The sequence below is a fragment of the Haliotis asinina genome, chromosome 6, assembly GCF_037392515.1.
Source record: "Haliotis asinina isolate JCU_RB_2024 chromosome 6, JCU_Hal_asi_v2, whole genome shotgun sequence".
Lineage (NCBI taxonomy): Eukaryota > Metazoa > Mollusca > Gastropoda > Lepetellida > Haliotidae > Haliotis > Haliotis asinina.
In genome coordinates this window covers 52225503-52292599 of record NC_090285.1, presented here as the reverse complement: position 1 = coordinate 52292599, position 67097 = coordinate 52225503, and the positions used below count along the sequence as shown (strand labels likewise).

At 40.7% G+C, this 67097-nt stretch overlaps 4 protein-coding genes across 4 annotated transcripts; 1 reads left to right on the top strand and 3 right to left on the bottom strand.

Moving 5' to 3' along the window:
- Positions 1-7612: 7612 nt before the first annotated feature.
- Positions 7613-19701, bottom strand: LOC137287315 (uncharacterized). The gene is made up of 8 exons (XM_067819554.1): positions 19513-19701; positions 15266-15387; positions 13413-13479; positions 12370-12483; positions 11408-11501; positions 9773-9861; positions 8551-8661; positions 7613-8268 (listed from the first exon to the last, which is right to left on the bottom strand). The coding sequence occupies exons 1-8, from the start codon at positions 19681-19683 to the stop codon at positions 8089-8091; spliced, it is 948 nt and encodes a 315-aa protein (XP_067675655.1). The 5' UTR covers positions 19684-19701; the 3' UTR covers positions 7613-8088.
- Positions 19702-24197: 4496 nt separating this feature from the next.
- LOC137286675 (uncharacterized) lies at positions 24198-27817 on the bottom strand. The gene is made up of 6 exons (XM_067818651.1): positions 27704-27817; positions 26453-26566; positions 26065-26158; positions 25640-25728; positions 24362-24381; positions 24198-24210 (listed from the first exon to the last, which is right to left on the bottom strand). The coding sequence occupies exons 1-6, from the start codon at positions 27815-27817 to the stop codon at positions 24198-24200; spliced, it is 444 nt and encodes a 147-aa protein (XP_067674752.1).
- A 6582-nt stretch (positions 27818-34399) lies between these two features.
- Positions 34400-43071, bottom strand: LOC137287316 (uncharacterized). The gene is made up of 8 exons (XM_067819555.1): positions 42785-43071; positions 40130-40251; positions 39773-39839; positions 38377-38490; positions 37093-37186; positions 36512-36600; positions 35204-35314; positions 34400-34649 (listed from the first exon to the last, which is right to left on the bottom strand). The coding sequence occupies exons 1-8, from the start codon at positions 42953-42955 to the stop codon at positions 34473-34475; spliced, it is 945 nt and encodes a 314-aa protein (XP_067675656.1). The 5' UTR covers positions 42956-43071; the 3' UTR covers positions 34400-34472.
- Positions 43072-48922: 5851 nt separating this feature from the next.
- On the top strand, positions 48923-65003 carry LOC137286954 (uncharacterized). Its single transcript, XM_067819003.1, has 8 exons — positions 48923-49123; positions 53239-53357; positions 57264-57330; positions 57708-57821; positions 58725-58818; positions 59125-59213; positions 60335-60445; positions 63442-65003. Exons 1-8 carry the CDS (start codon positions 48953-48955, stop codon positions 63616-63618), a joined length of 942 nt encoding a protein of 313 aa, XP_067675104.1. The 5' UTR covers positions 48923-48952; the 3' UTR covers positions 63619-65003.
- The last annotated feature ends 2094 nt before the right edge of the window (positions 65004-67097 follow it).

Sequence of the window (67097 nt, the reverse complement as noted above, 5' to 3'; positions counted from 1 at the left end):
GGCACGACGTGTTTGCTCAGTGTACGAATAGTTTGGACATGTCATGAACCTGATACGCATTAATTGGATACACTTTCTTCGTTCATTGTTGGTGCACAAGTCAGTGATGACCGCGGATGTACATAAGAGCGATCCTAGAGCCTGTCCCCGCGGTCAGTCAACAGGATGCCTGCCAAGAACAAGACAACCAGAAGAAGAGCAGGACCAGCAGTGGATAGAGGGACTTGAAGAAGAGACTGGACAAGAACCAGGAACACAGAGAGGGATAGACACCGATGTTGCCGAGAGGGAGAATGATATTTCTCCAGGTTCAGCTGTCACATAACACTGGGCTGTCACCTTATTCTAAGGATATGGACCCCCTCACATGACCAGCGGGACTGAGGGTGTTCATTTCAAGAAAAGAAGGAACATAAGCACTTTCTATATTACCTTTCTTCAGAATTAAGGGAATAGAAATGGCAGCATTAGCAACACTTGTTGCTGAAACATGGTCCACATGACGACACTATCAGATATTATATGTTTTATTGCCCTCATCCCTCATGTTTTGCCATTCTGGCTTTCCTTTTTCAAATGGGCGATTTGAATACAGAGATGTTGTATTATATGGCCTTGGTGGAGACTATGAAGACTGTAAATTATTTAATTATGTATTGTTGTTTGCTAAATATATAGTGTATCGCTGGAAAGTTACTGGAAGTGATTTTAATTTTGACACTTTTCTAAAAGATCTAAAATCACTTTATAAAATACTGCAGCATACCTGACGAAATGTAGGTCAGAAAGTGATATCCTTATGTGCAGAGTGTTTCACACTCATGAAAAGTGTGTACCATTTTTCAACCCCAACACCCTCGTATGTCCATCAACGAGACACTATACAGAGGATGTGAAATCGTGGAACTGTATTTGCTAGTAAATGATACCTTTAGAAAAGAAAGAAACAACTGTATGACAGGGTGTGACCTTTCACAAATGCATCCATCCATCCACCCATACAAACAGACAGACACACACGCACGCGCACGCGCACACACACACACATACAATGCTCTTGCCATCCACTGTCCGCAGACTGTTGTGGAAGTTCTATCTGCAACTAAAACCTCCAGAAACCTCCTTCCAGTCCTCGAAGGTTTGGGGGGCACCTGAGTACTTCGAGCTGGTGGACCTCAATGACGGCTTTGAAGACCTATAGTAAGAACTTGTAGCTTATACTCAGCTCTGAGGCTGTACTGTAGACCTGCTGTAAATGACTGGGAAGTGAAGATTGTTTGGGTCCCACCTCCAGCTCTCATAAATATGGTCTTCTTCTCAAGATGAGAGGTAAACTTCTCCACAATCTCTTGGAACAAGTCGAGGGAAAGTCTCAGGTAATGCCTGTATAGCCTCTTGTATCTTCCTTGTAATATACACCTGTTCTTTTCTGCAATAACAGATTGTTCTCTGGTGTTCTTGTAGGTCCACAGCAATGCATTAAGTTGGGGTGATGCCTGCTATTTAAACAGCGTGGCGTGAAGAGGGACCATAACATACAACGAACGTTTCACGCCTGCGCGAAGTGGATGTGGCAATACATGCCCGTGCTGTAACTGTCAAAAAACTTATCCTCAGTACTTTTTGTTACACTCCACTACTGAGTCTAACAAAACCTTATGGGAGGTCGTGTCAGGTAACCTTTTAGATTGACCAATCAGAACGCAGCTTACCAAATCGCGAGAGTGAACATTCGCACATACCTTTTGAACTTTTTATCTCGTAAAGGTTCGTACCCGAACGACTCCGAATGCTATTTAGCATACGCTCGCTTCCGGTTGATGCACCCGGTGTACGTACATTCGTAACTACTCGCCTCTTTCCGTAACCTAATGACCCGAGTAGTTACGAATGGGTGTACGTACAACCATGACAACGGTGAGAAAACAGTCGCTGAAAATAGCGTTTTGGGCAATATTCAAGGATGTCATCTTCCGGAAATATTAACTAATGGTAACCATGTCAACAGAACCCCCAAACTGTATATACTGCAGGTCAAATAACTGTGTTAAATGCGGATTTCCGTTTGTGGAGAGATCTATGTCAGTGACCTGAATATTTTGAAAGTCCCTCCGATCCCTAAATAGTAGCCGTTGTCTGGTTGGTTAAATCTATTTAACCATCTCGCGTTTGATTGGACAGTCATTGGTTGCTCAAAGGTCACCTGACGCGACCTTCTACTAGGTTTTGTTAGACTCAGTGGTGGAGTGTAACGAAATACACTGAGACTAAGTTTACTTAGACTGATGCTGGAACAATGCACCTCGTGCATACCATGCCGTCCACTGGATGTAAACAATGCGCCAACAACACTTGACCTAGGCGTATGTAAGCCGTGCGATAGCGTGCCATTGCATGACAATGCGCACCATTTTCGGCCAGGCATTGCGTTCCAAGTGCGTAACATATGCCTAAACAGGACGCAAATAGTGCGCAAACTAGGCTTCACGCTTTTATGCGTACTATCTAAATTACAAGCATTGCCACGACAAATTGCGCGTCAATAAGGAGACAAAATTCGTGCAAGTGTCAGAGGGGCATTAGACGTTTTGCTACTCTCGAAGCCCTCTCCAGAGCTAATCCTAACTGCTGACTGAAACAAGGCGACCCTGAGTGTGTTCCATTTATAAGCGTTTTAACTTACGCTGAAACTGGTGATTAAATGCTGAAAATATGAGTGCCTGAAATTGTTGGGCTTTTTCTCTTCTTTTTGCTGTCTCATTCACTCTGTCTACTAACAACAGCTAGTGCAAGTGATTGCATTATAAATGCGTCGATGTGGTATTTAAAGCATTGTCATGAGAACAGTCTCATCAAAGTCGTAAAATAATATCAGTGACCAAAGTTTGGAAGTATTTTGTTGGGTGCTTTTCACGGGTTTGGTCACTTAAAGAACCAGTCCATTCTTAAAATATGTACTGTCTATTTATTTAACAATACCAGATTCATGCGACAGGTTGTTATTTGTCACTGAGAACATAGCCAAGATAGCCTAGTGGTTATCAAAGCGTTCGTTCGTCACGCCGGAAACCCGGGTCGATTGTCGACAGGGATCCAATGTGTGAAGCCCATTTTTTGTGTCACAAGCCTTCACAGCGTTGGAATATTGCTAAAAGTGTCGTGAAACCAGTCACTCAGCTTTGATGAGTGTCTATGTAATGCTTCTTGCCATGTTTTTAATTTTTTCGGTATTTTGATAAAACATGTCTTTAGTCAAGTATGACAAGGGAAAATCAACCTTTCTGTGATCATTTCTCAACAGAACTATGAAGTACCTCCCACAAAACATAAAGGTCACATGCAACGTAAAACACAATTTTGCAGATTCTGGTACCTTTTGGTATCAATTACCGAAACAAATCATAAAAAATGCCAATTCAATCTATAAAGTTGAAAAAAACGCGATGAAAAAAAAGCCCGCGAAATCGGAGTTCAAACGTTTCACTAAATTCCCCCCAGCGCTGGGGGGAAAACTGGTTTCAACAGCTGTGCTGCGCTGCGTCCATAACGCATGCGCAGTGAATAGATTCGCGGAGCTTGAAACAGTATGCATACTGAGGTCGTGAGCAGTAGTCTAATCTTGGTTGTGTACACAAACAAGTAAATAATCTGCTCGTTACGTAAAAAAAAACATGTTGATTATGGTGAGCAGTCTGTCACAGAGAAAGCTCAGTGTCTGGTTTATTCACACCTATATGTCTGCCTGCTTGTCTGCTAAAGACAACATGCAATACACAGCTTCAATCATTGACCACGTGCGATTTGAACTTAACACCTATCAGACTATACGACATAAAGAAAATAAGCTGATTTATTACTCGTGCACCCGAGTCCCGTGTCTGCCACATTATGTAATTAGGCACGTGTGATACACATGACATGTTTTCATGTCTGTGGGTTGCAAACAAACTACATCCATTTTTTTCGGATGACGGGATCTGACGGAAACTGGTGCAAACTCTTGTCAGTTTCAAGTCCTGCTTTGTACTTGGACGAATGACAGATTCCAGCCGCGCAGTACTTTACTATCTCTACTGACATGATTTTTTTATTGGATCGAGAATTCAGAGAATATGTATTTTCCAAACCCAACATCTCTATATACATTCTTCATGGATAACAACTTCTTTTAGTGTATATGATTTAGTTTGACAACAGTATATGAATCCATACTGAAACGACGGATCAAGTACACTAAAAGAAGTTGTTATCCATAAAGAATTTTACTTTCTGGTGACAGGCTATACTTCTAAAATGCCAATCAGACAGATCATCTTTCTGTACACACAATGAAACCTAGCATATCAGCAAATGAAACAGCCAACCGGATGCCGTCGTTTCACTTGAGTGCATATCCACCCGCTATGGCTGGGTTCGGTCTCCAGAGGGCTTCGTTTCGGGGGAAGTAAGCCCAGGTATAAAATATTGCACTTTTGAATCGCGATTGTACACTTATAATTGTGTTTATTTTTAAATGCAGCAGTGTATATCATATGTCATGAATAAGTGATAAACGTGTTTTAATTATGTTTGATTTTTTGGTTGCATGTGACCTTTAACAACCGTTCAAATGTAGACATTCGTAAATACGACATCGTCTAGCTGCGGATGATAATTTAATCCCTCGAAGCGCACGTAATATATACTATATACATCTTGGTTGTTTGGCGTTACACACGGTGTCATTGAAGCTGTGGATTTCCCCTTTTATGTATGATAGCGTGTGGCTACCCGATCCCCTTAGGGCAACACGACGTTAGAAAAGGATTCGGCATGGGTGATTTTTTTTCAGATTCGGGATTCGATTCCCCCATTTTGAATCCGTTTCTAACTTCGTGTTGCTTCCCGTTAAGGTACCTCTTACAATAGTTCTCTGTTGCTGTTGCAGTGATGGGGTGACTGTCAGCCTGCGTTTGCAGTGATCACGTGCTTGTTTTGGCAGAGGCATATAAAGTCAGGTTTCATCACTAACCTGTGGTCGATAGTCTGGAGATTAACTTTGACTAAAAGTATAAACATTCACCCGTGAATCTTAATGTAGACATTAACAGTCATACTTGTTTGTGTGACCCTAATTCAAGACGTCTATTGTGGGTATTAACCATACAGTGGGATATTGATCAGAGGCTCCTTGCACAAAGCAACCTTTGCTAAGGCTAACCTAAACTCCCTTTCTTAACCTTGCACCAAGGGTACCTTAGTGCTCACGATCAAATTAGTTCTTTGTGAAAGGAGGCCCAGAGTCACAACCCGAATTCCAAACTTTCAGCCATTCAAGAAACGCTCCCTTGGCAACACGGAGTATCCATAACAGTTGAACAACATCTTTCGCAGTTTCCACACTGCAGTCTATCACTGCATAAGGTCAGTGATGTTGACCAAGATGGCACCAGGGCTGGACTGGGCAGAAATATACTTGTCATCTGTGTTCATCATCTGAAACATTCCATACTACATGTATCTCACAGTGTTCTTCACCTGACACCTGTCATACCACAGACATGACAGTGTTCAGATGATATATGTCATACCACGAGCATGTCATCACTGTTCATCGTGACTAGTTCATCGTGACTAGTTCATCGTGGCTAGTTTTCGTCACTCGAAACATGTCATGCACACATCTGTGATCATCACCTGAAACTGGCAAAGGTTGCAGAAAAGTCGCTGCCACGGTTTATTTTGTCATATTTAAATTATGTCGTTTTCCCATAGGAACACTCAGAAATGCTTAACTGTATGCCACCAGTTTCTTCTTGGAACAGTGTAATTGTCCCATAGTCGGGGTGCTCTCCAGAGCGAACTTGATCTGGCTTCACGGCTGTAGATACAGAATGGGAAAGTCTATATAGTTTATCAAAATAATATTATGCTCATTAGAGAAAACAGTCGATTTTAAATTGTACTGATATTGTTTTCAGACACACCGACACAGACTCAGACACATACACAGACACACACAGACACACAAAGACACAGACACACAGTTAGATGAACACACAGACCCCCGCGGACACAGACACACAGACACAAGCACACGCAGACGCATACAGACACAGAGATACACGCACACACACAGACGCACACAAAGGCACAAAGACACACACACTCCTACCGACGATGGCAACACAAGACCCCTTCCTCATCAACGGGGTGGTAACTTTTAATGGCAAAACTATCGGCGCAGTTAGATTTCCCCAGGGACCAGAGGGTTTCGACGTGGACCTCAATGAATTAGAATTACAAACACGATATGTTGTATACCTTTCGCTGTTCAACGCCAGGGATGAAGAGGTACAGAAAACCGACTGTACTAAAGGCTTTATATATCTCCTTGGCCGTGGTCTCCAGGACGTCACTCGTCACGGAATTGGGCTCTCTAATATTCACTCCGTACTTCTGGAAGTCAACAATGGGGGTAGCAGATGCCGCCATATTGGTCAGCCTAACCTACCATCTCAAACCTCATCCACGTCACATGGCAGTTTCGTAACTTCTCACTGACCTGCATTTATATCGTTGAATGCAACCACTACTTTTTCTTCCAAGAGTTAGACGTCCAAAAAAGTCATACATCCCAATTGTCAGACAAATCAATCAGGTGTGTAAGTGATTACAACCTAGTCCTACCCACTGATATCATGAACCTGCCCCATACACTAACGAGATAGTTTTCATATTTGTACAGAAATACTTTGATCAGAATAATGTTTAATGGCTTACTCAATCACTGGGCTCTCCATATGTGCTTTCACAATGTACAGGTTCTTCATAACATGATCCTAGATTTTGCATTCATGTTTTCTCAACGTTCAGGTTGATCTGAACAAGATTATTGATTTTGCATGTTTGTCTTTACGATGTTAACTTTGATAAAAACAGTATTATAGATTTTCTATGCTTTTGAACTGAACAATAAAACTTTCTTGAAGAAGCAGACACAAAGCCAGCAAATAGTAGACATTAATTACTGCTGCTGACTAAAGCATTCCCTTATGTAAGTACTCGCAGAACAATCCAGTACCCTGATGGAACAAAGAAACAGATCAAGCCACGAATAACAGAAAATAATGCTCCCTGCAAAGAGGGTCTACATGGAAACTGAGGACAGGTTGATGCGTCTGCAAGTGAGATTAAGCCCTGCAGCGATGACAAACATGGAGTCCCTCGATGCAGTTAGGCATTTGCTCAGACTTGGTTGATATTCTTGCCTGTATATGTCATTAAAGTCATTGTCATTCTCATCTCTCATCTCTTCTCTTGACCGGTGAAGGTCCCGGAGTAGAATGGGCCTTCAGCAACCCATGCTTGGCGAGTATGCTTGGAACGGGAGGACGCCGTACGTGGCGGCCAATGATGTTGATGAACACATCTTCCTGCCATGTCGTTGAATATTGTAAAGATGTTCATCAACATGAGGTTCTTAATGAAGCGCCGAAACGAGGTATTAAGTCCCCATTTAAACTAGGTGAGCCTTAATCTGGCGAGACTTTGTCCTGATGTCGAGCATGGGTTTTTCTGTGTCATATATATGTGTGGTTGTCATAAACAAAAAAAGATTTCACCAAATGTATACACGTCTAAAACTTTTATTGAGGAACATAGTAGCTCTGTCGATTGCCATGTTTATTGCCCGCGTGACACAATAACTTTTGCTTTTGGGTATATGTATTATCCCTGGACAAGACAAACAGCGAACATAACCGCCAATCGGTATTCTAACCCACAACATAGGTTTCTGGCCTGCCCAAGAGACGGAACTTGTCACAAGTGTCACGACTCTGTATCGTGCCAATATTTATAACAATGTGCATAACATATGATCAACTTAAGCTGCATTTTAAATCTAATCCATAAAGAACAATGGCACGTTTCCTGATCAAGGTTCAGTTTATAACATATTTCATATAATCCAAATACATTTTTTTTTACATTCTGCGATTGCCACATTATAAAACTATGGGATGAAATGCACGCGATGAACAGGTAACAAGTATGTGTTAATTGTTAAAGATATAATTTCACAAGCAAGGTTGTCGGCAAGTGGTTTCATTCATAGGTGACACTGAATCTATAATTCAGATAGTCCTCAGATGAGATGGGTTCATACTTGTCTGAACCATCCAGACATTTAATCATGGTATCATTATTTGGATTGACAAAGAAAGCAATTGATTGTCGACTCTGACGTTTCTTAACTTCCGCTTCAGGAATGAGGACCCGGTGTTTCTGAAAATACGAAACCTGATATACTTGATACACAAAGAACATAGTTCCTGAATAAAATTTTCCGTGTCAAGTCGCGGACGCCATCACATAGCTAGAGGTGGGAGTGACCGTGGGACTATACATTTAATTTTCGGCATAAAGCCACACTTAAGTTGAATAATAATGATAGGATAAATAATATGTGATAAGTCAGTCTGGAAAGTGTAAGTGCATGCAGACTTTTGAGCTTGCAGCTGATTTCACTATAATCTGCATGATACATTTACTGTAAAGTTTGCTCACAGTGCCTTTAAGCTGATCTGCTGTCCATCGCTGCATCATGTCACCAATGTTGACTATGATGGCGCCGGGGATTGGCGTGGCCGGCACATACACGCCATCGGTATTCACCACCTGAAACATGTAATACAACACTTATATCTTAGGTATTCATAGCCTGACACATGTCATACAACACATATGTCATCGGTATTCATTACCTGAAACATGTAATACAACACTTACGTCATCGGTAATCATCACCTGAAACATGTAATACAACATTTATGTCATGGGTATTCATCGCCTGAAACATGTAATGCAACACTTATGTCATCGCCTGAAACATGTCGAATCACCATTCATCACCTGAAACATGCCATGCCACATAAATGTCACAAGTGCTCATCAGTTGAAACATGTCATACCAGACATATGTCATTGATGTTCATCGCCTGAAACATGTCATACCACATACATGTCATCCCCATTCATCACATGAAAGACGTCAGACAACACATACGTCACCATCACTCTTTGAAACATGTGTTGTATGTTTGCAAACTTTGTGTTCATCACCTGTGATATGATATGTGAACACCATCGAATCTATGTTCTCCACCTGCAGCATGTAAAACATACTGAATCTGAAAGAGACACATAGACAATATACTAAAGAAACCGACGCATATAAATCGTTTAGGAACCGCTTTAATCGTAATACGGGCCCAACATACTATCGTTCAAAACATTACGACATCTGCAAGCCTCAGGAAAGCAGGACAGTAACGATGGCTGAAAGCTGCAAACTCTTTGAGTAGGGACCTTGGCTGCTTTTTGCTGAGTACCAGCTCCACTGAAATACACCCAACAGAGACATTTCCTGCATCTTGTCAAGACAGGTCCGAATGGATACATTGCTTGTATATTAAAGATATCCTTAAAAACCAAGAATTGTATTATGCCAGTGCAACCATGAAACCACTTTATATCTGAATGGTTGTACTGTGTATGAAGACTACAGTGGAAGGTAAATGTTGGGTTCACAACGTCATAACAAATACATTGGATTCACTTATGAAAGCTGTGATTATTTTTCAAACTGAAGTATGTATTCAATGACCAACACGCTACTTGATCTATAGTTTTAAATTGGCAGAAAATCGAGAAAAAACACCACCGGTGTTTCACTTTGTCTTGCTCACGTGGCTTCATGTTCTGTCAAGAATCACACTGAGAACCTTACCTCTAAGCCTCCAGTGTCGTCCTGGAACAGTAGTGTCATTGTCCCATAGTCGGAGTGTTCTCCACAGCGAACTTGACCTGGCTTCATGGCTGGAGGTGCACAAGTGGAAAGTCTTTCTAGTTTACCCCTTTCGTAGTTTAATATCCCACACCCTACACCTCACATCTCTCAACCTAACACCCTGCACCCAATACTTCTATTTCATAACCTACACCCCTCGCTTCATAATCCACACTCTACACCCAGCTCTATCTTACACCCCACATCCCACACCCCACACATCACACCTCACGCCATTACCCTACCCCATACATCCAGCACACCTCACTCTCCAGATCCAATACCTCTATCTCATACCCCCATCTCAATTCAAACCCTTACCCCACACCCCACATCCAACACCTAACACCTCACAAATCCTACTCATACCCCACACCCAATACCTCTATCTCTTACTCTACCCCCCACACCCAACACACTCCACATCCACATTTAATATCCTACACCCTACACCTCACACCCGACACCCGATACTTCTATTTCATAACCCACATCCTCATTTAATATCCTGCACCCTACGCCTCACACCCAATACTTCTATTTCATAACCTACACACCTCTCTTTATAACCCACACTCTACACCCATGCCTCTATCTCATAGCCCATACCCCACACATCACACCTCACACCCTTACCCTACCCCATACACCCAGCACACCCCACACTCCAGATCCAATAGCTCTATCTCATAACCCCATCTCACTTCACACCCTTATCCCACTCACCACATCCAACACCTAACATCTCACAAATCCTACTCAAACCCCACATCCTACAAACTACACCCAACACCCCCCACATTTCACATCCTATACCTCAATCTCATACCCACACCCCACGCCGGCACCCACAACCTTTAACTCAAACCCCGCAGCCCACACGCAACATCTAACACCTCACAAATCATACTCACAGCCCACACCCACACCCAATACCTCTATCTCATACCCCATATCCAAACCCCACAAGCCGCACACTGCACCCTACACCACACGCCCAACATACCTCACAGAAAACATCCAATACCACTACCTCATACCCACATCAACCCTAACAAACGTACACTACGCCATACAAACCGCACCCAATGCCTCCAACTCATACCCCACACCCCACCCACACCCAACACACCCTGCACCTCACATTCAATACCTCTATCTCATACCACACCACACCCAACATCCTTACCCTACACCCTACACCCTACACCCTACACCCTACACCTCGCTCCTAACACTCAATACTTCTATCTCACTCCCCACACCTCTATCTTATGCCCTCGCACCCGACACCTCATATCTCACAACCCACATCCCACACACAATAAACTGCACCCAAAACTTCACACCCTGCGTCTTACATGCCATACCCAACAGCACACACCACCCCTTCCCCCTCACCTTACACGCTACACCTAGCCCCCACCCTACCCCCACACCCCACCCACCCCAAACCCCACCACACACACGCTCTACACCCTGCAATTTACGCTCCAAATACGTCACACCTCATACCCAAGATGTCACACCTTCAGTTGTTCAAACAATTTCACACTAAACAGAAACAATCCTTACATCCAGACAGGGCGGGATAGTACAGACTTCTCAGTGTGGTGGCACCGCCTTTCTTGCCCATCAGGTTGTGACACTCACGCAGGTAATAGCGATCCTAGAACATAGGGAGAATTGTAGAAATTCTGAATTGAAGTAATGAAGACAACTTGAATTCTAATCCTGGAACAGAGTGAAGCTGAATACCGCGATTCAAAACACGAGATATAATTGATATCTGATCCTGAAAGACGGAGATATTGAAACAGAAATTCGGTCACTGTAGCATCATAAATCACTGGCACACTATGAAAGGAGTAGCAGAAATTTGACAGAATTTAAAGTACATGCTTTGCTAGCACATTACCAACACCTCTCCCTCCAACCCTAAATTTACTGTGGATGCCTTAGTGGAAATGGAGGTCAATACAGAAAACTTATAGCCCTACCTTCACGCCCCCCCTTCGAGTCATGAATCACCTAGGGATATCTTAACTGATAGAAAGGACAAGGGCATGTTCTATGACGTGTTGCACTAGCAGGCTAAAACCGAAAGACTATCCTAAAACATGCACGTAATCCAGTTTGAAAACTATTTGTTCTCAGTCTATAGCCGGGTCTGCTGCATCAACCATGGATGTCATACCTGAGGCCGATAGACAGAAGTGAGCAAAATGTTTGCACTCAGCAATATTCCAGCTTTATGACGGCGCTCTGTGAATGATCGACTGTGGACCAGACAATCCAGTGATCAACAGCATGAACTTTGATCTGTGCAATTGGGAATCCGATGACGTGTCTACCAAGTCAACGCGCCTGATCACCCAATCACGTTAGTCGCATCTTACAACAAGCAATGTTTTCAAGTGTGGATTGCTGAAGACCTCTCCTATCCCAGGTCATCACGGGTCGATAGCCAGGACATCACAAACTCTCTCTGTCAATCTAGCTTCACCTCATGAATTTATGCTATATGGATGTCATACCTGCAGTTTAAGGCCTATAGACAGGACATCAAGGATTCTCTCTGTCAGTCGCGTGCAGTCAGCATGGAATGATACGAATGTAGACTCAAATTCCACAGGTTCCTCCGGCCACAACTGTAACAGACCAAAGTCCTAGGTGTTATTCTTATTACAAAAGAAAACACATTGGCGGGTCCTAAATTAGTTTTACTAATTCAAGTATGAAAAACACGTCTGTTCATATCCAAAGACTCTCCAAACATATGCAAATATTTAAACCTAGTGTTACGAAATTGTATTTTCTGTAATTAGTATTGGTATTGATTAACTGATGGTTATAATTCGATCACAGTGTTTAGAGTTTTGAGTGATAGTTTTTATGGGTCACATTTCGTGTCATCGGTAACAGTATTTTAGCGGTACGCCTTTTAAGATATCGCTTTAGAGTTTCCCCCCTTTAGGCACTCTCCCGTTGGATGTGTGCTTTGACTGTTGGTAAACACGAGGCTGATCGCGAAGGTTCCATACTTCGCTGGAATGCTCAAGACACAGTGACTGTGTACATTTCAATAGCCGTTTAATTTTTTGAACGATCGCAAGGGCAGGGTGTTGAGCTTTGCAAAGTGACAGTATTGTGTGGCATTCATTTGCTCTGTTGCTCTTCATATCCATGCTGGCTACATGTCATTAATCTCTGAGTTTAAATCCTTATGTGTCTACACAGATTTGATAAATTTTGATTTTAAATGTTTGTATGCACAGTTTCTTTATGTGCCTAGTATGTTGAAGCCAGCAGAAACCACACCGTATACAGGGTTGCATTACATCGGAATACATTTTCCAAGTTACAACAATTCCAGGGATTTTCTGTTTGGTTCCCACAGTGGCCATATCGAGAGTGAAAGTCTTCAAATAAACGTCTTGGCAAAGTTCAAATGACGCCATAGTTGTTTCAACAGAAGAGGTTTCATATGACGTGTATTCGGCCTTGACCTAAGCTTTACACTCAGCCAGATTAGCTTCAAGCAACATGCACATTCCTAATAATGACCAACTGTACATACCCCATCATGTCCAGGCGTAAAGTTGAATGCTTCCTTTAGGTCTCCAACCTTTCGCTTAGGATTCAACCTTGTGGGGAAATAAAGAAAGACATATCACTGATCTCAGCCGCTTGGGCCTAATGTTACATTAATCCACACGTCAGCTCATTTGTGTAATACCTATGTCCAAACAGACCGTTACTACATCAGTAAACTTTGACTGATCATACTGCTCAGACCACACTTCAAAAATAAACGTGTCGCTGAGCTTTAAACCCACGCAAACCATTGGCACCATTCTCACTGATACATCTTGTAATCACACGCAAAGAAAGGTGGCTATCACAGATGTGACTGTCACATCCGCTTTGACGTTAGCATATATACCCTAGTGCCTGATCCCTGGACCTACCAGCCCACTTTATGTTTGGATAAAGTTTTACCAGTGTAGAGTTCAGTCTTACCCCCAATCTATCCCATCCCATTATTATTCTAACTTTAGTAATTAAAATGACTGATGCTTTGTTGTAGCCTCTAACACTGTTATAAGGGTAACGCTATTTTTCAGGGCATTATCATTTGCAGAAGCCCGAGGTCTTTCATTAACTGCCCGACGAAGGAGGGCAGTTGAAAAGGCCGAGGGCTTCTGCAAATGATAATGCCCTGAAAAATAGCGTTACCGTTATTATAGCTAAAATGAATAGAATTTTTTTTATAAAAGAATAATAAAAACAGCGGCACAGGTTTAGAAGCATTTACTGCCAACAACAAAACGACGGAAGTCACTGACACACATTTTACAAATATAGTCACGTCATAGAACAACAGAGATGACGTCACTATTGAAAGTGACGACATTCGACCTTGACCTTTGCTCATACTACCAGCCGCCATTGTTTTCAGTGATCAACAACGTTAGACTTCAAGTCGATATTTTCATTGCTGTATGTTGTCATTTATGGTACAATCGTTATGGATGGCACAAGCAGGAATGTGCATAATGGCACAGGCACATGTGACGAATGTGAGCCAGATATATGGTCAATAATGAACCCAAGTTCATTCGAGCCGTAGGTGATTGAACTTCAACTGCTGAGCTACTTATGACGTCACCTAACAACGGGCTTGATAATGGCCCGTCGTCAAGCATTTTGCGGGCGTTATCAAGTTACAGTGGACCGCTCATTTCTGATAACGAGCGGTCGTTTTCATGATAATTCTATTCATTTTCTATAATATCATGTAAGTGATGTACAATAATGTAGGTAAGGTTTATATATTATTGGTAGAGTGTGAACCGGAAGTTGACTGATACAGGACAAATCTTATGGATAACAACTTTGATTTATTTTTCACAACGTCTCTGGGCTAGTCGGGATGATCCACCTGGAGAAGGGACAAGAGGTAGCCCAGAGACGCTGTGAACATCCACCTGACGAAGGGCAAAAACTAGCCCAGACGCTCTTGAAAAATACATCAAGAAGTTGTTATCCAAAAACTTTGTCTAGCATTAATACACCAACTTATATATACCTTTAAAAAATCCCGACTTGACTGATGTTCAATCAGTAAACCATTGACGTGATTGTGGCCTGTTAGTCTCATGATGTGAAAGGCTTCTAGTAGTTTATAGATCTGGGTGTGATCGCTGGTGAGTGCACTGTTTCAAAGGATGCTGTGGCCTGGATGAGGTTGAGTGAGGTCAGAGATTGCTGACTTGGATTTGTTTCATCAACTATGTTTGAACGGCTCTGAATTCTTCGTATCTCATATTAATCTCTAGTGATACCCCAAACGTAACAATTATTTCGTCACTGAAAAATAACGAGCTGGGCTAACAAATGAAAACCATCAGACTGATTTCCTTTACTCACGATTCGCTCTCCAAGGCAATCCAACCATGATCACCATGTTCTGCTGGTATTCGAGCACACCTCTTTTTCTCTTCCACAGGTTTATCAAAGAAGGACTTGGACACCGAGAACATGTCATTGACCTGGAACACAGAGTGTTGGCATCAAAATATATCTCTTGTTGTATTTGGAATTAAACATGCCTTGTAAAGTACAGATTGTAGAACCATTATTGCATCGGTTAGAGATTTATTCACAAAAGTTTACCAATCCCTCTTTATGACAGAACACTATACAATGAAGCAGTTGAGTGAGTGACTGAGGGAGTGACTGAGTGAGTGATTATTTATCATCACATCGTCATCATTTCAGCTATCATCGGTCAATAAAATTTGGAATTAATACCCTGCTGACGAAGAACGGAAAAACTACTAATGTATCACAGATACCCATTTAAAACTTAATGTAAAACATGTTCTCTAGAAATGACAAGATAATGTAAAACTGAAGCTAGATCACCATACCAGTAACCATATAGACTTACAGTACATTTGCTTCTTAGCTGGACCCTAGCTGGATTTACAAAACCATGTTAGCAGTTTAGAAACATTTAGCCATACATTAAAAAGAAGCAACGTGAAGCTAGAAACGGATTCCGGATTCGGGATTCGAATCCCGAATTTGAATATTTTTTTCAGTTAAAAAGACATGTATTCTATTCTAAATTGTATTCTAAATTGTGTATCTAAATTGACTTTGAATGTTTTTGGACTTACATAACAATACTTTTACAATAGTTCAACCCTCAGCCACCACAAATCATAGTCACTAAACTAAACTTCCTGTCTATCTATTACAAGATATACACTCAACAACAAAAGAAACTTTTTGTTTTCTTTTGTTTTCTTGTTTATTTTATTTTTTTGTTCTTTTTTAGTTGTTTTTTTTTAGTTGTTTTTTTTTTTTTTTTTTTGTTTTTTTTTTTGTTTTTGTAAGGGGGTGTGGGGAGGCTGTTTTGTGTCCAGCCATTCACTCTGTTTTAAACATTTGATAATAAAATGATGATTAATATTATAAAAGATTTCTAATACATGAGACAGTTGATGGGTCCATATCTCATTCTTAAGCGATTCATATCCACGAATGGACTCCTTTAGATATACAAGGCAAAGCTATCTTTTTCTCAAATCTCTAGATAATGGAAGACATATCTCGGTGTCGGAGGTCAGATCCCCGAACTTTTCAACAGGTTTCGGGTGGACATGGTTACCACAACAAGCTCGAGACGATAGGCCATTTATCAGCACTTTCAAACAAACGATACAGGATATCTCTATCCACGATTGTCTACCACTATCTCAAGTTATCTGTTATCTGTCATTATACTCTGGATTTAAATTTTACAGAAACGTATATTACATTTCTCCGTCGCATGTCTTGGAACGTAAGAATTCAGAATAACACTGAACAATTTGAAGGTAAATGCATACAGGAAAGGTAAACAACAGTACGAATATAACATCTGAATTGACATTTGCCTGGATCTCAGCATCGAAGATGAAGTTCACATACTAATTTCCTGACCAGAATATTCTGCATTTCGTATGAAATATTTGCATCGACTAACTTCTGTTGTACCAAAAAAATGTAACGTATCAAACTGACGTCTTCACGAAAAAAAACAAATTACTATCACTCTATGTGAAACACGTGTTTAATGTAAGTCGTTCTTAATTTTTAGTCTTGTCCAGTATTTCAAATCCACGTGACAAAATAATGTTCTTGCGTAAATGTATTGCAGGTCATATGACTTCCAGTACTGAATGAACGAACCTGAGACTGGCATTCCAACAATGGCTGTCAATTACAAGCCACATATATTCACTTTAAAAGACAGTGTCTGATAGGTACCAGCGGAATCAGCGTTTGGTCAAAATCACCCGATTATCACTCATTCTCAGTTAACTGGGACCATGGAGGTCTGCAACTGTGAAAAAACAAAGTGAATGAAATCCGTTATGTAGTCATGTTTTCAGTTATTAATAGTATGAACTGATTGTCTGCAAACTATTCACACCCAGGCACAACCAGGTTTCTCACTGCGTGTCCACAAATATATGATCAAAAGTACCTGTTGTATTTTACATTACAGTATCCCTATATGTATACGATCTTTTTATTCCAACAGAATTGCGTTATACGTTCAGGAGGTCGTAGATGAAAACTGTAAATAAATCCATCAAACTATGGAATCGCATTAACTTGCCTCAAATCTCATGTAAAAGTAAAGAGAGTAATTAAGGTTTTAAACTGCTTATTTAGTTGTTCGATGATATCAATAAAAGATTTAACAAACAACAGTCACTTATCAAAAATGGAAATGACAGTTGATAGTTTTCTGCCCGAGTGCAAAGCTGTTTGACGACAAACATCAACACTTAGTACCAATATCTCTGTTGGATGTTCAAGAAAATTATATCATTCGTTTGTACAGTAAATTACTACTGTTGATATTTGTCAATCATGACGTCCACTTTGGCAACAGTTAAACTTTATTTCAGCATGAAAACGTACAGCCAGTCTGTAGCAATTATCTTTTAATGAAAACGACACAAAATTGTCCATCATTACTATATTTCCACTTTAAGATACAAATGTATCCACTCTCATTGTTGCTTTTTTCTCTCTATAATCATGCTACTTTTAGGCAGCAGTTTTAGCCACTCTATTTAAAAAAATGAAATACACTTGACATTGTTAAAAATGTTTGATCTATGAAATGACAACGTTTAACCATATCAATTCAACCATTCTGGAAACGTCTGGATATCTGCGTGGTAATGAAGTAGTTTACGTAACGATAATGATGTGCTTAACAACACCCGTGAATGCACACAATTGAATTAATTGATAGTTTCGATGTATGACGTCAATCACAACCCCTTTCGCCAATTTCACAATATTGATACGATCTGGAACGCTTTCACACTTTTATTAACTTACACCTGATCAATTAGAAGCTAATCTGAACATCCAACAATAAAACCCTATCACAATCCATTCAACAAATGTGATATTTAGATGGCTAAATACATTTCCTAATACCGAAAGAACTGAAAATGTCGTGCATAGAAAACTAACATCATTAAAGATTCACGCAATGTAATTTACGTTATTAATACCAAAAAAGGCGATAACTACCTAAAACTATTTTCTTTTGTCAAAATTTGATTCATACTGATGATATTCCGGCAATACCAGACAACAAAATACAGTAGTTTCGGGAACTTTTCCCAATTTCCAAATATAGTGGTAACGCAAATTAGTTAACACATGTTATGGCAGGATGAATAATAACATCAGGGAAGAAAATTAAACCTGGGATGCTAGATTTTAAGGTATTACGGTAACGTATGATTACTTGCTTTGGAAATCTCTACTGATGTTGAGCATTTTTCCCCAAGAAAAATCAATGTTAACGAAAGCTATGTTTCTACATAGATGAACAGGTCAGTCAAGAAAAGTTATCTTGTGCGTGTGTGCAATGATTTACCACAAGAACAGCTGTAAACAAACACAAGGTAACGTAAACTACTCTGACTCTACCGACAGGATCTGTGGTTTGCTGGGTGGACCATCTAACATGGGCAAATTAACCCATAGGTAATCTGGTTCTTTCATGACACTTCCGTTGGATAACATTTTGCAGCAAGCATATCATACGCACTATCGACAGAGCATAAATGTTCGCCTCTGACGCTGCTATATGACTGCAATCTGTTTGAAGGTTGATACTAACTGGAAACAGCTACTGTATTATGTAGGTTATATCAGTCCTGCTTCTTTGAGATAACAAGTGCAGTGTGCAATGTAAGTTTGATAACAGGAGCTAACAGGGCCGTAGTTATTGTTAATCACCCACAATGTTCTAACGGGCAAAACCTGTACAGTAATTAATGTCTGATCTCTCCTTATATATACTAGTATTTAATGTGCACATTCAAAAGGGGTAGGGTGGGATGTGTGCATGACGGCGCACTATCAGTATTATATGTGTGATGAATGACAACAGTATATCAATATGCAAAAGAGGTTATTACATTGCCATGCAAAGAAAGTTTGCTTAATTCACCAGGCCGATCCCCTCATGACTTAGGAAGGTGGCTTTCAATAGCAAATATATGGCCATGGTCATTCCTGTCCTGGACTAGAGAATCAAACATTTCGACATGGTTCACAATATATTAACAACAGGATATGCAATTTACCTCTTTTTCTCCCATGCCATGATTAATGAGGTATAGGAAGCCCGTTGTACTGAAGGCATCATATATCTCTTTAGCCGTGGTCTCCAGGACGTCACCCGTCACGGACTTGGGGTCGGTAACATTCAGTCCGTACTTCTGGAAGTCAACAACTGGGATAGCAGACGCCGCCATAGTCGTCAGATTAGACTCACATACGTCATGTGATAGTCATGTCACTTCTTAATGACCTGTGTACATACTGTTCATAACACGTATTGAAGACATAATCAAATATTGGTCAAGTTTAACCAGCCTGTTTGGTTGACTATGACTTCCTATTAATTACATACTTGTTTAGGAAATGCCTGGGGGAGTATTGATGATTCGTCCAAGAAAAGCACGTGCTTTGTCCCCAAGAAAGGCGGCTGAGTCCCGCTCATCCTTTGCAGCCGGGACAGCAAATGCTGTTCCATCAAATGGTTTATTTGTAATCTAAACTTCTACATGTATACAACAATCTGATCTCCAAATCAGTTGTCACGTTCTAAGATGTGCCTGAGTGAGTGAGCGAGTTAGTGAGCGATTTAGTGAGTGAGTCAGTCAGTCAGTAAGTCAGTCAGCGAGTGAGTGTCCGGCTCTCTCAAGCCAAATGTTCATATACATTCATAAGTTCATACCCGTGTGTGAGACAAACTAGCTCTTTAAAGTGGATCGGCTATGCGCCGTATGGTCAGACTGTATCTTGACCATGAGCAATGTAGATCAGTTACATGGAGGTGTGACCGATTATGAAAGTACATTTGATGTTCCCTGAAAATCCAAGAAGAGAGCACGCCATCCCATAATGCTTTATACACAACGACCAACAGTGTAAGCAAACTGGTTACACTTGGAATGTCGGCTAAACAAAAGATACAAATATAATTTATTAGATAACTTTAGGAAAACAAACAACAGTATACCTCTAGATAATATATTTTATTGCACCAGAGTGACTCACTGGGTTGTTCCGTAAACTTTTATCACTGTCGACCGACATTTACCCAGTAGCAAAAGTTATTGTGACATGGAATATTTTAAGAATAGTCTCATGAATGGAGGTTTGGATTTGAACCAGAGAAAGCGTGTGTTGAAATGGCAAAACACAACGAAACATCAGCATGAAGCATTACATATGGCCGGTAATGTTCACTTGAAATGGTCTAACAAAGGTCGCTCATCATTTACACCAAGCGCAGTGTTAAGAAATGCAAACATCGTAAAACACGTTTTCAGTATGGTGGAATTCGAAGAGTGATGTTGCTCCTCGACTCAACGTCAAAATCTATGGCACTTGTGGCGATGTTGTGAGTGAACTTGTCAAGTTAAAGATCGCCTTAGACGACCAGTAACGAATCGATGTCAACACCGATTTTGCACACAAGTTCCAGCCAAAAGCAACTACAGTTCGTACCAAAGCAGCAGAGGTGTACCTGGGAAAACAGAATCCGTGTATGACGTCCTACTTCACTGTGTTTGTTGTTTGTGTGTCCATATAACTTCTTCATTTGACTATGTAACCCCTGTACCAGACAAACACCGACCCTATCGTTGCACACCTATGTTGCCTGCATAGTTTTCAGGCGTGCGCAAGGGACGCAACTCTGCGACTCTATTTCCGGCCTCGTAGACAACAGAATACCGCGCCACAAATAATACCAATGCCATTTACGACGGGATAACGTGCCATAAATGTGTTTTACCCGTGATCACCTTAATCTTTATATTTAGCAAAGTAAGCGTGATTTTATTACAGAGATTCGTTACATATCATTAAATGTTTAAATGGGGAGAGGCGGTGGGCGAGCTGGCTAAAGCCCCAAGCTAGTGATCCAGCGAGGTTGAGGTGTCGGGATCGACCCCACCTGTGACCGGGTGCAAAAACCTAACTAAAAGGTCACACTGAACCTATAATTCAGATAGTCCTCAGATGAGATGGGATCATACTTGTCTGAACCATCCAGACATTTAATCATGGTATCATTATTTGGATTGACAAAGAAAGCAACTGATTGTCGACTCTGTCGTTTCTTCACTTCCGCTTCTGGAATGAGGACCCGGTGTTTCTGAAAATACGAAAAATGTTATATTTGAAACTAGATGGGACAAAGTTGCTGAAGAACACTAGCCATATTCTTTCTGGCGTTATTTGTTCATAATGGCGTGTGTGTGCGCGTGTGCGTGTGTGTGTGCGTGTGTGCGTGTGTGCGTGTGTGAGAGGGATGGGGGTGCTTCAACTCTAACCCGTGGTCAATAATTTGGAGATTAACCAGTGACTGATAGTATGAACATTAAACTATGTTTGTGTTTGTGTGAGTACTAAACTACCTGTTTGCGTGAGTACTACACCAAAGCGTCTACTGTTGATATTAATCCTACTATGGAATACATGTCACAGCCCGTATTCCAAGGTTTCAGGCACACAAGTACAGTTCCCCTCCACAGGTATCGGGTGTCCATGATCAGCTCGATCAACAGTTGACCAACAAAAACCTTGTCGTGTATATAAACTAGTGCTCAAAAAAACGTCCCACCTAAAAATATTACATGAAAATTCAAAAAAGTGAAAATTAAGTGATAAAACCATATTGATCCATCCCACACATGGATAAGCGAATACTGTTCTTAAACAAAATGGGAAATAAGGGAACGAACCGCACAAACGCCGCGAGAAGTGAAAAAACGGAATTTCTGATGTGGCACGAAATGCACGTGCCTGGTGACGGCATAAAACAGTGTGCGGGACACGTTAGCAACGCAGTCGACAGAAAAACAGAAAAAACTATGCCACGTTTGAGCCAGATAGAAAGAGAATGAGCTGTGGGAATGGCGCAACAGGGAGCCAACAACACCGTCATTGCAAGAACCTTCGGCTGTTCCCGAAAAACTGTGACGAGACTTATGCAGCGTTTGAGGCAAACAGGCAGTACATCAGACAGGCCTAGGAGTCGTCGACCACGTGTCACAACGCCAGCTGAGGACCGCCACATCAGGACAATTCATCTGAGGAATCTTTTTGTGACGGCGACGTCAATGGCAACGACGGCACTAGGACACCGTATGAGTCGACACACAGTGTACCGACGACTAAGGGAACGTGGTATTCGAGCACGTCGCCCCTACCGTGGTCTGCACCGCACTCTTCAACACCGACGTCTTCGACTGAAATGGGTTAGGCGAGTTTTACAATGGCAGATGCGTGATTGACAGCGTGTGATGTTCACGGACGAGAGTAGGTTTTCTCTGTATACTAATGACGGCCGGGCTCGTGTTTACAAACGTGTCAGTGAACGTTTAGCACCAAACTGTGTTCAGGAAGCCAGACCGTTTGGAGCCGATAGTGTGATGGTGTGGGGAGGGATCTGCGGTGATCTCAAAACGCCACTTGTGACGATTCATGGCAACCTGAATGCACGAAGATACAGAGACGAGGTTTTGCGACCAGTTGTGATTCCATTTATCTGGCAACAGCCACGTGGTATTGTCTTCCAGCACGGCAACGCAAGACCCCATACAGCAAGACTCACAAACGACTTCCTTCAGAACGCCAACGTCGTTGTGTTGCCATGGCCAGCGATGTCCCCGGACATGAATCCGATCGAGCACCTATGGGACTACATGGATCGGCATGTCAGAAGACACCCAGTGCCACCTACCACCGTTCTAGAACTGGAACAATGTCTTGGCGAGGAATGGCAACGTATCACGCCTAACGTCATTCGACGTCTTACGTCATCAATGCGTCGACGTGTTGTGGCCTGCATTGATGCCAATGGTGGTCACACTCGATATTGATTTCCTTTATTTGATGACTTTTTGTAAGAAATCTTGCCTTGTGAATATGTGCAAAAGTGCAGACTATGACCTCTCTTGTTTTCAAGGTCAATTCAGTGGTACCTACGACTTTCGATGGCATGAAATTGTGGACATTTGCAGTAGAATTGAATATTATATTGAAATTGAATAGATGTTCATTTATCTTTGCTTTTGTTTTCTTTTCCCATTTGGTCAAACCAAGTGGGACGTTTCTTTTGAGCACTAGTTTACCTTTGAAGCAAGATATTATGTACTATGTACCAACGATGTGAGGTAATCATGTGTTGGTGCAGGTTATTCTTAGAGCTGGTTTGCGTCAAATGGCTTATGACCATGGTACTGCCATGTTCATACTGCTTGTCAAGTCACCGCTCTAACGTTTTCATCTGATACCAACTGTCGCATACACTTACAATATTTGGAAAATAGCATATTCTGTGCTCATTACTAAATTATTAGGAGCAATGTAACCTACGTTAAATGTCCGACGATATTTTTGCACTTTTATAGGTGACCATTTTGTTTAATTGTAATTTTGGAAATGAAAGGACCAAATGTCTAAATTTAGGTTTGCTCACAGTGCCCTTAAGCTTATCTGCAGTCCATCGTTGCATGAGGTCGCCAATGTTGACCAAGATGGCACCGGGAACAGGACGGGCAGGAACATACACGCCATCAGCATTCATCACCTGAAACATGTTCATGTCATACCACAAACACGTCATCATTGGTCACACCTGAAATATGTCATACCACATACATGTAATCAGTATTCATTTCCTGAAACATGCCATACCACATACATACCATCATTGATCACCCCTGCCACATGTCATACCACATACATGTCATCATTTGTCACACCTGAAACATGTCATACCACATACATGTCATCAGCATTCATCACCTGAAACATGTCATACCACAAACACGTCATCAGTATTCATTTCCTGAAACATGTCATACCACATACATACCATCATTGATCACCCCTGAAACATGTCATACCACATACATGTCATCAGCATTCATCACCTGAAACATGTCATACCACATACATACCATCATTGATCACACCTGAAACATGTCTTACCACATACATGTCATCAGTATTCATTTCCTGAAACATGTCATACCACATCCATACCATCATTGATCACACCTGAAACATGTCTTACCACATACATGTCATCAGTATTCATTTCCTGAAACATGTCATACCACATCCATACCATCATTGATCACACCTGAAACATGTCATACCACAAACACGTCATCATTGGTCACACTTGAAACATGTCATACCACATACATGTCATCAGTATTCGTTTTCTGAAACATGTCATACCACATACATACCATCATTGATCACGCCTGAAACATGTCATGTCACAAACACCTCATCAGTATTCATTGCCTGCAACATGTCATACCACATACATGTCATCACTGGTCGCACTTGAAATATGTCATGCCACATACATCGTAAGCGAAACATCACCTCTTAGCAAATATTCCTGATCAGTAAGGAAATGTTTTGTCAAATGTATTCAAGATAAACAGGTATAGTGAACCGATGCTCATCGCATAATCATGCATTCGACAACAAAACCATCAGACATCCACATGCACACGCACACGCACACGCACACGCACACGCACACGCACACACATGCAAACACGCCTGCACATTAAAACTGATGTCACAGACATGGACGCGTCATCTGTATTCAACATCTGAAGCACTTATGATGACTCTTAATACTACGAACCCTGAGCATCAGCCTAACTGATATTGGGCTTGCAAAGATGTTTCCTGAATCTTGTCCAGATTAACACCCAAGACCACACTGCTTGTTTATCGAGGATTCCTGTAGAAACTAAGAATTACCTTTGTTTCAGTGTAACCATATAAGCATTTCTAATTGAAATGAAAACTTTAGAAACTAAGAACTGTGTCCATGTAACAATTTAAGAATTTCATTTCGTGTTGCCGTATTCTAATTCTAATTTCAAAACATAGCTCTTTTTCCGTACATGAAAGGTCGTTTCTCAATAATCTAATGACGATATATACGGAGACAGCAGTTTAGTTTGAACTGAAATGGCATTCATGTCCATATTATTATAGCAAATAATATGAATCCACATAAGCAAGCTGAAATTGTTGGTTTTCTTCAGAGTGAAATATGTGGGCCTGATTTACGTTTTCAAAATGCCAAAGATATCAGAGAAAATCATTAGCTTCACTTTCTGACAATTTCGTCCAAGAAGACTTTGAGATGAACCTCACCTCTAAGCCTCCAATGTCGTCCTGGAACAGCAGTGTTGTTGTACCATAGTCGGAGTGTTCTCCACAGCGGACTTGACCTGGTTTCACGGCTGTAGGTACACAAGTGGAAAGTCATTGTAGCTTATTAGATTGTATGTGTGTTCACTGTGAGAACTGTCGATTAGATCGGGTTTTTTATGATTCACATATCCTACACCCCACACCCAATACGCCAACCTCATATCCCCCATCTTTCACCTTACACTCTACACCCTACACCCTACACCCTACGCCCTACGCCCTACACCCTACATCCCACACCTCACACCCCACGTCCAATAACCACCCAACACCAACCCCTTCCTCACTCCAAAACATATCGTTTTCTTCGCCATCCTACACAAAGTAACCACAACTGTTCAATACTAAACAGAAACAAACCTTACTTTCAGGCAGAACGGGATAGTACAGACTTCTGAGTGTGGCGGCGCCACCTTTCTTGCCCATCAAGTTGTGACACTCGCGCAGGTAATAGCGATCCTAGAACACGGAAAGAGGCACTCAAGCAAACAGAATTGATCCTGAATAGATCCTAAAGATAAATCCTCAAACAGAGGCAGGAACTGAATTTTCCGATACTGAACCATGGGATGCAAATTTAATCCTAAGAGACAACGAAACTGAATCTGAAATCAGTAGACACTGACTATCCTCGAAAACAGGACAATGTTGAAACCAGGGCTTATGTTTCAGACATGACACAAAAAAACACCCTTTGTTACCTACTTGTACTCGATCTAAATTCACTCCATGAATCTGCTGTAGATGCCATACCTCAAGCTCTAGGCAGATTGACAGGACATCAAGGATTCGCTCTGCCAGTCGTGTGCAGTCATCGTGGAAATTTACGAACGTTGGCTTAAATTCCACAGGAACCTCCGGCCACGGCTGCAACAGTGCAACGTCACACATGTGTCAAATAGCAGTCGACTGTATAGAGGACATATTAGGATTGGAGTCCTACGTCAACCATTGCAGATTTCTTGTTGTGATAGATTGAAGTATCGCTATGAAATAATCAGATAGTTCCACAGTAAACTTACCAAACTAAGTAAACTTCGGCTCCTTATTAGACTGCTTGTACAAGAAAAGCCTAGGTCGCGTCAGCTAACCTTTGAGCGACCCAATACCGTCCAATCAAATGAGAGACGGCCGAACGGACCACCAAACAACAGGTACTGTTTAGGGTTCGGCGGGACAAAAATCCCCAGTCACTGACACCGAACTCTTTACAATTGAAATCTGCACAAAACAACTATATTTAACCAGCAGTATGTATGCTTGAGGCTTTCTGATGACATGGTTACCATAAGCTAATATTTTCGCTATTTTGCTATATTGTATTTTGTGACCCACTGACATAGATTTGGTCTCTCTTGAATTGTATCTGTAATCTGCATTGTTATATTGACTTGTGACTTTGTACACCTTGCTCTGGTTGCATAATAACAGAATGTGAAGGTAAACAACTTGTCTTTGTTTTGTTTTACTGGTTTACAAGGGGATTTCTTAAATTATTGCCACGGTAAATTCTTAACCGTAACATGCCAAACAGGAAGATACTGGAAAACATTTTTGTCACACGGTGTGCCGCCTAACAATGAATTCCTTGAACTAAATCGAATCGCCCCATAGAGCGTAATACTCACGCAGTGAAACGTCAAACGTCAAACACAGAATAATATTCATTCTATTGAACAGTATGATGTGTGTTACATGTTGAGGGCACAGCAAACCGTTCACGTGTCTTCTTAAGTACAGTCGGAGTACAAGCCAGAACAAGGAAGGGGAATTTTAGTGTGGTTGCCCTACTGAGAATGAAAATCGAAAGTCTTGAAAAGAGTCTTGGAAATGTTCCATGTGATAGAGAGGTATTAGAAGATGTTTCAGCAAAAGAGATTTCCTATGAGATTTCTTTACGTATATGCCGACAGATAAGAGAGCTATGATGGAAGTAATTTTCACGTTCAACCAGGTGAGCTTCAAGCAGCATACATGTTCGTGGTAATGAACAAAGGTAAATACCCCATCATGCCCAGGTGTAAAGTTGAATGCCTCCTTCAGGTCTCCAACCTTTCGTTCGGGATTCAACCTTGTGGGGAAAAAACAAAGAACTGAGCCGCTCTGAACTCTGTGCATCTCAGCAACATCCAAAAAGCTAGTATACTTTGGACATAGCTAAAGTAAACCGTTCCCATAATCTACGTCAACCAATATAGTATATAAATTAACACGGCGCGAAAATGAATTATTGAGATACGCAGTTGTCTCTGTACAAGTGGTAACTTTACCTTTATTTACCAAAAACAAATGGTAGAAGCAGCTACCAAATAAATGAATTAAAAATGAGGCTACAAGTATTCTGTGACTCACCATTCACCCTCTATGGGAACCCAGCCATGATTACCATGATCAGCGAGCACCCTTACACACTTCTTTTTCTCTTCCACGGGTTGATAAAAAAAGGTCTTGGATACAGAGAACATGGCATCCACCTTAAACAACAACAGCATATCCATCTATATGGAATAAATAACATATCCTTCTACATGGAATAACAACAGCATAGCCATCTAATTTACAAGGAATAACAACAGCATAGCCATCTAATTTACAAGGAATAACAACAGCATAGCCATCTAATTTACATGGAATAACAACAGCATAGCCATCTAATTTACATGGAATAACAACAGCATAGCCATCTACTTTACATGGAATAACAACAGCATAGCCATCTAATTTACATGGAATAACAAAAGCACTTTTATCCAACAGGAATATTAATAGCACAGTCATCGACCTGTCTGTAGTTGTACAAACATCCTTAGCACTAAGATTGTTGTCTGCATTAAGGTATGGGAGTTACAGCTACATTAGCGCTAAGGTTTGTACAAAGACACCCAGGAGCAACCATTGTGGAAACAGACAATGCATAAATATGAACACTGCTTGGTCGACGGAAGAGGGAAGTTTGGTATTATGGATGAGCTATGAGGGCACTTATTAATATGTGCATTACACCTGTGGGACGTGACTGGCATCACTATACTCTGTGCATGAATACTGTATACATTGAAACATGTGGCAGCCTGAACGTCCTGCTAAATCTGTGAGGGACATACATTCACACAGACTGTTTCCTTGTACGTTGCCAAACCAGTCAATGCATGATGAATAGCATCTGGTCAAAGAGCTCACACAACAACCACCAGCTAGCCCATACTACCAGACAAACACAACGCTTGAGAGACACAAGAGCAAGGTTGGTGATGGTCCTGTTTCAATACATGGGCATAGAATGGAGGATACGCACATACATTACATGTGTGATAGATGGCAGCAGCACACATACTCAGTAGACATTAGCGGACGTTGTATTGCAATTCAAAGAACGTCAAATCAGAAAATCTTGACACCAAGGGAGGTAACTGTTGGTGAAGGGGTTGATGTCCACACAGGTATTACAGATATGAACCTCAAGTACGTTTCTGTGTAAAGAAACTGATCCTAAACTACGTCAAAATACAGAAACGTACCCGGTTACCTAAACGGGAAACGGGACCATATTTCCCAACACAAAACAGAAATAGTGGCGTCGTGCATCACGAAATATTCGTTACTGTGTATGCTCGAATCTCATATAACGCAACCAAATGCACGTACCTAATGCAACAGTATGGCAGTTTCGGTCAGGGAATGACATATAAAGGAATGGACACATTCTAGGGTACGTTTCTGTATTCTAAAATTGGCTAGGTACGTTTCTGTATACCAAAAATTACCTGGGTTGCCGATCGCTCCAGCGTAACTGTTAAAAGGAAAAATGGTCCCTTCTCTTGGACTGGAACATTTCAACATTGTCCACAAAACATGAAAACTGAATATGTTGTTTACCTTTCTTTCTTCGATCCCATGATTAATTAGGTACAGAAAGCCAATTGTACTGAAGGCATCATATATCTCCTTGGCTGTGGTCTCCAGGACATCACTCGTCACGGACTTTGGGTCGGTAACATTCAGTCCGTACCTCTGGAAGTCAACAACTGGGATAGCAGACGTCGCCATAGTCGCACGATTAGCCTGTCTGCGAAAATCCTACCCACGTCAGGTGACAGTCGCCCTTTCGGACTGCCAATTAAATCCTTACCTAAGTCACGTGGCAGTCACGTTGACTGTTACTAACATACATTTATACAGTTTTAGTACATATCAATTATTAGAAACGTGTGCATAATAGAAATGATTGGGTAATCAGTTCAACATTCAGCTGACGAGGAATGAGGCGACATGTGAGTCTTCCAATTTCCTTCAGAGAAAGTCCCCCAACCATTCTTACAGGCTTCTTCCAATCAGTACGTGTTATAAGTTGAATTAGTGTTACTTTGCAATCAATTTTGTACATCTTGTACCCTTGTCATTGTCTAAAAACGCCCTGAAGAATTGGGTCAAACGCCAATATTATGGGTGTGTTGAACCCTGCTCCCCAGCGTGCTAATCAGTAACACTAATGGCTGGAAACTGCATGATAACTTTTTCCTTTTGTCATGGCGATACCTCCAGCCCATGTTTGTACAGAAGCAATTAATGAAATCATGTAAGTCATTACAGCATGAAAAGATTATTCAGTCTGCAATGATGGTCAACATATTTTAATTTACTGTCCTTGAAGGAGTTAAAATCATAAAGCTGTTTAGCGTCGCTGCATCTACAAATTCTAGGATGGTTGGTATTTTACAGACGTATGTTTTCAACACGTATTCGTTTTAAAAACTTGGTACTAACTTTTATATTTTATTATCCCCATGATCCTTACTTTTTAAAGAATATCCTTTGAAGTATTTTCAGAGTCATTCGTTTTTTCATGAAAATGCATTGAGAAAAAATATTTATCCAGCTGGCCTGTACGACATAGGTCAGTTATGGTGTATCAACGTATCCAAACGGCTTGGATTGATTGATTCATGTCATACATATTGTTTGATCTGTGTTGGATCATATATTCGTTGTAGTCATACAGATACAGTGTTGTTGAATGCCAAACAAACCATGTCCGATAATCAGTAATTATATAATTACTATTCTCAGGCAGCACCTGAGATATGTCCTATGTTTGTGTAACGTGTGATGTCATTGATAAGCTACAATCATACACCATTGAACGGAGCTTCATTGACAGCCCAACAGTCAAGTGAAAGAATATTGTCCACTAAAGTTGACACAGTGGTCACGTATGGCTATTGAACAGGAAGGTTTTCGGTATATCTGAGGTTTGAAAAAGGTGGCCATATATTTCTCATATTCGCATAGTCAGTCGGCTGTGGTCCTAATGTCCTCACCAACTTCTAGAATGACCATTTGACGACTATTGTCCTGGCTGAACATCTACATGACTATAACGTCGTGACATGTCCATCATGACATAAAAGTACAAAATATGACAAAAGATTCAGTGTGAAATATGGAAATAAGACATTGGGCAAAAGGTGCGCATCCCCATGGACACTAACTGTCATCTCATTCTTGCCATATATGGCCGAGTTTGTACTAATCCGAACTAAATATTAAGCCGGGTTTATAGTGTTGGTCTACTGAGATTCCGTGCCACTATTCAACATGGATGTCCTGTTCACACACATAGTGACTCTGAGCTGCATACCTGTCCCCTTTGACATCACTTGCCAAGCAGACAATAAAACAAGATCCAGCAGGCTCTGCTCACCCCTTTCTCAACCGGAGCTCAGAACTGTATTAAGACAAGCTACCTAACATTTCCATTTCGGGTGGCTAATGGCGCCTACATATCACATGCTCTAAATATTCAAGCTATGTGGTAAACCATCTGGATCAGACTATCCAGGTACCAACTGCATGTGCATCGATAAACGCAACCTGGATACTTAGGAGATAAACATCTTGTGTTGGCCAATTTCCGGCTGTTACTGAGTGTTTGAAGCACGGGAATGCATTTGGAACAGATTACAAAACACAGTGACTTTTGGTTTACAATGAGGGTCAATTCTGACCTGCATCTTCACGGTTTCAAACACGGAAGAGATTAGCAGAAGTTCATCATGAGCTTCGTCAACCTTGTATACGATCAAGGAACCACGTGCAGTGGCCATTTCGGCCAGTCTCTCACCACATCAGAGTGAACACACTTCTTCGTGTTTGCTCCTCGAGTGGTGTTTATTTGTTCTTTCGGTTTTGCTGTTATCGCAGCACCTAACAGTTTTTTCAACTGCATGACGTTGGTTTGTGACTAATTGAGTCGGGACCAGGAAAGCCAGTGATCCAAAACATGTGCATCGAGTCTTTGATTCGACCACCCAATCCCGATACGATAAAGAAGCGTTTGTTGATTATCAATTTCAACATGGATCTCTATGAGATAAAAGGTGCAAGGTGCAGCGGAGCTTTAATTCCGCGTCTTCCAGATACAAACAACAGTTATTGGTATTCTTTCGCTATTATTCTCAGATTCGCAGTATCAGTTTTTGGTTCTGTTTAAATACAAGTGCGTTTAATGGAGGATACGTACCGACACAAAATCAGTGCATACATGATACATATACGTATACATATACATATACATATACATAATCATATACATATACTAAACGCCAAAAGAAACGTTACCCTCCTTCCTTAATGACGGAGGTGCCTCTGCTCAGTTGACATTGCGATGTGTGGAGGTATATTTCTTGGTCTGTCATCTGTGAACCCAGTCTGTCTGTAGCAATGAATAAGTCTTGAAACCGTGATACGATGGTATCCGATGGTATCCGATGGTATCCGATATTGTTGGCAGGAGCCTTGTATGTTGACCCCATCTGCATCATCCCAAACTAAATGTCTCCTTCTCTTCTTCAGCTGTTAATTGTGGCATATGTCTCGTACCTGTGTATCATATCACTCATTCTAGACTCCCTTTATACCCTATAGAATCATTCTAAACGTAACACTGACGCAAATACTGCTTGAATATTTCTGCGTTTCGGCAACTGGTATTGCAATGCGTAAACAGAAAATGGAAAAATGTTACTTTGCAATCAAAAATTAACAAAAATTAGATGTTCCTAAACACTTTCCCTCGTATCAAAGAAACGTTTTACTTATTTTTACTGATGTAAATCAGCAGTAAATGTTTAAAAGACTGAAATCATAGGAATGATTCTTTTACCATTTTCTACACCCTACAACAGTTGTTTCTTGTTAGAATAGTGAAAAATGGTGACTTTAGGTGGTTGTAAACAGACTTTTATTTCAAGCTTTGTTTTAGGGACCTCTAAATCACTGTTATTGGTTTATTTCGGCAAGCTCGAAAAGAGGCTCTGCCAGATAAATTTATTACCTCCCTTGACTTTCTTTTGATCCAATCAGGTGTCTACGCTGGGAAGTTGAGCGAACCAATCACAACTCACTTTCGTTTTTTGAATTATCTAACTGATTATACTTGGCAACAGAAACAATGCAGAGGTTATCTGGAAGAGGTAGAAGGAGTTCTTGCATATGTTGTTTTAAAGTTTCGGACCTCTGAATTTCTTTGTATGATTTCCCTAAAATCAGAGTCGCACTGCGAGCAAACCTTAGCAGTTGCGACCGCTGCCTTTGTTGACACTGGCAAGCTCGGTTATAACGGCGGCCTAGCTGATTGGCTACTGTGAGAAGGCGGAGCCAGCCAAGGGAGGTAATAAATTTATCTGGCAGAGCCGTAGATGCGTCCAGGGTATAGTGGAGACTTTTCGGAACGTATACCCTGGAGATATCGAGGATGATCCGTGACTTGCACATTTATCACCAATCCAGCACATTGTCTTAACCAGATTATTTCTTCAGTCCCAGTGAGTGCCGGTTTAGACAGCTTCCACTGTAATTCATAAAGGTACGAGGGTAGCTTTTCTTTTGGCGTTTAGTGCGTATTTCATTCGTTCCCATGGCGGAGAGGATCCTTTCGTGACTATGGGAGGTAACTGGTATAGGCAAAAACATCGACCTTCCATAGGACTATAACATTTCAACATTGTCCACAAAACATTAAAACTATATATGTTATTTACCTTCATTATTGAAAAACGCGCAATGAGGCCTCCCTGTGGACCATTTCAACTTGGTGCATAATACCAAGGAACAGGATATGCTGTTTACCAGTTTGGATTCGATCCCATCATTCATTGGGTACTTGAAGTCTTTTGTACTAAATGCTTCACATGTCTCCTTGGCCGATGTCTCCGGGACGTCACTCGTTACAAATTTTGGGTGTGCAAGGTTCAATACGTACTTCTGAAAGTCAATAACTGGAATAGCGGACGTCTACGAGATGGCCTATGACACTGATGGACACTTTTCACTATTGTGATTGGTGGCCTGTGACGTTGATGGACACGTGTTCTTATCAAGTTCCAGACGAGTGGGAAAATGTATTGGCTCATTGCTGGCCATAATATTGCAGAGATGCTCCGCAAGTGGAAACAAAATTTCATCCATATCAAATGATATACATATTTTCAATAAATCACAATCCCATGTCCAAATCAGGGTGTGTTCACGCAGTGAGTGAATGACTATTTGCCACACTGGAGAAATAGAACATGATTAACAAACGGACAAAGCAGTTATAGACAAAACAGTGGTTATTTTCAGAATGAATTACTTGTCGACTCCGTTACTTAAAACGTTTACAATTCATATATCACCATGATGTAAAAGTAGGGGATGGAAGAGGTAGAACATATGGTTTAATCGCTAAAGATATTAATTCTCGAGCAATGTCGACAAGTGTTTTCATTCATAACTAAAAGGTCACACTGAATCTATAATTCAGATAGTCCTCAGATGAGATGGGTTCATACTTGTTTGAACCATCCAGACATTTAATCATGGTATCATTATTTGGATTGACAAAGAAAGCAATTGATTGTCGACTCTGATGTTTCTTCACTTCCGCTTCTGGAATGAGCACCCGGTGTTTCTGAAAATACGAAACGTGGATGATATACTTGACACAAGAGGGAGGTTGCTCTATAACAATGGCGAGTTTCTCTCTGTCTGGGTCAAGTCATAGACGCCACGACGAAGACAGGTGTGGGTGTGACCGCAGAACCAGTTTTGGGTATGAAATCAGGCTTCAAGTGGCCGAAACTACAAACATGAAACTAATCCGCATAACAGAACCCCCGCCAGTATGTGAGAGTACTACTCCAGGGCGTATTCACAAGTTCAGACATTCAAGTACAGCGCCCTTTGCACAAACACCCGGTGTCCATGAAAAGCTAAACATTTGAAGCATAAAACCATGTACATGTAGGGTCGTACAAGCCAGAGATCATGCACTATGTTGGTACAAGGTATTCTTAGACTTGGCTTGCGCCAGGATCACTGGGCTAACATCTCCATACTGCTTGTGACGTTCACCTACTATTAACCAATCACTCACGTGTATAGAAAGCGTACAATTCATTTACATATTTTTAATTATATTTTGCGTAATCGTCGGATTGGTTCTACACAGTAAAGTTTGCTCACTGTGCCTTTAAGCTGATCTGCTGTCCATCGCTGCATCATGTCACCAATGTTGACCACAATGGCGTTTGGAATGGGCGTGGCCGGCACATACATGCCATCGGTGTTCATCACCTGAAACATGCCGCATTACCATTCATTACCTGAAACATACCACACACATGTCATCAGTATTCATCACCACGTCATACCACATCATCGCCTGTACCATGCCACACATGCGTCATGATTGTTCATCGTCTGAAGGACGCAATACCATATACATCTCATCAGCTGTCATCACCTGAAAGACGTCTTGTCACATATACCTCATCTGCAGTCATCACCTGAAAGACGTCATACCACAAACATCGTATCATCAGTCATCACATGAAAGACGTCATACCACACACACCGACAGCACTCATCACCTGAACCATATCATGGACACACGTTGAAACGTATGTCATACGTTTGCAAACTGGCTATATGTTTATCAGACCCATGAGAAGCCCGGTTAGAATTGATCTTCAGTACCCAATGCTCGTCGTATGAGGCGACGAACGGAATTGGGTGGTCAGGCTCGCTGACTTGGTTGCCACATAAATTGATGCACTTGCTATTCATCACTGGATTGAATGGTCCAGAGTCAATTATTTAAAGACCGTCGCCATGTGGCTGGAATATTGCTCAGTGCTGCGTATACCTAAACGATGAAGTCAATCAGTTGTGTCCATTGCCTTTAACGAAATATATAAGCACCAACGAATCTGTGTTCTCCATCTGCAGCATGCAACTGACATTCAAAGAATATACAGTCATTTAAGGTCGGTCTGAATCCTAAACGCGAACCCAAACCACTAATATAACGTTCAAACAATTACTTTACGGAATGCCATAGGGAAACAAGACGTTAACGGTGGCTGAAGGCCGAGTTCCAGCCTCCCTGAATACAAATACAATCACCAAACGCATTTTAGTATCTCACCAAATCCCCAAAATCTCACCAAATCTCACAAATTGCTTGACTTGTATTTTGAAGATGCGTTTATAACCAGGAACTGCATTGTTCCTATATAGCCATGTAACCATTTCATATCTGAATGGTCTACTGAATGGTTTGAAGATAAACGTTGTGGTTTTGTCCACACCATGGTGACAAATAAAATACATTCACGGAAGAAATTTATTTTGGATTTTCAAACTGAAGTATTTATTACATGGGTGATGTGGTGTTATCTGGTCTCAAACTGGTCAAATCCCAGAAAAAAGCACTACAGTTTCATCACAGTACGTGTCATTTTGTGTCCTGAATCACACAGAGAACCTTACCTCCAAGCCTCCAATGTCGTCCTGGAACAGTAGTGTTATTGTACCATAGTCGGAGTGTTCTCCACAGCGTACTTGACCTGGCTTCACGGCTGGAGGTGCAGAATTAGAAACTCTTTGTAATTTAGAAGGCTGCATGTGTGCAAGTAAGAGAGAATTGTGCATTTGAAACTATACATCATATACCTCACACCCTACATCCCACACCTCAAAATCTATTTCATACCCTACTTCTTACACCCTACACCGTATATCCTACACCATACATCGCACACCTCACACACTGCACACTACTCTCTACACCTTACACCATACACCTTACATCTCACACTTCACTCCCCACACCCTACACTTCACACACCATACCTCTATCTCATACCTTATACCCTCTATCTTACACCCTACACCGTACATTCTACATCCTACTCCATGCACCCACACTCCTCACACCTTACACCTTACACCCTACGTTTTACACCTCATCCTACACTACCAGACCCCTCCATTTCAGAAAAAAAACACACCTCAAGGTTTTATACTAAAAAGCTGCAAATAATTGCACAGTGGACAGAAACAGTCCTTACATTCAGGCAGGGCGGGATAGTACAGGCTTCTCAGTGTTGTGGCGCCGCCTTTCTTGCCCATCAGGTTGTGACACTCACGCAGGTAATAGCGATCCTAGAACATAGGGAGACACTGAGACACTGATAGATTCTGAATCCAGAAACAGAGGCCTGATCTCTTGTTTTCTAGCGGGTAACAGCGATCATAGAACACTGGGAGAAATTGAGACACTCAAGTAGATAGTGGCTATGCCAGAAAACGGTGGGAAATTGATACCCTCAAGTAGGCAATAGCGATCCTAGAACACGGGGGCAGATAAAGACACTCAAGCAGGCAATAGCGATCCTAGAACACAGGGAGACATTGATAACCTCAAGTAGGCAATAGCGATCCTAGAACACGGGGGCAGGAAAAGACACTCAAGCAGGCAATAGCGATCCTAGAACACAGGGAGACATTGATAACCTCAAGTAGGCAATAGCGATCCTAGAACACGTGGGCAGATAAAGACACTCAAGTAGGCAATAGCGATCCTAGAACACGGGGGCAGATAAAGACACTCAAGCAGGCAATAGCGATCCTAGAACACAGGGAGACATTGATAACCTCAAGTAGGCAATAGCGATCCTAGAACACGGGGGCAGATAAAGACACTCAAGCAGGCAATAGCGATCCTAGAACACAGGGAGACATTGATAACCTCAAGTAGGCAATAGCGATCCTAGAACACGGGGGAAAATTGACTCTCTCCAACACGTGATAGCGATCCTAGAACACGGGTGAGATTGGGACACTCACGCAGGCAACAGTGATCCTAGAACATGTGGAGACATCGAGACACTCATGCAGGTAAAATAGATTGTAAATTACGAGTAGTGAATTGAAGTTGGGAGCAGATACAGAAACTGAAATTGTTTATTTGATACTGAAACATGGAATTGAAATCTGATCCCAACGGGTGGAGAATAAAATCTAAAATTAAACAAGCCTGGCTATGTCCAAAAGCAGGACCACCTTTAAAGGTATGTCACATATTTCAGACTGGTTGACACGCTTTGTTTGTCTCTTTGTTCCATGAATCTGATGCTGATGTCATACATGAAACTTAAAGCCAATAGACAAATTTCTAGGGCCGCCCTCGGTCACCTGGTTTACCTCCGTTCCGTAACTGTATTCACTTCATGCATCAACGTTGAATGCCACTCCTCAGGTGTCATGGAGATAAGCAAAACATCAGTCATTTTGAATCCAGTCTACAAATGCACACTTACATTCACATCATGAGTCAACAATGGATATCGTACCTGAAGTTTGAGGCCGATAGACAGGACGTCAAGGATTCGCTCTGTCAAATTTTTGCAGTCATCATAGAATGTCACGAACGTGGACTTAAATTCCACAGGATTCTCCGGCCACAGCTGTAACAGACCATCTTTACACCGGTGTCACCTTGCAGGTGTTGCAGGGTACAGTATAAACGACATGGTAGGACAATGGTCCCACTTGAACACCTTTAGAAAATTCAAGGTTATGAAGGTATAAGTATGAAAATTACTATATCAATTAATATTTTCCTACTACTGACATGAGTCCATTTCCGCAAATTTTATACTTTACGATATCACAAGTCATCTTCAAATTGATATAAACCGCAAATTGTAACAAAAGGCCAACATTTAAAAAATGTAAACATGAGGAATACCCTTTTTCCCCCATGAAGACTAAATAAAAAAAATGCTTGCAGAGCATAATATGTATCATATTCACTCACTAGAGATCTTTAAGATCGATTTTTTTATGTTTTTATTTTATTTTTTTATGTATTTTTTAAAATAGTTAACACCATATTTCAAGAATATCAACTCTGTTTCTTTTTGTTGGATAAAATGATGAAACGCCAAACTGAAGCAGGTCGTACATGTGTACCACTTTAGTGAAAGCTACTATAATGCTGATAAGCCATGAACCATGATCAGAAAGAGCCGGGATTCGAACCCACGATAATCGGTTCTTGGCACGCACAAGGGGCGAAACAAAAGTGATAAGAATTAGGTGGTGAACCCAAACGTCTATTTTGAAAATGCCCTTTCACTTTTCTTGTTACCAGCGTGTGGTTCTTATAGCAACGTGAACGTGGAGCTTACGTAAGAAACCAAAAGAGAAGGAAAGGCACATTTTATACATATTGTAGCAATGCTCCACAATATCACTGCGGGGGACACCAGAAATGGGCTTCACGCATTGTACCCATGTGGGGAGTCGAACCCAAAGATCGAACGCTTTAACCACAAGGCTACCCCACCTCCCCTCGATTGCCTTATGTTAAAATACGTGGCCTTATTATCGCTCACAAACTTTTAGCCTTCTTGTTATCTGCAAACGTCAAATACACACTAATATTCACATCATTACTTAAGAATATATGCTATCTGTTGTGTCCACCAGCTATTCAAATGGAGGAAATTTCAATATTACTGACATAGTGGCCATATCGAAAATAAAAATCGAACGCCTTCAAAAATGTCTTGAAAATGTTCAAGTGCCGTCATCGTGGTTCCAAGGGTTACAAAATTCAGTAAAAGGGATTCATTAGTAGTTGTCTTTACCAGATAAGCAGGCCATGACCTAAGCATTGTTTACGCTAAACCAGGTGAGCTTCAAGCAACATACACATTCCTGATAATGAGCAATTGTAAATACCCCATCATGTCCGGATGTACAGTTGAACGCTTCTTTCAGGTCTCCAACCTGTCCCTCGGGATTCAACCTTGTGGGGAAATAAAGAAAGAGGTATCACTGAACCGCTTTGAGCAGTATACATCTCAGCAACTTTCCTATAATGTACTTGGGGCAAAGCTAATGTAAATCTTTCACATAATGTGCCTTAACTAATGTAGTGTCTAGTTAACATGGTATGAAGATGAGTCATTCTGATATTTAGCTGTCTCTGAACAAGTCCGACTGTCAACCACGTTCGAAAATCAAATACAAAAGATAGTGGATGTGGCTAACAGATAAATGACGTTAAAATATTGCTACAAGTATTCTGTAACTCACGATTCACTCTCCAGGGCAATCCAGCCATGATCACCATGATCTGCCTGAACTCGAGCACACTTCCTTTTCTCATCCACGGGTAGATCAAAGAAGGCCTTGGACACCGAGAACATGGCATCCACCTGGAATAACAACAGCACATTCATCGATATGGAATACCAATAAGATATTCATCGATATGAAATGACAATTGCACACTCATCGACGTGGAATAGAAATAGGACATTTAAATATATGGTATAACAAAAGCACATTCATCGACATGGAATAACCAATAGCACATTCATGAAGTTGGAATAATAATTGCACAATCATCCAACCGGAATAGTAATACCACATTCATCAACCTGGAATGGTAATAGCACCTTCATCGATCTGGTATAGCAATAGCACATTCATCGACATGAAATAACCAATAGCACATTCATCGACCTGGAGTAAAACTAGAACATTCATCGACCTGGTATAACAATAACACATTTATCGACATGGAATAACAATAGCGCCTTCATCGATCTGGAATAGCACATTCATCAACATGGAATAGCAATAGGATATTCAACAACATGGAACAAGAACGCATTCATCAACATGTGTGCCGTTGTAGAAAGAAGTCTTAGTGCTAACACTGTTGTAAGTCTATGATAAAGGTATGGGAGTTACGGTCACCACAGCTCTAAGATTTGTACAATGGCACCCCGGAACAACCATTGTGAAGGAAACAAGCAGATGTTGAATACAACTCTGCATGGACCACTAAAGGCAGCCTGTTACAACGTAAATTGTTGTCACATGTTTCTAGATGTAAATTGTTGTAACAGTGTATTGTATTAATGCATTGTGTGTATTAATGCACACTTTGAATGTGTAAGATATGACGTCATGGTAATAATATATCCTATGTATGGGTGATATATGATGGCATTGTATTAATATACCGAACAACAAAAGAAAAGCAAGTTTCGGAGAAAAATGAAATTTCATAACAGTAAGAGTTCATGTTTCGGGAACGTTCATGCTAAAGTGATATAATGATCCCAGATGAGATGTTATGCAATTTGACTTCCATACGAATCATTCGCACACACCAACACATTCATGCAAACCCGTACTTAGCATGTGCATAGACGGTTCAGGATAGCAAGCACGAACTTCATTCTGAGGTATTCTTGTAAAGGTTTGTGTAAGAAAAAACAGTTCCGTAATGACGCTTGGGGGAGTACACGTCACACAAACGTGACCTAGACTAACGACTGAGCAGAGGAGAATGACCATTTCAAAGATACACGGAAGTAACTCTGCAATAACTAGACAACTGGGCTCTCATTTTACCACCTCTACACGACTTGCTCAACGTCATCAGCAAACGGGGTTGTTGTTGATCGTCTCCGTACCGTGCGATCACGGGTGACAACTCTTGTCCTAGATCGGTTCGTCTGGGTCAGTCATCTAAACAACCAAACTCCACCAGAAACAGTAACAGCAGCTTGAGTTCATGGGTCAAAGGGAACCGTGTCCAGCGGTGCGAGTAGGCGTCGTCTTCGGGATGTTGGAATCCACTGCCGACGGCCACATGTTGTTCAATTTTGACACGTCAACAACGTCAGCAACTTTTACAGCCCTCGCTCAGAACAACATTAACGTTCTTCCAAGGCGGCCTGTTTCCCCGGATATGGCTCCCGGTGAACGTTCTGGGACGAATCTGGATGGAGGATTAGTGCAGGTAAACAGCTACTCACACTTGCACTGCTGGAACAATTGGAGATTGGTGTTTGAGTCGTGCCTCGGGCACTCTTTCGGACCCTTTCGCGTTCAGGGGCATCTCCATTTGACGGACTGGGATAAATGTGAACCTATTGCAATGAAACACCAACGGCAGCTTTCAGCTGTTACATTGACAGTGATTTCTAGAGAATAAATAATTAGATATGATTTTCATTTTCATGTACTCAAAAGCTTAACAAAAAGACAGACTTGAGTTTCTTTTACGGTTTGACTGTATAAACATACACATTGCATGGGTGAAATATGAAGGCACTGTAATGATATTCACTTCGAATGTGTCAGATATCATGGGACTGCATCGATATACACAATTTGTAGGTGAGACATGACGGCAGTATCTTAATATCCACAGTTCATGGATGAGATATGACTGGTAGTGTATAAATATACTCTATGGTACCTACTCTATCCACCGGTACAGTGTATCTAGAAACATGTGACTGCATCTTCCGCTTAAGCGTTACTGGCTGATAGATAGCAGTGAAAACTCTCCCACTGTCCTTGCAACGTTTGGTCGTACACGCCCGATTACATCACGACCTGACCTACTTGTAGAAGACAACAAGAGCAAAGTGCAAGGTGGCTTTGATTACGTGTAACATTGTCACCAGGGTCGTTAAAGACGCAGTTACAGCTATTAGAAGAAGCACACCACAATAATCAATACACCTTATGTTGCTATTCAAAGAAAGTTAAATCATAAAATCTTTCAAGTAACTGTTAGAAACAAATACATCGATCTTTCCTAGGACAACAACGCTTCACCACACATATTAAAACTGAATAGGTTGTTTACCGTTCTTTCTGTTGAAAGATGGGAGCCATTGCGACATTGGCCACGGTAAATAAGAAACAGGGTGTGTCCTTTACCTTTCTTTCTTCAATCCCATGATTAATTAGGTACAGGAAGCCTATTGTACTAAAGGCATCATATATCTCCTTCGCTGTGGTCTCCAGGACGTCACCCGTCACGGACTTGGGGTCGGTAACATTCAGTCCATACTTTTGGAAGTCAACAACTGGGATAGCAGACGCCGCCATAGTCACACTTTTAGACTGACTACCGACGAAAATCTCATCCACTTGACGCAAGAGACGCCTGTCTGGACTGACAATTAAATCCTTACCCAGATCACGTGGCTGTCATGAAAACTGTTAGTGACCTACAAGTTACAAGTGATTACAGAACAGTCTCGGTTCCTGTTTATTGGGTTCCGCCAACTTCGTGCGATAACCAGTCTAAAATCTTTAGACTAATTCATTTAACTAAGTCCCTAAATTTTAATCAGCATGATCTGACACGTCTAAGAATTTGTATATTGCAACACTATGCTCCTTCTAATCCTTGCAGACACGTCGTACAGCGTCCTCTTTCGTACAGCTAGCTCTCACAAACGCAATCGTGGAACTCTCAAAACGAGGCTCTGCCGCTAGGAAACTCGAGATAAAATATGGAAATAAGGGGGCAGTAAAGTCTAAAATTAAAATTCATTTGTAAATACCATTTGTATAAAACAAAGAATTGGAATTCAGTGTAACTCATGTTTCGGTATGATTTATACAGTGGTGTAAGATATTACATTCTAGAACCGAGTGCATAATGATAATGGGAATAGTTTGTAATATCGCAACGTTTGGTCAAGCATTCAGTCTGAGCTGACCCTGTAAACGCCGTGTAAGTCTGCCGTTTGCGTTCACAGAGACTTTCTCCAACCAACTCCTCTTGCAGACCGAACCCATGTATATTTCTGATGACTAACTTTGTCGTTTGCACACTCGATTTGGTGGATCTTGTACCTTTGTCATTGATTAAAGGCACCCAGTTACGATGTACATATAAATGAAAACGTACATTGTAATAGGAATTGACATACATTATAATGCACTTGTGTATGTGAGATATAATGACACTGTTAACATAGATCTAGGTTGTGTGAGGTATGACGTCACTGTCTTAACATACACATTGCTTAAATTAGATATGACGACACTGTACCATTATACCCATTGCTTGGATGAGATATGACAACACTTTATGACTATACACATTGCTTGGATGAGATATGACGATACTGTATACATTACCTGGATGAGATATGACGACGTTGTATTACTATACACATTGCCTAGATGAGAAATGACGACACTGCATCACTATGCCCATTACTTGGATGAGATATGACGACTCTGTATACATTGCTTGGATGAGGTATGACGACATTCTATTACTAAACACATTCCTTGGATGAGATATGACGATACCGTACCACTATACACATTGCTTGGATGAGATATGACGATACCGTACCACTACACACATTGCTTGGATGAGATATGACGATGCTGTATTACTATACACATTGCTTGGATGAGATATGACGATGCTGTATTACTATACACATTGCTTGGATGAGATATGATGACCCCGTACCACTATACACATTACTTGGATGAGATATGACGACACTGTGTTACTGTACACATTCCTTGGATGAAGCCTCGTCAACAGGGTCTTTACAGACACAGTTACAGCTATTGATATTCACTCGCTACTTCAACGTCCAAAACGTCTCCAATTTACACTAATAGATTACAGGTCTGTTTCAATACATGAACATTGAATGGAGGGTATGTACCGGACTTTGACAGCAGTATACCAAAATAATCAATACACCTTATGTTGCTATTCAAAGAAAGTTAAATCATAAAATCTTTCAAGCCAAGTAACTGTTAGAAACAAATACATCGATCTTTCCTAGGACAACAACGCTTCACCATTGTACACAATATATTAAAACTGAATAGGCTGTTTACCTTTTTAACTAGCAAAACTAGGGGAACTATTTGGAGTCCCCGTGGACTGCATCATTACGACATTGGCCACGGAACATTAGAAACAGGATATGCTGTTTACCTTTCTTTCTTCGATCCCATGATTAATTAGGTACAGGAAGCCTATTGTACTGAAGGCATCATATATCTCCTTGGCCGTGGTCTCCAGGACGTCACTCGTCACGGACTTGGGGTCGGTAACATTCAGTCCATACTTTTGGAAGTCAACAACTGGGATAGCAGATGCCGCCATAGTCGCACTATTAGACTGACTACCGACGCAAATCTCACCCACTTTGCGCAACACTCGCCTGTTTGGACTGACAATTAAATCCTTACCAAGATCACGTGGCTGTCACGTAAATTGTTAGTGACCTACAAGTCAAAACATTGATTACAGAACAGTCTCGGTTCCTGTTATTGGGTTTCGCCAACTTCATGCGATGACCAGTGTAACATCTTTAGACTAATTCATTTAACTAAGTCCCTAAATTTTAATCAGCATGATCTAAGAATATGTATATTGCGACACTGCGCTCCTTCTAATCCTTGCAGACACGTAGTACAGCATCCTCTTTCGTACAGCTAGCTCTCACAAACGCAATCGCGGAACTCTCAAAGCGATGCTCTGCCTCCTGAAAACTTTGGTGGTCTGGTACCGAATTGACTGTACGTTACAGAATTACCATGAATTAGCTAGCCAGATTCATTGGGAATCATTTTATGACCTCATCAAACATGGACTGTCTGTGAGTTCTTAGTTAAGGTATGCTGCCTCAAACTCGAAATAAAATATAGAAATAAGGGGGCAGTGAGGTTTAAAATTAAAATTCCTTTGTAAATATCATTTGTATAAAACAAGGAATTGGAATTCAGTGTAACTGATGTTTCGGTATGATTTATACAGTTGTGTAAGATATTACGTTCTAGAACCGAGTGCAAAACGATAATGGGAAAGTCACTGTGTTAACATAGATCTGGCTTGGGTGGGGTATGACGTCACTGTCTTAACATACACATTTGTTAGATTAGATATGACGACACTGTACAACAATACATATTGCTTGGATGAGATATGACGAGACTGTATCACTAAACACATTGCTTGAATGCGATAGGACGACACTGTATCACCATACCCATTACTTCGATGAGATGTGACGACACTGTGTTAACATACCCATTGCTTGGATGAGATGTGACGACACTGTGTTAACATACCCATTGCTTGGATGAGATGTGACGACACTGTGTTAACATACCCATTGCTTGGATGAGATGTGACGTGACTGTGTTAACATACCCATTGCTTGGATGAGATGTGACGACACTGTGTTAACATACCCATTGCTTGAATGAGATGTGACGACACTGTGTTAACATACCCATTGCTTGGATGAGATGTGACGTGACTGTGTTAACATACCCATTGTTTGGATGAGATGTGACGTCAATGTGATACAGTGTTCTCATATCTCATCCAAGCAATGTGTATAGTGGTACACCTTGCATCTGTGAGATTTAACCGCTCTACCTAAACATACTCCTTGCCTGTGTGCGACGTTGATTGATTGATCGATTGATTGATTGATCGATTGATTGATTGTTCGATTGATTGATTGTTCGATTGATTGATTGTTCGATTGATTGATTGATTGTTTGCTTGCTTGCTTGCTTGCTTGCTTGCTTGCTTGCTTGCTTGCTTGCTTGCTTGCTTGATTGATTGATTGATTGATTGATTGATTGATTGATTGATTGATTTTCGGACATATAGGCCATCCGGCCCATAATTCACATACATAGTCATTTAATAAACTTGACAGAGTCCTCCTTTAAACAACGTTTAAATATGTTTACATGATAGTATGCTTACATTATTTACAATTGTTTTCAATCCAGTTATGTCTTAAGTTAAAACTATAAAATATAAGAGCTCCCAACTACCAAGCGTACTGCTTGTTACAAACTGACACGTGCGCGATATTAGCCACATTACAATATTCTTTTGCAATATGCATGTATTCATTTCTTAAGTTTCCACACAATGGACAAATTAAAAGAGAATGTTTTTCGTCCTCAGTTTTGTATATACAATATAAACTGACTCAATACCTACATTTTGGTTTTCACTGTGAAATTTAGGCGAAAACCTTTGACAAAATGTGTTTTTGTTTCATTTCAGTATGTATATTGATATATTATCTTAATCATTTATTCTTCAGGTCGAAGTGAGAATATAAATTTTATTTAACATTTCAATTTATATTACTTAAATACTAATGAAAAGATATATCTTTCAGTCTTTGTTCAAAAGAATTGAGGCATATGCTTTAATTCAAAAACATCTTGATTTAGCCACGCAAAACCAAAACCATACCCATAATAAATGTTTCTAATAAATCCAACCCATGTTTGTCTGCCAACATTATCAAGAGAATATATCATTTTATAACAAAGAAGCAGATATCCTCCTCGGCCGTTGTCTCCAGGACGTCACTCGTCACGGACTGCAACATTCAGTCAGTACTGAATGTCAACAATTGGGATAGCAGACGATGCCATAGCCGCACGTTGGACAGCCAGTTAAACCCTCACCGAGGTCACGTGGCAGTCACGTAGATTGTCATTGGCCTATATTTCTACATTATTTCTAATTTATTAACTGCATTGGGAATTTCGAAAACAATTTCAAAGTAGTGGTTAGCATCGTGAAAAAATGTTGTTTCAGTCACACCTGACGCAGCAAACGGCATGTGAGCTAAATGCGTTGAGGGAGTCTTCCCAGCTCCTCTTGAAGACCTGATGCAATGAACATTGTAATAGAGTGTCGTCATATCTCACACGTGCAATGTGTATATTAATAGGGTGTCGTCATATATTTCATGTCATGTGTATATCAACATGGTCATCATATCTCACACGTGTAATGTGTATATTAATAGGATGTCGTCATATATTTCACGTCATGTGTATATCAACATGGTCATCATATCTCACACGTGCAATGTGTATATTAATAGGGTGTCGTCACATATTTCATGTCATGTGTATATCAACATGGTCATCATATCTCACACGTGCAATGTGTATATTAATAGGGTGTCGTCACATATTTCATGTCATGTGTATATCAACATGGTCATCATATCTCACACGTGCAATGTGTATATTAATAGGGTGTCGTCACATATTTCACGTCATGTGTATATCAACATGGTCATCATATCTCACACGTGCAATGTGTATATTAATAGGGTGTCGTCACATATTTCATGTCATGTGTATATCAACATGGTCATCATATCTCACACGTGCAATGTGTATATTAATAGGGTGTCGTCACATATTTCATGTCATGTGTATATCAACATGGTCATCATATCTCACACGTGTAATGTGCACATTTTCATATCTCACACGTGCAATGTGTATATTAATAGGGTGTCGTCATATATTTCATGTCATGTGTATATCAACATGGTCATCATATCTCACACGTGTAATGTACATATTGTCATATCTCACACGTGCAATGTGTATATTAATAGGGTGTCGTCACATATTTCACGTCATGTGTATATCAACATGGTCATCATATCTCACACGTGTAATGTACATATTGTCATATCTCACACGTGTAATGTGTATATTAATAGGGTGTCGTCACATATTTCACGTCATGTGTATATCAACATGGTCATCATATCTCACACGTGTAATGTACATATTGTCATATCTCACACGTGTAATGTGTATATTAATAGGGTGTCGTCACATATTTCACGTCATGTGTATATCAACATGGTCATCATATCTCACACGTGTAAAGTGCACATTGTCATATCTCACACGTGTAATGTGCACATTGTCATATCTCACACATGCAACTGTATCCAGGGAATCATCTTTATCTAAATACGTGTCACTATTTTCTTCCTAATTTGCACTGGTGTTCAGTTTATGGGACGCTGTGTGAGTGTAAATGGCACCCTCTTTTCAATGCAAGTACCTCGGGTTTGTACTCCTGCTGTCTCGCTGTATCACTAGCCTTACTTTCATTCGCCCATTTGCAATCTTCAGGAGAGCTATCTTCACTGGCGCACGTCTTTCATACTACAGGGAGAAAGTCAGGATGGAAATTTCTGTTGTCATCGGGTCTGTGAATATTCAATGCTCATTGTGGACTTTGGGTGACCTCGGTGCAAAATGGCGGCGTCTGCTATCCCAGTTGTTGACTTCCAAAAGTATGGACTGAATGTTACCGACCCCAAGACCGTGACGAGTGACGTCCTGGAGACCACAGCCAAGGAGATATATGATGCCTTTAGTACAATTGGCTTTCTGTACCTGATCAACCATGGTGTTGAACAGAGAAAGGTAAACGACATATTTTGTTTATATGTATAGGCCCGGGAGTGCATGTAGGTCAGGGATTGCATATAGGTCAGGGATGGTATCAAACGTTGCTGTCACTTTAGGCTGAAAGATGTTAGCCATTGTCAGTCGCCCAAACTGATACAACAGTTGTACTTTCTTCGTCAGTGGTATCATCGTCAGTTTGTAACGAATCGCTTGGGGTAAAATATTTGATTTTAATGAGATTGCTCATTGTTTTACCTTGGTTCCTTCAGTATTGTTCATGAGCGGTGTTTGTCATGACATGGGAACGTCCGAGACAGACAAGTTTACAATTCCAGTGAAGAAGTCTGAAACTCATTTTTTTTTTCAGTTACATTAGATTAGGATGAAGATTTTATGGATATCAACTTCTTTATATGAGAACACAACGTTTCGGAGTTAATGCTTACTCCTTCATCACCTGATACTGATGAAGGAGTAAGCATTAACTCCGAAACGTTGATATCCATAAAATCTTCATCCTTATGCATTCACTTCTAAATGCCCTTCAAAGACTTGATACATTAGATTCGTTATCAATTTTCAATTTGATTTGTCTGTAACGTCCATTGACGATTACATGGATTTGAAGGTTGATACCTTGTTAGAAATGAAAATACCAAACCCTTTCCACCTTTGCAAAGACAATATTGTCATTTCAACTATTATATGAGCATGTGTGTATGAATCATATATGATAGTGATAATACTAAGTAAAAGACAGACAGATAATTTATTTGAGTCGCACCTCAACATCACACTTTTGTAAATAGAATAAAATAAGCAAAGTAGGTTGAGCCTATCTTTACAGGCTTAAAACATGTTTGTTCCTTTTGAGGAGTACAATAATATGATACAGTGTCAACTCCAAGAGGAGCTGTATGAACTATGATATTCCAGGTCGATGAATATACTATTGTTATTCCAGGTCGATAAATGTGCTATTGTTATTCCAGGTCGATGAATGTGCTATTGTTATTCCAAGTCGATGAATGTGCTGTTGTTATTCCAGGTCGATGAATGTGCTATTGTTATTCCAAGTCGATGAATGTGCTATTGTTATTCCAGGTCGATGAATGTGCTATTGTTATTCCAAGTCGATGAATGTGCTAATGTTATTCCAGGTCGACGAATCTGCTATTGTTATTCCAAGTCGATGAATGTGCTATTGTTATTCCAGGTGGATGAATGTGCTATTGTTATTCCAAGTCGATGAATGTGCTATTGTTATTCCAAGTCGATGAATGTGTTATTGTTGTTCCAAGTCGATGAATGTGCTGTTGTTATTCCATGTCGATGAATGTGCTGTTGTTATTCCAAGTCGATGAATGTGCTGTTGTTATTCCATGTCGATGAATGTGCTATTGTTATTCCAAGTCGATGAATGTGCTGTTGTTATTCGAGGTCGATGAATGTGCTGTTGTTATTCCAGGTCGATGAATGTGCTATTGTTATTCCAGGTCGATGAATGTGCTATTGTTATTCCAGGTCGATGAATGTGCTGTTGTTATTCCAGGTCGATGAATGTGTGTTGCGATGAATGTGCTGTTGTTATTCCAGGTCGATGAATGTGCTATTGTTATTCCAGGTCGATGAATGTGCTATTGTTATTCCAAGTCGATGAATATGCTGTTGTTATTCCAGGTCGATGAATGTGCTGTTGTTATTCCAGGTGGATGAATGTGCTATTGTTATTCCAAGTCGATGAATGTGCTATTGTTATTCCATGTCGATGAATGTGCTGTTGTTATTCCAAGTCGACGAATGTGCTGTTGTTATTCCAAGTCGACGAATGTGCTGTTGTTATTCCAAGTCGATGAATGTGCTGTTGTTATTCCAAGTCGATGAATGTGCTATTGTTATTCCAGGTCGATGAATGTGCTATTGTTATTCAGGTCGATGAATGTGCTGTTGTTTTTCCAGGTCGTTGAATGTGCTGTTGTTATTCCAAGTCGATGAATCTGCTGTTGTTATTCCAGGTCGACGAATGTGCTATTGTTATTCCAAGTCGATGAATGTGCTATTGTTATTCCAGGTGGATGAATGTGCTATTGTTATTCCAAGTCGATGAATGTGCTATTGTTATTCCAGGTCGATGAATGTGTTATTGTTATTCCAAGTCGATGAATGTGCTGTTGTTATTCCATGTCGATGAATGTGCTGTTGTTATTCCAGGTCGATGAATGTGCTGTTGTTATTCCATGTCGATGAATGTGCTATTGTTATTCCAAGTCGATGAATGTGCGGTTGTTATTCGAGGTCGATGAATGTGCTGTTGTTATTCCAGGTCGATGAATGTGCTATTGTTATTCCAGGTCGATGAATGTGCTATTGTTATTCCAGGTCGATGAATGTGCTGTTGTTATTCCAGGTCGATGAATGTGTGTTGCGATGAATGTGCTGTTGTTATTCCAGGTCGATGAATGTGCTATTGTTATTCCAGGTCGATGAATGTGCTATTGTTATTCCAAGTCGATGAATATGCTGTTGTTATTCCAGGTCGATGAATGTGCTGTTGTTATTCCAGGTGGATGAATGTGCTATTGTTATTCCAAGTCGATGAATGTGCTATTGTTATTCCATGTCGATGAATGTGCTGTTGTTATTCCAAGTCGACGAATGTGCTGTTGTTATTCCAAGTCGACGAATGTGCTGTTGTTATTCCAAGTCGATGAATGTGCTGTTGTTATTCCAAGTCGATGAATGTGCTATTGTTATTCCAGGTCGATGAATGTGCTATTGTTATTCAGGTCGATGAATGTGCTGTTGTTTTTCCAGGTCGTTGAATGTGCTGTTGTTATTCCAAGTCGATGAATCTGCTGTTGTTGTTCCAGGTCGATGAATGTGCTGTTGTTATTCCATGTCGATGAATGTGCTGTTGCTATTCCAGGTCGATGAATGTGCTGTTGTTTTTCCAGGTCGATGAATGTGCTATTGTTATTCCAGGTCGATGAATGTTCTGTTGTTATTCCAGGTGGATGAATGTGCTATTGTTATTCCAAGTCGATGAATGTGCTATTGTTATTCCAAGTCGATGAATGTGCTATTGTTATTCCAAGTCGATGAATGTGCTATTGTTATTCCAGGTCGATGAATGTGCTATTGTTATTCCAAGTCGATGAATGGGCTGTTGTTATTCCAGGTCGATGAATGAACTGTTGTTATTCCAGGTCGATGAATGTGCTATTGTTATTCCAAGTCGATGAATGTGCTGTTGTTTTTCCAGGTCGATGAATGTGCTATTGTTATTCCAAGTCGATGAATGTGCTGTTGTTATTCCAGGTCGATGAATGAGCTGTTGTTATTCCAGGTCGATGAATGTGCTATTGTTATTCCAAGTCGATGAATGTGCTGTTGTTATTCCAGGTGGATGAATGTGCTATTGTTATTCCAAGTCGATGAATGTGCTATTGTTATTCCAAGTCGATGAATGTGCTGTTGTTATTCCATGTCGATGAATGTGCTATTGTTATTCCAGGTCGATGAATGTACTATTGTTATTCCAGGTCGATGAATGTGCTGTTGTTATTCCAGGTCGATGAATGTGCTGTTGTTATTCCATGTCGATGAATGTGCTGTTGTTATTCCAAGTCGATGAATATGCTGTTGTTATTCCAGGTCGATGAATGTGCTGTTGTTATTCCATGTCGATGAATGTGCTATTGTTATTCCAAGTCGATGAATGTGCTATTGTTATTCCAAGTCGATGAATGTGCTGTTGTTATTCCAAGTCGATGAATGTGCTGTTGTTATTCCAGGTCGATGAATGAGCTGTTGTTTTTCCAGGTCGATGAATGTGCTATTGTTATTCCAGGTGGATGAATGTGCTATTGTTGTTCCAAGTCGATGAATGTGCTATTGTTATTCCAAGTCGATGAATGTGCTGTTGTTATTCCAAGTCGATGAATGTGCTGTTGTTATTCCGGGTGGATGAATGTGCTGTTGTTATTCCAAGTCGATGAATGTGCTGTTGTTATTCCGGGTGGATGAATGTGCTATTGTTATTCCAGGTCGATCAATGTGCTGTTGTTATTCCAAGTCGATGAATGTGCTGTTGTTATTCCAAGTTAATGAATGTACTATTATTATTCCAGGTGGATGCCATGTTCTCGGTGTCCAAGTCCTTCTTTGATCAACCTGTGGAAGAGAAGATGAAGTGTGCTTTAGACCATCGCTATGGTTACCATGGATACATAGCCCTAGAGAGTGAAAGGTGAGTTACCTGGGTAAAAGCTGAGTTCTAACTCACTTGGCCTATACGATATCATTTCATGCTATTTTTAAACTATAGGTAAGAAGCTATTGTGTATTAATTTTAAATGTTTCTGTATCAAACAATTATTCAACAAAATGCTCAAAAGAAAACATGCGGTATACGAAAACCTCGCGCCCCTACATTTCCTTAGGCTCAAGCACACTTCTCTACTCTATCTTTAAGACATCTTCCCAGTTTCCAGTTAATGGTGTCCCCAACAGTGGTATTGCTGAAAACTGGCCTGTACCCGACAAATACATGCCTTCTCCCACACATAAATGTCGTTTTCTGACTGGTCGAGGGCTCTTCTACAAGCGAGTAACATTCCAATGTACCCCGCCGCCAAGGGCAACTCATTCGGTACTTCATGTTAGTAATTCTTTATCTCGAATAACATTGACTCACGCGTGATATTTATTATGAATGTTTGGCGAATGCAAATCGATGGATCTATTTTTCTTGTCAGCAAACTCTAGCGATGGCTTCGTATCCGTGCTTCAAGCAATTCCAAATTAGCATTAAGGTATTCGGTAAGATAAACACGTTGTTCACTGGTCACGAAGGGGCACATGGGTTGTTATCTTACCTCACGCATAAATGTCGCTGTCTGATTGGCTGAGAGCTTTTCTTTTTTTAATGTACCCCGTGTACAAGCGTGGAGCATTGCAATACACCCCGCTGCCAATAGCAACTCATTCGGTACCTCGTGGTAGTTTCATTTACCTCAAATAGCATTAAATGACGCATGATGCACAGAATGTACCGATGTTTTGCGAATGGAAACCTGCTTTTCTTATATCGCCTGCAAACTCTAGCGATGACTACGAAAACATTTGACTCTCTTTCCAATAAATAAGAGCGGAAATTACATCCCGGCGATTTTATTATGACAATACCTAAGGGAAAAGACAGCAAGATGCAAGATTTGGATCGTTTGATTCACACAGGTTGGCTGACGTGCATGATCCGATACCCATGCTTCAAACAGTTCAAAATTAACATTGAGGTGTTCGGTAAGATAAATACGGTGGTCACGAGGGGAGTATGGGTTGATGTACCCTACATGCTGGTACCCTCCCTGCGCCCAACTAAATCTACATATTTATCAACCCGTAAAATTCCAGCAGGGAAGAGAAGCATCATTTGGAAGTGACCGACTTTATCAAATAAAACAGACAAACAATTAATCATATGATTGCAATCTGCCTACTAATAATGTTTGTCCCAGTCTTGACGTGGACACCTGTCAAACGTGTCATAAGTATGCATAACTAATTTGTCCACCATCCTCCATCCAGAGGTCACGTTTTAATCGCAAGGCGTGACATCAAGAGATGCAGGGGTCATCCGGAGTTCACTTCACTGAGGTTCATTATGAATATGAACCTGACTGTGATATGTATTGCTGACTGTGTATGGGTCCAAATGGAGCCTAAAGAAAACCATAGTAGTCTTAAACACCAGTGTGATGACGGAGATGATCAGATGATTAATAATGTTATGACTGTTTTAGAAATGTTTTACAGTAGTGGTTAAATACTGATGTTCGCAGAGATTACTCACAAACACAGCCAACTGGCACAACCGGCGTATGACACGAGTCACGCAGGTAACTTAAGGCAGAGATACACTATTTCCAAAGTCATTAGTAGCGGGTGACAACTGACACTTGAAACAGTACATGCATTTCTGAGATGAGCAATCGTCCCAGAAAGGATTTGGTGAATGTGTGGGTTTAGTGAGATGCAATATTCCAGCAATATCATACAAGGCAGACCAGAACATTAAGACTCTCCTATAGCTCCATGAAATCATTTGTATGCTTTGAGGGATTTAAATCGGATGTATTCCCAATGAATCAAAGAGTAGGTCAAGGTACAGTAATGTCCGCCTGGCTCTTCACATTATTCATTAATGACCTCCTATATGAACTTGGGAATTCAAACTCTGGTTTAACCCTGCCATGGGGTAAATGCCCTGGAATACTTCTTGCTGACGACACTACTTTGATGAGTTCGACTACCAAGGGCCTGCAAAATCTCCTCAATGTCGCTGAAAAAAATGCCCTTATGTGGCAGCTAAAATACATTATATGCAAGAGTGCAGTTCTACACTTTGCATGCTCAAACGATGCCATTAAAACCAACAATGTATAAATTGGTGATGTGCATGTTCCACACAGAAAATCTATTAAATATGCAGGCGTATATCTAGGTACAGATAAATCATCACTTGAACGTACAAAATCTGCATGTGAAAAGTTGCAAGTGCTCATGACCACTAATCATAAAAATGGATTGTATTTTGGTGGTCTTAATCCTATATCTGCAGGACGTATCTGGGATAGGGCAATCTTAGGACGTGGCCTGTATGGATGCAACGCAGGGACAAACTTCTCTTAAAGAGAATGAAATGCTCGTAGTTGTACAACGACAATTGTGTGAAAAGTTCCCCGATATACAATATGCTGCAACTTATATAACAAAACGACATATTAGCAAATTATGTCAATAATAATCAATTTATTCATAAGAAAAAAAACCGGTCCATGATCGTAAATGATGCTAGTAAATCTCATCGAGACAATCTATTTTATGTCCATCTTGACTCCAGACTAAGTCTGTCAAGATATGTTAATATAAGATCCAGTAAGGGTCCATTATCTCTGGATGTTAGCCACAGAGAAGAATGACCAGTTCACTGATATTGCAAGACTTTTATTTTATGGATCAGTTGAAATCGTTTCAAGAGCATGTTATTACAAAACTAACTATCTATCTATCTATCTATCTATCTATCTATCTATCTATCTATCTATCTATCTATCTATCTATCTATCTATCTATCTATCTGTCTGTCTGTCTGTCTGTCTGTCTGTCTGTCTGTCTGTCTGTTTGTCTATATGTCTATTTGTCTATCTGTCTTGCCTCCATGTCACGGGTAATCCCGTTTGACAAGGTGCAAGGTTGGCAAGTGTATCCCATTATAAATCTGGCTACTTAGAATGAGCTTAACGTGTACCTATTTGGTGAGGAACGGGATAATCTGAGGCACAGTCCCAGAACCTCATTATTTTCCCCACTGGCTATCCCACCCTGCAGTGCTAAAGTCCTAGATGAAGCAAGTCTAGATTTCCCCGGATCCATCTCCCATCTTACAGGGCCTCCTGTTCAATTTAAATGGGCTTATTTGTTACTATCAAATTGTAGAATTTTTCAGAGACTGAAAGTTGTCCAAGAACATGGGTTGTTTCAGAAGATACTCATCCTTTACAAACAGCTCTTATTGCGATCATGAATTGAACTACAAATACTTTGAGAGTGGACTTTGAACTCCTATTTCAAATAGTACACCCTCCAGTTAATCAAGTCCCATGAGATGCGATTTGTTTCAATGTCTATGATAATATGACTAGATAATAAGAACCAAATAACAAGTTTGCAAGTCACAGGAGCTGGTGTGCTCGACATTGCATAATGCTTTCACGGTCCATCATAACGTGCACTCCTGCCCTAAGTGTGAGTTTGCACCTTGTGTGTTGTAATACGATAAACCAACGGAGTGTTTTACAACGAATCTGCTCGGGATGTATCTTATCTGAACTTGCGTTGTCTGAGGTGCACCTCTCAGTTGTATCAGGATCCGCTGACTGAGAGTCCGCTCCAAATATGGCCTGTGACATACAATGAAAGTGAGTCTCAACTAGGCTTGAACGTCTAAAACTAGAGTAACTTGAGACTTTTATAGTTAAACCCTGAAACGTTATTTTTTGTTTTGCTTTTTGTGTTGCTTATTCTGTTTTTTGTTTGTTTGTTTGTTTGTCTTTGAAGTGTGTGTTTTAATCTTCTATTTTCTTCACCCTAGGTTGAATTACAAGGGATCAGTTGCGGATTTCAAGGAAGGGTTCAACTTTATGCCAAAGGATGAGATGGTACTGTAACTATTTATTTTAAGGTGACAGTATACAATTGACTGGTCCTGGTTTGGCCGATTATGTACCGTCTGTATTGCGGTGGTTTGGCTATTTGCTTACGCTTTCAGTCACTAGTTTCCGTTATTTATTTACTTGGTCTGTGCTATAGTTTCTACACTTTCAACTCTTTCTTGAAGAAAAAAACACACAATACTTAAGCATCGGGAATCTGTCAATATATCATATGTTCGTATAAACTTGTGCTGTTAATACAATTGTGTGTTGTCAGTGTGTTCTCTAAGCTTTTTGATACAACTCCTGCTAGGTCAGTCACAAGAAAATATCGTTATTGTCTGGTTTCCCAGTGAAAGCTGTGTAATGATGATCTCACACAGGTGTGGCCAGAGAATCTTCCTCAATTTAAGTCAACTTTCTCCTCATTCTTCTACGACTGCAGTCGACTGTCAGAGAGAGTCCTTGATGTGCTGTCTATCGGCCTTAAACTTCAGGTATCACATCCATACAATAAAGATTTCTGAATGGAGACTGACAGAGTCCTTGATGTCCTGTCTATCGGCCTTAAACTTTAGGCATCACATCCATACAATATAGATTTCTGAATGGAGACTAGACTGACAGAGTATTTGATGTCCTGTCTATCGGCCATAAACTTTAGATATCACATCCATACAATATAGATTCGTGAATTGAGGTTATACTGACGCTTAGTCTCAGAATCTGTATAACCTTGATGTGAACAAATAAGAAGCACCGGTACGTTCCTGAACCAATAGACGTGCTTCACGTAGAGTGTTTGCATTGCACGAATGGTTGTGTGAAAGGGAAGGAGGTGATTCAGGCTTGTGACATTCACGAGTGGAGTCCTGACCAAACTACGTGTAATCATGAGACGTAGAATGTCTGTCTAATTTCCCCCACAGCTGCACCAGTAATCATCTGGATAAGAATTGAACTTGAGCAACCTATGCTGATCGGAAGACATGACTTACGTGATCGGGTGGCTAGGTTCGCTAAATCGACTGACACATGTCATCGGTTCCCGTATTGGTAGATCGATGCTCATGGTGCTGATCACTGGATTGTCTGGTTCAGACTCAGTCAGTTACAGATCACCGAGTTCGGAGCTAAACAACAAACATCAAACCAACTTTGTGAATATACCAAAAAGACTACTGGTGCACTGATTGGTGAAATTTGACTACGTATAGGTTAGAATTTTCTGTTGAGGATATTGGTCCACATGAAGTCAACTTTATCAATTTGAATGTTGAAATAATTTGATAAACATGTATACAACATCTGATGCAATTGGATATGTAGGCTTCGAGAAAATATATATTTAGATACATGTGAGGCTTGTGACTGTGTCTTAGGATGTCAGTGTGTTTAAGGATCGAAACTTCCTCCGCGATTGCCACCGTCTGATGGGCAAGAAGGAAAACAGCACCTCACTCAGAAGCAACTACTACCCTCCTCTAACTGGATGTGAGTAATCAACTAATCAATCGATCAATCGATCAATCGATCGATCAAATTGTTTCAGCGTTCAAACCAGGCCAACGCCTTATATTTTTCCAAATATGCTTGTGGTATTTTAAAATGATACAAAGCATTATTGTGCCGAAAAAAAGGTTGACGGTGTACAAAATACATATATTATTTACGTATGGATTAGAATGTGAATTATAGAGATCGACAAAAACGTAATTGTAATTACATATGGACAGTTCTCTCTAGTGAGCATATGATGACTGCAGTAGACTACAAAGACTTCCGATTCTGCATCTACAGGTGTGAAGCCAGGTCAAGTTCGCCGTGGAGAACACTCCGACTATGGGACAGTAACACTGCTGTTCCAGGACGGCATTGGAGGCTTAGAGGTGAGTTTCTCTGTTTGATTCAAGAAGACACGTGGAAACGACAACACGTTAGAACCGAATAAGGTATCTAGCCTTCAACCATTTCGAAAATAATACGGCCACACTTTCTGTAATTCATGTCAATATTACATGTAGTTGCAGTTTGCAATCCCCTTAACGTGGTCGAAGATGTCATGGGCACATTACATTTAACCTCACGTTGACTCTACAAGTTGGATCGGTGTAGCTGTAGCTGAAACATGTATGAAACAGTATTAATGTATTAGTCCAGCCGAGATAAACGATGTTTCCACTTTCACAAAATTCCACTATCACACAGATCACGTGTGTGGCATGACGTGTTTCAGGTGATGAATGCTAATGACCTGTCTGTTGTATGACATGTTTCAGGTGATGAACACTGATGATATGTACGCGATTTGACGTGTTTCAGGTGATGAACACTGATGGTATGTACGCGATTTGACGTGTTTCAGGTGATGAACACTGATGATATGTACGCGATTTGACGTGTTTCAGGTGATGAACACTGACGGTATGTACGCGATTTGACGCGTTTCAGGTGATGAACACTGATGGTATGTACGCGATTTGACGTGTTTCAGGTGATGAACACTGACGATATGTACTCGATTTGACGTGTTTCAGGTGATGAACACTGATGGTATGTACGCGATTTGACGTGTTTCAGGTGATGAACACTGATGGTATGTACGCGATTTGACGTGTTTCAGGTGATGAACACTGATGATATGTACGCGATTTGACGTGTTTCAGGTGATGAACACTGACGGTATGTACGCGATTTGACGTGTTTCAGGTGATGAACACTGATGGTATGTACGCGATTTGACGTGTTTCAGGTGATGAACACTGATGATATGTACGCGATTTGACGTGTTTCAGGTGATGAACACTGACGGTATGTACGCGATTTGACGTGTTTCCGGTGATGAACACTGACGATATGTACGCGATTTGACGTGTTTCAGGTGATGAACACTGATGGTATGTACGCGATTTGACGTGTTTCAGGTGATGAACACTGACGGTATGTACCCGATTTGACGTGTTTCAGGTGATGAACACTGATGATATGTACGCGATTTGACGTGTTTCAGGTGATGAACACTGAAGACGTGTATGTTGATGCCAAGCCTGTCCCCGGTGCTATCGTGGTCAACATCGGTGACATGCTGCAGCGATGGGCCGCTGATCAGATTAAAGCCGCAGTGAGCAAACCATTAAACTTCTGACCGTGGGCCTAGATTTTCGAAGCCCTCTTAGCGGTAAGACAGTCGTAAGTTAATGTTAATGTATGGCACTTACGACTATCTTAGGGCTAAGAGAGCTTCGAAAATCTAGGCCCTGGACCCAAATTCCACGCGAAAAGCGCTTTTAAAAGTTAACTATTCGGATTGTTGATGTCACATAATTCGTGATGCGTATTGCAGCTTGGATTCCATACACACAATCCGTTGTCATGTCCGGGTTCAGTGTTACCCCCTGACTGGTTGTTAGCTTGAACATGGACATAAACACTCACACCATAGGAGCGGTGAACGGCAGGAAATAGTTTATCGCAGGAAGGAACTTGTCACCGTTATGCCCTTTACGGGAACATGGGCGAAGCTAGACATTGTTTCACAGACTCGTGGGTGTGCACCATGACGGAATGGAAAGATATTTGGTGAGATTACGCTCACGTATGTTCTATTTTACAGAATGAATTCCTATATATGAATGTGGCCTATAGAAAGTCAGATATTGACAATTTTCCTACACATAAAAAATAAAACGTGCTCACCTCTAGCATGATAAGTCGTTCACTTCCTGCGATGAACTATCTAGTCTTGATGATTGTGGTAAACTTCAGTTCAACCAGTTATCTACATATTGCTTTCATTATGTCCCCCTTGCTAACTGTTATGTTTAATCTCCACCGATATTATTCATATTACCCTCTTTTTAACGTTAAGAGGCATTATCTTTAACAACAAACTTCATCTGTGCATCCATGAGATTGTGTGTGAATAAAAGTATGGCATTTCATTTGGTAAAGGTATATTAGATTAACTATCGATTCTAGGTAAAACCTGTGACAATTTACATCTTTGAATATATTTCAAGAAGAACTCTTGGCTTCTATTACAAAATAAGCAAAAATTAAATTCACATAGGTTAGCAACATCATACTGAAACACAAACCACAAACTTGCATGACACTGCTGGTTTAGTACCACGAACCTGCATGCCATTGCTTGTTTAATACCACAAACCTGCATGACACTGCTTGTGTAATACCACAAACCTGCATGACACTGCCGGTTTAGTACCACGAACCTGCATGACACTGCTGGTTTTGCACCACAAACCTGCATGACACTGCTTGTTTAGTACCACGAACCTGCATGCCACTGCTTGTTTAATACCACAAACCTGCATGACACTGCTTGTTTAATACCACAAACCTGCATGACACTGCTGGTTTAGTACCAGAAACCTGCATGACACTGCTTGTTTAGTATCACAAACCTGCATGACACTGCTGGTTTTGCACCACAAACCTGCATGACACTGCTGGTTTAGTACCACGAACCTGCATGCCATTGCTTGTTTAATACCAGAAACCTGCATGACACTGCTTGTTTAATACCACAAACCTGCATGACACTGCTGGTTTAGTACCACGAACCTGCATGACACTGCTTGTTTAGTATCACAAACCTGCATGACACTGCTGGTTTTGCACCACAAACCTGCATGACACTGCTTGTTTAGTACCACAAACCTGCATGACACTGCTTGTTTAGTACCACAAACCTGCATGACACTGCTTGTTTAGTACCACAAACCTGCATGACACTGCTTGTTTAGTATCACAAACCTGCATGACACTGCTGGTTTTGCACCACAAACCTGCATGACACTGCTTGTTTAGTACCACGAACCTGCATGCCACTGCTTGTTTAATACTACAAACCTGCATGACACTGCTTGTTTAATACCACAAACCTGCATGACACTGCTGGTTTAGTACCAGAAACCTGCATGACACTGCTTGTTTAGTATCACAAACCTGCATGACACTGCTTGTTTAGTACCACAAACCTGCATGACACCGCTGGTTTAGTACCAGAAACCTGCATGACACTGCTTGTTTGGTATCACAAACCTGCATGACACTGCTGGTTTTGCACCACAAACCTGCATGACACTGCTTGTTTAATACCACAAATCTGCATGACACTACTGGTTTAGTACCACAAATCTGCATGACACCGCTGGTTTAGTACCAGAAACCTGCATGCCACTGCTTGTTTGGTATCACAAACCTGCATGACACTGCTGGTTTTGCACCACAAACCTGCATGACACTGCTTGTTTAATACCACAAATCTGCATGACACTACTGGTTTAGTACCACAAATCTGCATGACACCGCTTGTTTAGTACCAGAAACCTGCATGACACTGCTGGTTTAATACCACAAACCTGCATGACACTGCTGGTTTAATACCACAAACCTGCATGACACTGCTGGTTTAGTACCACAAACCTGCATGACACTGCTTGTTTAGTACCATAAACCTGCATGACACTGCTTCTTCACGATGCAACCAATATTGCTGCTTTTCACCGTGAAAAGTGTCTGTGCTTATCTGTGTCAAGAGAATTTGAATGGGTTCTTAGTCACGATTCAACCAATATTGCTGCACTTCACAGTGAAAAGTGTCTGTGCTTATCTATGTCAAGAGAATTTGAATGGGTTCTTAGTCACGATTCAACCAATATTGCTGCACTTCACAGTGAAAAGTGTCTGTGCTTATCTGTGTCAAGAGTATTTGAATGGGTTCTTAGTCACGATTCAACCAATATTGCTGCTTTTCACAGTGAAAAGTGTCTGGGTTATCTGTGTAAAGAGTATTTGAATGGGTTCTTAGTCACAATTCAACCAATGCTGCTGCTTTTCACAGTGAAAAGTGTCTGTGCTTATCTGTGTCAAGAGTATTTGAATGGGTTCTTAGTCACAATTCAACCAATATTGCTGCTTTTCACAGTGAAAAATGTCTGGGTTATCTGTGTCAAGAGTATTTGAATGGGTTCTTAGTCACAATTAATTCAACCAATGTTGCTGCTTTTCCAAGAGTAGCCAGACAGAAGATTACGTGTGCACAAAGTAAATTAGTTTCCCATGTGTGTCAAGGATGTTATGTCTTATTTTCAGAAACACCGGGTCCTGATTCCAGAATCGGAAGTGAAAAAGCGTCAGTACCGACAGTCGATTGCATTCTTTGTCAACCCTGATAATGACACCATCATCAAAAGTCTGGACGGTTCAGACAAATACGAACCCATCTCAGTCTGGGATTATCTGGAGTGCATGTTCCAGACGATTTCTTAGTTTTTATTTGTAATACTTTTCAAGCTGTGATGAGTATATGAACAGTTTCCTATACAGAATCCTGTATGCACGTACATGTAAACGTATCACTCCTGCTTTGGACGGGTCATGTTTTCATAGAAAAAGGTGAATTAAAAAGAGAAAATTATATATTCACAATAATTTCTCACAAAAACAATAGCCCTTGACTTAACAAACGTTGTGTTATTTAAGTATAAAAAGATGCTGAATGAAACGAACTGTCCCATTCCCTTTGCATGTGCAATGTGGTTTCGTTTGGAAGAAAGAAAGCATTATTTGAAAACATTTCTGCTTGAAATGGTCAATGACTTAATCTTGTAACAAAATGTTTCCCGTGCAAACATAATTATGTGATACTCAGAGTTGCATTATTTTGTATCGAATTATTAAGAGTCGAGTTCCAAAGTAAATCAATAAGCTAACAAAACATCTGTTCCTACGTTTGAGCGACGGAGAAAGCGCTTGTTTTCTGTTTGAATGCTCATATTCAGTGAAAATGGAATAAAATTATTGCTTTCTTACATAGTATAATTGAAATCACTTACTTGCTGTTATGTAATCAAATCGATATTAACACTGAATTGTTTAAATTCTAACTATGTAATGGAATTCTGTACACAAGCGCTATCATGTTCTTTCAATTCTTGGATTCATATTATTAACGCCAGTACTAGTCAGTTCGATAATTGTATTCTGAAGAAATTCTCTACGTTCATATACTAAACGGTGCACAAATATGAACTTGCGTTGTTTCACATCGGTTCTATTGTAACAACACCACGTCGAGAGACACTTGAAATGGGAATCGAAGCCATGACGTTGTATCCTCTAGACTACCACTAGAAGTCATTTGTTTATTACTTCTGTAGTTTACAGGAAGAGAGGTTTGGATAATGTCTGTAAAGAAAGTGGGTCATTACCGTTAGACATTTCAGAACATTGACGACCCGTAAAGGGTTAGAATACTGACCTTCAGTAACCCCTGCTTGTGGTAAGAGGCGTCTGGATATCGGGATCGTGTGATCAGGCTCTCTGACTTGGTTGACACGTCATCGGTTTCCAAGTACGCATATGGATGCTAATACTGTTCGTGACAGGATTGTCTGGTCCAGACTCGATTTTTATACAGGCAGCTGCCATATTGCAGGAATATTGCTGAGTGCGTCGTAACACGAAACGCATTCACTGAACATTGACTGCCGTATGCCGAAATGGGAAACATCTTGTCTGAAGTCTGGTTTTGCCTTGGGAAGGCCGGTTAAAATCAGTGCCAGAAAATGTACTCAGAATTTTTTATGGTGTATCTTGTCTTGAAACTATAGCTTCTATATGAATTGGATCTTAATAAATATTGAGTAAAAGCACACCATGGTTGTTGTGTTTATGACAATTGTATTCACGTAGCTTTTTGCTACTTTCACTTTTATCAGGACCTCCTACGGAGGTAGGGGATAATGAACTTTCAATTTGGATCCAAAGCGTAAACGTTAACAAACGTTTCAATGAACGCACCACCATTTCCCTCTGTTACCACCCCTAAGCATGATATGCACGTGTACAACGTAGTAGCCCCATACATGTGCATGGGGTCCCATTCTTGATTTTGACGTTTTTTCACGAAGGTCGAGAAATCACTTAGAACATTAATTTTTACACTCAACTTGCATAACATATTTGTCAGTGTTTGTTTCTAGTCGTTTGCATTAAAATAAAAACCGTATGCATGCAAATTACATGCCATACACTAATCATCTTTCAAACGCGACTACATTCCAAACAGCTATGGTTGTAAGGAAGTGCAAACGGAGATGCATTCTCAAAACATTCATTAATATCATATCAACATTGATTGACGCCGACAAATATCCTAAATATTTTTAATCGTAAATAAAAAAATGAAGATCCTTTTTTGAAGAGTATATATTCAACCTTCATTTTCCTACGTTTAAGTAAATGTTATTTTTTTAACCTCAGCAACATAATTATGGAAAATGGGGTGGAACTCTTACATTCTGTATCGACGTTGCTGATTGTAAATTGTTACCCAGTGACACGATTTAGCACTGAAGCTTGTCGTAAGAGGCGACTAACGGGATCGGGTGGTCAGGCTCGCTGACTTGATTGACACATATCCCTGTCGCGTAGATCGATGCTCATGCTGTTGATCACTGGAGTATACACTGAGTGATGGATTGTATCATTCCTTTGTTCGTTAACGCCTCGCTCTACGTGTTTGTCAGTCCAACGATGAACGCTTGCTTTAATGAGATTTTATGTTCTCGAAACATATAGCCGAGGGTCGAGATGGATTCGTATTTGATTGAACTATCAATACATTTTGTGATGGTGTCTTCAGCTGAGTTGACACATTATGCAAGTGACTGTCGGCACTGACGTTTCCGATGACCAGTTTTTTTCTGAAAATAAGAAACATTCATGAGACACTTGACACACCTGTGAAGCTGAGCAATATTCCACGTATATGGTTGCGGTCTGCACACAATCGAGTCTGGACCAGAGAATCAAGTGATCAACAGCACAAGCATCGATCTGCGCAATTGGGAACAGATGATATGTGTCAACCAAGTCAGCAAGTCTGACCACCCGATAACGTTAGTCGCCTCTTACAAGCATAGTCGCCTTGTGTGGCAAGCATGTGTTGCTGAAGATATATTCTACCCCGAACATTCACGGGTCAGGGTGACCATGAAACAATGGGGTCATTCAAATACTGTTGGCACAAATAAAGCACTAACTGGTATTGTTATAGGATATTTATATGGCGCACATACCCGCGCGCCTAGTACATGCTCAAGGTACTTGTACTTGTTTTCCCGTCATCACTAATTGTCAGTCTCAACGGCCCATCGTATCTTAACTCCCTGCATGGGGATCACACAAATCTTGCAAAAACTATAGGCGCAGCGAGTTACATTTTACACAAAAAAAGGTAGTCAGTTAGGACGTGGTAGACCTATTTACCAATATACCCATCAAAGAAGCCATTCACATCCTATCTACTAGACTGGAAATATCTCTACCAGACCTAGACACCAAACTCACAGCCCAAAGCATCGTCGATTTCGTAAGTAAATGCTTCGAGACTTCATATTCCAACTGGAATGGCCAGCTCTACCAACAGATCCATGGATTGCCAATGGGATCCCCTCTATCACCACTACTGACAGAAATATACATGGTTGCCTTTGAAAAAACTGCCCTGAAAATTGCACCATTCACCCCAAAGCATTGGTTCCGCAAAGTAGATGATGTCATACGAGGGTTGGCTGAAAAGTTCTCAGTCTGAGTGGTTTTTCCCCTCCAGGTAGAGACAGGTGTTTGCCATCAATGAGGACAATCATTTAGTGAATCATAGACACAAGAACTACAAACGTACTAATAGTTTTATCTCAACTACAGCTCTTTTGGTAAACCTACCCTCTGAAATCATCAGAAAT

Coding starts and splice junctions, on each gene's coding strand:
- LOC137287315 (XM_067819554.1), bottom strand. CDS start 19,683: ATGGCGGCGTCTGCTATCCCAGTTGTTGACTTCCAGAAGTACGGACTG. Junction 12,484..13,412: donor TTACGCCTGGACATGATGGG/GTATGTACAGTT, acceptor GGTCTGTTACAG/TTGTGGCCGGAGGAACCTGT. Junction 8,269..8,550: donor CAGATCAGCTTAAAGGCACT/GTGAGCAAACTT, acceptor TCGTATTTTCAG/AAACACCGGGTCCTCATTCC.
- LOC137286675 (XM_067818651.1), bottom strand. CDS start 27,817: ATGCACAGAGTTCAGAGCGGCTCAGTTCTTTGTTTTTTCCCCACAAGG. Junction 26,567..27,703: donor TTACACCTGGGCATGATGGG/GTATTTACCTTT, acceptor GCACTGTTGCAG/CCGTGGCCGGAGGTTCCTGT. Junction 24,382..25,639: donor ACGACATTGGAGGCTTAGAG/GTGAGGTTCATC, acceptor GACATGTTTCAG/GTGATGAATGCTGATGACAT.
- LOC137287316 (XM_067819555.1), bottom strand. CDS start 42,955: ATGGCGGCGTCTGCTATCCCAGTTGTTGACTTCCAAAAGTATGGACTG. Junction 37,187..38,376: donor CTATCGGCCTCAAACTTCAG/GTACGATATCCA, acceptor CCTATGTTCTAG/GATCGCTATTACCTGCGTGA. Junction 34,650..35,203: donor CAGATCAGCTTAAAGGCACA/GTGAGCAAACTT, acceptor TCGTATTTTCAG/AAACACCGGGTGCTCATTCC.
- LOC137286954 (XM_067819003.1), top strand. CDS start 48,953: ATGGCGGCGTCTGCTATCCCAGTTGTTGACTTCCAAAAGTATGGACTG. Junction 53,358..57,263: donor ATAGCCCTAGAGAGTGAAAG/GTGAGTTACCTG, acceptor TCTTCACCCTAG/GTTGAATTACAAGGGATCAG. Junction 60,446..63,441: donor CTGATCAGATTAAAGCCGCA/GTGAGCAAACCA, acceptor TCTTATTTTCAG/AAACACCGGGTCCTGATTCC.